Source organism: Sus scrofa, chromosome 10, assembly GCF_000003025.6.
Source record: "Sus scrofa isolate TJ Tabasco breed Duroc chromosome 10, Sscrofa11.1, whole genome shotgun sequence".
In the NCBI taxonomy this organism is placed as follows: domain Eukaryota; kingdom Metazoa; phylum Chordata; class Mammalia; order Artiodactyla; family Suidae; genus Sus; species Sus scrofa.
Window position 1 is genome coordinate 36,123,433 of NC_010452.4, and position 72,089 is coordinate 36,195,521.

At 35.5% G+C, this 72,089-nt stretch overlaps 1 pseudogene; it reads left to right on the forward strand.

Moving 5' to 3' along the window:
- On the forward strand, positions 34,531 to 55,257 carry LOC100737365 (annotated as a pseudogene).

A 72,089-nucleotide genomic window follows, 5' to 3' on the forward strand; every position in this document is an offset into this window, starting at 1 on the left:
CATAATAAATGTATCCTCTTTCAGTAATTTTCTTTCATTCTATTTGGAGACTTCCTTGGAGATGCCTGAAGAAAACAAGTAGGATAACACTTCTGTGTGGCAATCTATTTTGTAAATTACTCTATTTCAGAAAGAACTCATCAGACTTCTCTTTGGAATAACATAATTAGAATTATCATCTTAATAAAAGTAACAACAACAAAAACCATTATCAGCCACTATGAAATAGTAATGTAAATAAGAAAGAATATTACATAGGTGATTAGTCTACACAGTAATCAGATTGTGACACTGTTAATCTTTATAATATTTAGTCTATATTGGTATTTGTTTCTGTTAGTCTCTAAAGACTTTTTATTGGCATTAATAACAGTGGAATCGTCCCTTAGATTTTGTAATGTTTAAAGAGAGTGATTTTCTCATTTGTGTAATTTCAAGTTTAAAACAGTATGACGTGAACAAAAAACATTGGAGGATTAAGAACTTATAGTTCTTGCTCTGTCACTAATTTTAAATTTAGACAATTATTAATCTTCGTTGGACATTGATTCTATTATAAATAATATGTAGTTAATTTACAGAATATCTTTTATTTTGAACACAAATTATGTGAGCTATAGAACTCCATTTCTGGAATTGGGCATGTGGATATTTTTGTACCACTCTTAAGTAAAACAAGTAGAACTGGTGAAAAGTACTGAAAAAATTACAGTTTCTTTGGAAATTGTCCTATGGGCTTATAGCAAATTAAAAAAAAAAATTACTCAGGAAATTCTCCTGCAAGTTGGTAAAAATAGCAAGAGGCAATAGCATTTGAATTGCAACTCTCTCTCTCTCTGTCTCTCTGTCCCTGGCACACGGTGTGACAGAAATTCCAGTCCTGGCAGGAGCAACCAAAAGCAAAGATCTCCCCTCTCTTGCTAGTCAAGGACTATAGCATCTTCCCAGGAGAGGCAGTCAGGCAGGATTTCCCATCTCTGTGGAGAAGGTTAAATTGCAAATGATGTATCTGAGAGGTTGGAGACTTTTCATCAAGCCTCCATTCACAGGTATTTATTTTTAAGTGCATCATGCCAAGAATACTAGGGCCTGATCACCCTTGCCCCATCTTGTTAACAAGGAGGAAATTTCGTGTTGGGGTCACTATTCTTACCTTCTTACCTCCAGGTTCAAAGCCATGGCTCAGAGATTTTTTTTTTCACCCAGAGGGGGATATAAGCCTTAAGTACAAAAACCTCTGAGGTTTACTTTATTTCTTTTACTTTTATTTTTATTTTATGGCCATACCATGGTATATGGAAGTTCCTGAGCCAGGGATTTGATCCTTTAACCAGATATTTTAAATCACTGCACCAGGCCAGGGATCAAATCCATGCTGCCACAGAGACCTGAGCTGCTGCAGTCAGATTCTTAAGCCATTGTACCACAGCAGGAAGCTGTCTGCAGTTTACTTTAAAAGAGCTGATTATATTTGAAACAGAATCTTAGGGAGTTTCAATCCTACAGCTACTCTCAAAAAAAAAAAATGTGGGAGAAGTTTGGAAACAAGAAAACAAGAAGAGGCCTGCAGGTTCATGAGAGCACAAAAGGTAAACCATAAACTCATTAGTTTAAAAGAAAGAACGAGGGAAATAAATAGCTAAGAATCCCCCGGCGTTCAGACTATCCTTAAACATGTGCTCAAAATCTACCCCTGTAAAGAATATAAAATTTATGTGGGTCAGACTGTGGAGAAATTTATGTCAAGTAATGTCAAAAACAATGGAGCATTTAGCTGGCAACTGATGGAACCTAACACTGAATGTGATCAGGAAATGAGATGGTCAAAGTGAAATCTGCTAAAACCACCATCTTACAGGTGACTGTGTAGCAAAGGCTGTGCTCACTGATTAGCAGTATCAGAGTTTCACACTGTCATGAATGTGGTAGATAGACTTCACTAACATAGCCAGCCTGGAGTTCCCATTGTGGCTCAGTGGATTAAGGAACTGACATTGCAGGTCAGTTGTGAGGATGTAGGTTCAATCCCTGGCTTTGTTCAGTGGGTTAAGGATGCAGTGTTGCTGTAACTGCAGCATAGGTCACATATCAAGTATTGTGTTGGCTGTGGTGTAAGCCACAGCTGCAGCTCTGATTCATTCCCTAGCCTGGTAACTTCCATATGCTGCAGACACAGATGTAAAATATAAATAAATCACTAAAATAAATAAATGAAATATTCCAGCCAGTCAAAAATAAACCAAAACAGAAAGTTCTGTCCAAATAGACTAAAATGTCTAGTATTTATATTATTATTAATTTTTAATAGTTATTTCCCAATACAATTTTTTTTCTTCTGTACAGCATGGTGGCCCAGTTGCATATATATATATACATTCTTTTTTCACACATTATCATGCTCCATCATAAGTGACTAGACATAGTTCCCATGCTACAAAGCAGGATCTCATTGCTAATCCATTCCAAAGGCAAGAGTTTGAATCTATTAACCCCAAACTCCCCAACCATCCCACTCCCTCTCTCTCCCCCTTGGCAACCACAAGTCTATTCTTCAAGTCCATGAGTTTCTTTTCTGTGGAAAGGTTCATTTGTGCCTTGTATTAGATTCCAGATATAAGTGATAACATGTGTATTTGTCTTTCTCTTTCTGACTTACTTCACTCAGAATGACAGAGTCTCCAGGTCCATCCATGTTGCTGCAATGGCATTATTTCATTCTTTTTATGGCTGAGTAGTATTCCATTGTGTATATATACCACATCTTCCTAATCCAATCATCTATTGATGGACATTTGGGTTGTTTCCATGTCTTGGCTATTGCGAATAGTGCTGCAGTGACATGCGGGTGCATGTGTCTTTTTTAAGGAAAGTTTTGTCCGGATATATGCCCAAGAATGGGATTGCTGGGTTATTATGGTAGTTCTATGTATAGATTTCTAAGATATCTCCAAACTGTTCTCCATAGTGGTTATACAAGCTTACATTCCCACCAACAGTGCAGGAGGGTTCCCTTTCTCCACACCCCCTCCAGCATTTGTTATTTGTGGACTTATTAATGATGGCCATTCTGACTGGCATGAGGTGGTATCTCATAGTAGTTTTGATTTGCATTTCTCTAATAATCAAGGATGTTGAGCATTTTTTCATGTGCTTGTTGGCCATCTGTGTATCTTCTTTGGAGAAATATATGTTCAGTTCTTTTGCCCATTTTTCAATTGGATTGTTGCCTTTTTGCTGTTGAGTTGTATAAGTTTCTTGTATATTCTAGAGATTAAGCCCTTGTCGGTTGCATCATTTGAAATTATTTTCTCCCATTCTGTAAGTTGTCTTTTTGTTTTTCTTTTTGGTTTCCTTTGCTGTGCAAAAGCTTGTCAGTTTGATTAGGTCCCACTGGTTCATTTTTGCTCTTATTTCTGATGCTTTGGGAGACTGACCTGAGAAAACATTTGTAAGGCTGATGTCAGAGAAGGTTTTGCCTATATTCTCTTCCAGGAGTTAGATGGTGTCTTGTCTTATATTTAGGTCTTTCAGCCATTTTGAGTTTATTTTTGTGCATGGTGTGAGGGTGTGTTCCAGTGTCACTGATTTGCATGTAGCTGTCCATGTAGCCTCCTTTGTCAAAGATTAATTGACCATAGGTGTTGGGTTTATTTCTGTATTCTCTATTCTGTTCCATTGGTCTGTCTGTCTGTTTTGGTACCAGCACCACACTGTCTTGATTCCTGTGGCTTTGTAATATTGCTTGAGGTCTGGGGAAGTTGTGCCTCCTGCTTGGTTTTTGTTTCTCAGGATTTCTTTGGCAATTCTGGTTCTTTTGTGGTTCCATATAATTTTTGGATTATTTGCTCTAGTTCTGTAAAAAATGTCATGGGTAATTTGATAGGGAGTGCATTGAATCTGTGGATTGCTTTGGGTAGTATGGCCACTAGAGACTTTCATACTGAGTGAACTGAGTCAGAAAGAGAAAGATGAATACCATATGATATCACTTATATCTGGTATCTAATATACAGCACAAATGAACTTTTCCACAGAAAAGAAAATTATGGATTTGGAGAATAGACTTGTGGTTGCCTGGGGGGAGAGGGAGGGAGTGGAATAGATTGGGAGTTTGGGGTTAAGGGATACAAACTGTTGCATTTGAAATGGACTAACAATGAGGTCCTGCTGTGTAGCACTGAGAACTACATGTAGATGCATGATAATGGGAGAAAAAAGTATATATACATGTATGTGTAACTGGGTCTCCATGCTGTACAGTGGGAAAAAAAATTGTGTCCCCATGCTGTACAGTGGAAAATAAATAAATAAATAAACTCTGCAAATAAAAGTAAATATATTTAAATCACTTTAAACTGGTAAGCAGAATTTTTAAGCCAGATTTATAGAAATCACTACTTCACTTTCACTTTAGTTTTTGAGTTTATTTTAAGCTCTTCAGTCAAGCTTTTATTTTCATTCAGACAGAATAGACATGCAAATGTGAAGATGGGCAGCTGCATTCATAGGACCATGGTACATTGCAGATCTGGCTGGTTTCTACTAATATAGCTTAACAAGTATAATCACATCTACACATACTTTTCATTGTAGAGACATCTCATTTAGATTCAAATATAGCTTTAAATGTGTTCCTTGCAGTGTTAAATATCATACTGAGAAGTGAATGTAAATACATGATAAATTTCAAGTAATTTTACAAGTAGAAATATCACTGATGATTCCATGCCTGCTAAATAGTTGAGAAAGCAGGAAAATAGCAGAGCCTATCAACAGACTAAACTTTTCAAGGGAGAAAATATGACTGTGGAGCTAAGTGAAAGAAACCTCAAAATTCTCTCTCACTCTGTAACTAGTTTTTCTCTCTTCTATTTTTTGGGAAAAAAAATTATTGGAGCATAATTTTTACAGTAAAGTGAATCAGATATGTGTATCCATTCTTTTCTTTTTTCCTATATATATATTTCCTATATTATATATATAGTCTTTTCTAGGGCTGCACCCATGGCATATGGAGGTTCCCAGGCAGGGGTCTAATCAGAGCTGTAGCTACTGGCCTATGCCAGAGCCACAGCAATGTAGGATCCGAGCTGCGTCTGTGACCTACACCACAGCTCAAGGCAATGCTGGATCCTTAACCCACTGAGCAAGGCCAGGGATCGAACCTGCAACCTCATGGTTCCTAGTCAGATTCGTTAACCTCTGCACCACAACGGGGAACTCTGCATCCATATGTCTTCTTTGGAGAAATGTCTATTTAGGGCTTCTGCCCATTTTTTGATTGGGTTGTATTTTCTTTTTTGTATAAATCTCTGTTGGACCTTTGTATATTTTGGAGATTAATCCCTTGTTGGTTGCTTTGTTTGCAAATATGTTCTCCCATTCTGCAGATTGTCTTTTTTTGTTTTTTGTTTATTTGCTTGTTTTTGATGGTCTCTTTTGCTGTTCAATAGCTTTAACATTTAATTGGGCATCATTCGTTTATATTTTTAAAAATTTTTCATTACTCTAGAAGGTAGATCAAAAAAAGACATTGCTGAAATTTATGTCAAATCATGTTCTTATGTTTTCCTCTATTTTGATAGTATCTGTCCTTATATTTAGGTCCATGTTACATTTTGAGTTTATTTTTGTGTATGGTGTTAAAGAATGTTCTAATTTCATTCTTTTCCATGTAGCTGTTAAGATTTCCCAGCACTACTTATTGAAGATCCTCCACTGTATGTTCTTGGTTCCTTTGTCATAGGTTAGTTGACCTATGTTTAGTGTTTGGATTTATTTCTGGGCTTTCTCTGCTGTTCCACTAATCAATATTTCTGTTTTTGTGCCAATATCAAACTGTTTTGATGACTATAGCTCTGTGGTATAGTCTGAAGCTGTGGAGCCTGATTTCTCCAGTTCTGTTTTTCTTTCTCAATATTGCTTTGTCTATCTGGGGTCTTTTGTGTATACAAACAAATTGTAAAATATTTTGTTCTAGTTCTGTGATGAATGTCATTGGTAATGTGATAGGGATTGCATTGAATCTGTAGGTTGCCTTGGGTAGTGTACTCATTTTGACAATACTGATTCTTCCAACCCAAGAGCATGGTTTATCTTTCCATCTGTTTTTGTCATCTTTGATTTCTTTCGTCATTGTCATAGCTTTCAGAGTATAGGTCTTTTGTCTCTTTAAGTAGGCTTATTCCTAGATGCTTTATTATCTTTGATGCAACAGTAAATGAGATTATTTCCTTAATTTCTCTTTCTGATCTTTCATTGTTAGTTCATAGAAATGCAAGAGATTTCTGTATTAATTTTGTATCCTTAAACTTTACTAAGAAACAGTTTTCTGGTAGTATCTTTAGGATTTTTTAGGTATACTATCATGTCATCTTCAAATAGTGAAAATTTTACTTCTTCTTTTCCAATTTTGACTCATTTTATTTCTTTTTCTTCTATGGTTACTGTGGCTAGGACTTCCAGAACTGTTGAATAACAGTGGTGGGAGTGAACATCCCTGTCTTGCTCCTGATCTTAGCAGAAATGCTTTCTTTCAGCTTTTCACTGTTGAGACTGTTAGATGTGTTTTTTTATATATATGGCCTTTATTATATTTATGTAGATTCCCTCTATGCTCACTTTTTGGAGAGTTCTTATCAAAAATCATTGTAGAGTTCAAAATTCTCTTTTGAGTACATAGATCTTTTATTTTATTTTATTTTTTTATTTCCCACTGTACAGCAAGGGGGTCAGGTTATCCTTACATGTATACATTACAATTACAGTTTTTCCCCCACCCTTTCTTCTGTTGCAACATGAGTATCTAGACATAGTTAGATCTTTTATTTTTAAGTAAAAAGCAGAGATTTTTTTTTCTCAATAATTGAAAATTAGAACGCAGCTAAAAAAACCCATATATTTGTTTTATGAGGTGAAAGTCTATATAATATTAGAACATTACACGAAATATTTTAATAATTTGAAGACAATTTCAGTGTGAATAATCGTACAGCATTCAGAAGTTTGAATATATTAGGAAATAATATTTAATTTGCCATTTATTTCCAATATAATCAATATCTGAAGAAACTAGCATTTTAAAATCTATACCGGCCCCCTATTTTGTTATAATTTTGAAGTAATTGAATATCTTCTCCCTTGTACTTCTTTTTTACTTTCTTCCTCCACCTACTTTTTTTTTTTTTCGCATGTATGGATTCAAGGACTCACATTTTTTCTTCTGTCTTTAATATATTTCAAAAATGTATATAAAGTTATGTATGCCTTTAGTGAATTTTATCTGGGTATACTAGTTATTTATTTTCTATGTGAGGGAAAGGGGAAAAAAAGGAGGGGGAATTAATTTTATTAGAGATCAATTATTATATTATTATGCAAAATATTTATTTCTAAATAATTTTCTGTGATCGGTGTAAAAAATGCATTTTGCTCTTAGCCTTTTTACCACTAAGCATTTTGAGATATTGCTTCTAGAATAACAATATTCTCCACAATACTGGTTCACATAAGGCAGAATTATGGGAGTAAATACCCTGTGAAGGAGGCTTTATACTTACAAAAAAAGGCTTAAACTGAAAAAAAAATTCCAAAAATACGTGTCATATGACAGCATCCTATTTATTTTCTTTCAGACTAGCTTACCACTATCCACAAAAAGTATGGACAAAATGCCTCTTTATATGGTAGTCCCAGGGAAGTTATTTTCTCTTAGTTTCATGAATGCTTGGGGACATGAACAGTGAATGTTTTTATTAAGTTTACAAGTTTACTTGTGGTTATTATTGATAAAGATATTAAAAATGTTATTTTGAGAAGAGACAATTCAGCGAATGGTACAGAAACGTATAAAACAGATTACATGGGCCTATTAGCCTTTAATGAAGCCCAGCCAAACTGAATAAGTTGTAATAACATTTCCCTATGGCCACATTTTGAAGGGTTGGAGGAAGGAGCAGCAATAAAAACAAAGCAAAACAACAGATTCAAAGACACAGTAAATGTATTAGGAATATTTCTCCTAGGAAAAATAATCCTGGCTCCTAGGCTAATTTCAATATCTCTTTTCTTGCTTTTTAACAGTTGTGTGATTAGGATCACCAACACTGATTTTAAGCACGGTGCTGCACATCTCATTTTTAATTTATCATTCTCAGTATTTACTATCGCTGGTCTAACTTAATCTCTTCCACATAATAATCCAACTCATTCAGAAATCCAAAGCCATGTATTCTCATTCAGATACAATTTTTCTTATTTAATTAAAAGATCATTATTTTCTATTTTGAATTTTCATGTGGGATAAAAATATAAGCATAGCAACAATGAAAACACTGACCATGTAAACCCAATTCTGTGAATAATGAAAATAGAATCTGAGATCATATAGGATATAACAAGATGCTAAAAAGAGCAAATAATAGGGTCAGACTTTAAAATACCTGCAGTTTAAATCTCTGTTTTACTACTTACCACATTGAAAACTGGGAAGAGTTACTCAACATCTCCCATTCATGAATTTTGTAATTTAAAATGGGCTTGAAGTTCCTGTCCTAGAGCAGTGGAAAAGAATTTGACTAGGAAGCATGAGGTTGAAGGTTCGTCCCTGGCCTTCTTCAGTGAGTTAAGGATCTGGCATTTTCATGAACTGTGGTGTAGGTGGCAGACATGGCTCAGATCCTGCATTGTTGTGGCTGTGGCTGTGGCCAGCAGCTGTAGCTCCAATTAGACCCCTAGACTGGGACCCTTCATATGCTGCAGCTGCGGCCCTTAAATGTGAAAAAATTAAAAAAAATGTGCTAATGATACCTACATCACTGGCTTGTTGCAAGGATTTCTCTTTGAATACATATTTATTAAGAGTTTATGATATGCCTAATATTGTTCTAGCTAATGGCCAAATAAACACAAATGTCATTTTCAAAAAGCTCATAGTCAAGAGCAGCATGAAATACAAATGTAAACCAATCCATGGACTCACATGAAATAGCAACAGATTGATATACACATAGGGTTCAGGAGATCCAGAAAGGAGAGTTCATTACTTCTAAAAACAAGCTTTTAGAATAAATGACACATCCTCCAGCAGACAGATATTCAGTGGGCTACCATTAGAAACCTGTTGAATTATTGTTGTGCTTGTAAGTGGAAATTGGTATTCTTATGTACACCTGCTGAGTTTGACATGGGGACACATTTGGAATCATATTCACTGTAACGCTGGAATCAGGCCACACTGTGGGATTGAGTGGATGAGGAGCAAAGAGGACCTGATGCCCAGATTCGTGTGAGGACTGTCAGGCAGAAAGAGGGGTGCAGAAATGTATACCATGTCCCAAAGCAAAGGGAGTGAGAAAGGAACACGGAATGAAGAGCTGACAACTCAGAACAAATAACAAGCTTCAGAGCATGGACACCCCTAAGTCCCCCCCACACACACACCCCTTGAAAGATTACTGAAGTGGAAAAAGACTGGGAGGGCAGCAAACATGTAGGTGTGGAAAATTATTCTCACCATAAGCTCCCCAGTCAGGTGTGCAACAGTCACACTGCTGAGGAAAAAAAAACCCAAGGTACTTTATTTTTTTTTTTTAATAAATGGAAACTATGGTTTGTCTTATAATGAAATATCATTTTTATATGTCATGCTTCTTCATTTAGGCCAGTCTTTTGCTTCGTCGCAGATATGTTGGGAAGAGTGCAACAAGAGTGCAAAGACTTCATTTCTTCATTTAGCATTTTTAGGTATTAGGTCAATAAATCTGGATAATTTCACCTTTTTTTTTTTTTTCTTTTTAGAGCTGCATGCATAGCTTATGGAGGTTCCCAGGCTAGCGGTCAAATCAGAGCTACAGCTGCTGGCCTACACAACAGCCAGAGCAACGCGGGATCTGAGTCATGTCTGCGACCTACACCACATCTCAGGGCGACGCCAAATTCCTAATCCACTGAGCAAGGCCAGGGATCAAATCTGCATCCTCATGGATGCTAGTCAGATTCCTTTCCGCTGAGCCAGGATGAAGAACTCCACATTTCACCTTGCAAAGAGTGGTAAACATTTTGTTTTTCAAATAACCCAGCAAAAGCATTTTTGATGTAAGTGAATAATTATCTTTCCAAAGCCTGAGAGCAAAGTATGAGAGGTCAAAGAGAAAACCTGCTATAATTTAGTTTCCCATCTTAGTTTTCAAAAGCCTCATGTGTAATTGATGATTCATACAGGCAAGGACAAAAAGATAATCAGTAACTCACTGTCCAAAGCCCAGACTTTGTAAATGATTGCCTTTCATCCCCCCCCCCGTTAATATTTTTAATGGATTGGATCAACTTCACACAATAATTTTATTAGAGTTATCTTTTACTCTAATGTTAAACAAGTAGATCCAAATCAGTTTTAAGTAGTTCAAAGTCACAGATATTACCTAGCAAATGGAAATAATTTAAGTAGGGTCTAATAAAAGTATGATTAAATAGTAACAGATGAAATAAATCTATTTTATTAAATAATATATATGTGTGTGTGTGTTTGTGTGTGTTTAAAACAAGGCTGGGTTCACAAATAGTGTGTTTGGGATGCAGTTCAATCACCTCTTAGCAGTTGTCTGATGGTTTGCTCAGTTAAAAGTATAACATTTCCCGTAAAAATTTTGAAACAGCTTTTTTCATTAAAGCTCTAAATGTTAGTACTTTTTGTTATTTTGGTGCTGGCAGCACATTTATTCTTTCACACAGAGAAGTAACAAGTTATATAGCGGCATTTCTCTTTAGATAATTTGTACTTTCTGTTTATTTTTGTGTTTCTTCTTTGATAGCTTAGGCACACTGTTTGAATGAGGTATTTTAGAATCAATCTACTGTCTGTGTTTAGCATTTTCTTTTTTAATTATTAGGAGGTTTTAATGGACCCCTTATGCCCCCTGCCCAAAACACATAACTATGAGTAGTACCTTCTTTTGATAACTCCATGCAGATCTTAGCCACGCAATTCTTTTGTTGCACTACTTTGGGCAAAATTAATTATGTTCTTTATATTCGGGCTGTATTTATTATTATTTTTAACATCTCTGCTTTTCTCTGATGCCAGCATTGAATGAGACATAAAAAGAATTAATATGTGACTCCTTTCTTGAGTTATAGAACAGATAAGGGCTTTAAATATGGCAAGTAGTGGCAACAGCCACAACGATTCTGCTTTTATGAAGAAATTCTTCCTTTAGTCTCTGCTAGTCTAATAGGAAAAAAAAAACACCCACTTTTCCCTTCTTTTTTTTTTTAGAAGTCTTGTCTCTTTAGAATCTTCTTTGAGGAATTTGGCCTCTATTGTTACTTTCGTGCTCTTAAATTACTTTCAGACAGTCAAATAAAATATTTCCAGCATCAATGTGGACAAAAATGAAGCATTTTGAAGTTGGAGTTCTAGACATGAAATGTGAAGGTGAAGAATCCTACAGAAGGGAACATGAATAAAAATAAAAGTGAATGAAGCAGGCAATCCATCAAATTTGCTTTATTTATATTTAAAATTAAATATTAGGTTCCCTTTTTCTTACACATGTTATAATATTCTATAATTAATTATATTTGTTACTCAATATAGGATTGATAAAGAGATCTGTTATCTTAAATCTCTATCTTCCAAAAGAGCTATAGTGTCTTTTCTAATAATGAAACTTAGATTTTATTTGTGTAAGTATAATCTAATCTTTTGATTTTAATTAATATTCTTATAATAAATTAGAATATGATATATGGTAAATTAGCTATGAAAACCTAACCCAAGTTGTAATTTCAATCGCTGCCCTATTTTCATGCCAAATTGATTCCAAATTTATTTGGACACACAGTTTTTTTTTTCCTTAAAAAATTAGGTTTTTTTATATTTTTAAAAGAACTGTACTCCTTCAACCACCAGCTTGGATTGCTCAGTTCTTTCTTCTTTGTAATTGACTTAACACATCATCCTTAGAGTTTTTAGCACCTTTCTTTTATTTTAGCATATGCATGGTGGCCATTTGGGGTATAACCATAATTTGGTGGTTTCTACTAGTGTAAATTATAATCAGCTAGTAATTGAAGGTGATATCCAGAAAAAAACATTCAAGGTCATAGGCCTCCAGTAAGTCTAATCATACACTTCAGGGTTAGATGAGTGAAATGACTGCTTGAGAAGCTCAAGGATCCGTTCCATCTTCAGGAGTCTCAAGGTCTCAGAGCAAGCATGGTATGTCTGTGGGGCTGATAGTGCAGGAGCTATAAAAAGATACTTTCAAGTCTCTTGGATTAGAAAACACCCTTTAGCGCTGAATGAAATTATTTTTGCTTTGGCATAATTGTCCCAAAAGAACACTGTGAATGTGGAGAGATTGTTTTGAAATTGCCTGTTTTAAGGACTCTATACTTCTAAGCAAATCCTTCCAAAAGCTCACAATTATCTAGGAAACTACATTCCTTTGCCCCGTTTAGCCCTTACCATCTTTCAGAACCAGTCATTTTGATTTTTTTCTTTCCTATGGGAACTATCCTAGCTCTAGTTGCATGAGGTTCTTGATAGATATTTCATATTGAGATTTCAGTGTGAAAAGATGGGGCTGGTAAAAGAAAACAAGAATTATTTGTTCAGTGAGATACTCATTGTGTTATATAAATGTCTAGTGTGCTTCTAATTTATGTCTAGAGAATGTGCCACATGCCATACTTGCATCAGTAAGAGTTGCACACTATGAGAAAATAAACCATCTTATGGCTTTATGCCTAATGGATGCTTTCTTCACTATCCTTTTTCAGAAAAAAAAAAAAAAAAAAAAAAAAAAATTGCTGCTGCCAGCCTACCTTTTAACAGGTAGAGGGCTCCCTCCTGTGGGCAAGTAGCTAAAACAGTATCCATGGCAACAGACAACTCCAAACCCTGACATCAAACACTGGCTAAGAAATCTGAAAATTATATTAGGAAAAGAAAATAGAAAGTGGAAGATAATCTAGGAAAGAGAAAAAGTGAACCTGGAAAAGAATGATGATAGATATTTTTTTTAAAAAAATATCAGTAGAATTATTGCTGGAAGGAGGACACAGATAGAACCAGTTATATGTATATCAGTTACATAATGGGAAAGGAATGGAACGAGAAGAGAAGGGATGAATGTGGTGACATGTTAACATAATATGTCATAAAATCTATAACCGTGACACAATCAGTCATCCAAACACATGATGGTAAGAATTTAGCAATGTGAAAAAAATATGTGATGGTTGGTACAATGAATACATTAAATATTTAAATAATTACCAGTATTTGTAAATGTTATTCAGGTTATGTACCACTGTCTCATGCTCTGTCCTCATATTTCCTCCCATAAACTCAGAAAGAAATATTCTCACTTTTATCATTGGTGTTACAGTCATTGTACTCATTTTACCAAAAAGACTTGAGAGACTAAGAAAAATAGCAGTCTCTAATTAAAATTTCATAACAAATGATTATTATGATCCTTCTATGTACTAGTAACTGTGCTTAGAATTTACTAGATTATCTATTTAAATTATTTGGATAAGCTAATTGTATGTAGCAAGTAGAAAGAATCAGAATAGAAGAGCATGTTTGGTGGGTTTGCTATCCAGCAAGGAGATCTGTGACTAGAAGAGAGGATTAAATCTGTAGCAGGGAAATGAAGTTAGAGAAAAAACAAGAGTTTGAAACACGTAAGGCTTTACAAACCATTGTAAGGTCTTCACTTCACTCTGAGCAACTGTAAAATCTTTTAAGTGTTGTATGAAGTCTGGGGAAATGATGCACATTTTAAAAAGAATCTTTTCTCTGCTGCATGAAAAATAGGTGTCGAGTATAGAAACATATGTAGCACTTGGAAGGATATTGAAAAAATCCTAATGAATGCTGATGGTACCTTGCATGTATGTGGTTGTGGCATAGGTGGAGAAAGGATCATTTCTAGATATATTTTGAAGGTGCATACAACAGGATTTGCTATTGCATTCGTTGTGAAATATGAGAAGAAGAGAGAAGATTACTTCAAAATTGTGGGCTTGAGGCCCATAAATATGGAGATTCCATTTACCAAGATGGAGAAAACAATATGAACATCAGGTTTTAGGGAATCAACAGTGCACTTTAAACACATTAACTACTTCTTTATTATACACATTTCTTAGTATGAGATGCCCCAAATCAGAGTCTGAACCTACGTGTTTACATGTTAATATGTTGTTAGGCAGTACATTGATTGAGAAGCCAGTGTGAGGAAATGAGAGAGGAAGATAGGAAGGAGCAAGAGTAAGTATTAGGCACATAACTGAATTGACTGCCTACTGGGTCAAGCAAAAGCAATAGCTCGATTGCACAGGATTTCCAACAGTTCATGTAAAATAGAGCGCTAGAGACAGGAAGTCCAGGAGGAAGAAAGGAAAGGGAATTCATCCACCAATTCTCTGATTCCCATCACAGATTCACCTTGACACTAGCTATTCTACATGTTCAGATGTTGTGTTTGGGGGCTTTAGAAGCATGTTGGCTTATGCCTCAGTGACAGTAGGGGAGTCCAGAGTGGAAAACAAGGCATATGCCAAAGGGCATGAGGTAAATCACCATCTGGTTTTTACAAGTGCTGTCTCTTGCCTCAGTCATTGGCTAGATTAAGACCAAATTAATTTGGTAACCAAGGTTAAACAATTGGCGAAGTCCCTGGGTATAGGGAAGGATAATAGTATATTAAATAAAACATTAGAGGTATCTATGTAATATTCACCTGTAAGATAACAGATAGGCAGTTAGATATATGAACTTTGGGAGATAGGGATAGATATATGAGTTTAAGATAGATTTGACTACATAAGCACCAGTTATTTATCTGCAGTTAATACAAGGCCAGAAATAAAGAAAAGAGAGTGAGAAAAATATCTGCAACAGATAATACAAAGTTTTAATTACCTTCATATGTAAAGAGGTCATATGCATTAATTGAAAATTGAAAACACCCCAATAGAAAATAGAGAAAATTTAAAAAATAAATAAAAATGGAGGGAGTTCCTTTCATGGCTTGGTAGTTAATGGACCCAACTAGGATCCATCAGTATGTGGGTTTGATACATGACCTTGCTCAGTGGGTCAGGTATTGGTGTTGCTGTGAGCTGTGGTATAGGTCACAGATGCAGCTTGGATCCCACTTTGCTGTGGCTGTGGTTTAGGCTGGCAGCTGTAGCTCTGATTTGACCCCTAGTCTGGGAACTTCCATATGCCAGGGGTACTGACCTAAAAATCCAGAAAAAAAAAAAATGGAAAGGTAACATTTTAAAAAGATGCTATTTATACCCTCTTGTGACTGTGTGATATCATCACTTTCAAAGTTTAAACCAAACATCACAAATTACATAAATGTTAGATTTTAGATGAAGGCAACTATGTGCTTTCATATTTTAAAAGTAGTGAGTAAAATATTACATGAAAAAATATGATAAATTGCTAGGTATGTAGGCATGTAGGAAGTTTCTTTCTTTCTTTCTTTCTTTCTTTCTTTCTTTCTTTCTTTTCTTTCTTTCTCTCTCTCTTTCTCTCTCTCTTTCTTTCTTTCTCTCTTTCTTTCTCTCTTTCTTCTCTCTTTCTCTCTCTCTCTCTCTCTCTCTCTCTCTTTTTCTCTCTTTCTCTCTTTCTTTCTCTCTCTCTCTCTCTCTCTTTCTTTCTTTCTTTCTTTCTTTCTTTCTTTCTTTCTTTTTCTTTCTTTCTTTCTTTCTTTCTTTCATCTTGCATTTTAGGGCTATACCTGTGGCATATGGAAGTTCCCATGCTGAGGGTCAAATAGGAGCTGCAGCTCAGGATCCCAGCCATATATGCGACCCACACTACAGCTCACTGTCAGTGCCAGATCCTTAACCCACTGAGCAGAGCCAGGGAGCAAAACCACATCCTCATGGGTATTAACTGGGTTTGTTTCTGCTGAGCCACAATGGGAACTCCAGAAGTTAATTTCTTAAAAACATTAATAAAACAACTTTATATTTCTTTCTGTAATATATTTTAAAATAATTACAGGAATTCCCGTCATGGCTCAGTGGTTAACAAATCTGACTAGGAACCACCAGGTCGCAGGCTCGATTCCTGGCCTCTCTCAGTGGTTTAAGGATCTGGCGTTGCCATGAGCTGTGGTGTAGGTCGCAGATGTGGCTTGGATCCCACGTTGCTGTGGCTCAGGCGTAGGCCGGCTGCTACAGCTCCAATGTTAGACCCCTAGCCTGGGAACCCCCATATGCCGTGGCTGTGGCCCTAGGAAAGGCAAAAAGACAAAATAAAATAAAATAAAATAATTACATGAGTAACCTTAATAGTTGCTTGTGTGTGTGTATGTATGTATGTGTGTGTTTTGTTTTGAATACTGAATTCTCATTAGGGCTTTCTATCTGCAGAGATTGGAGTTTGAAAGACTGCTGGATAATGGCATTTACAATGCCAATTCATTTTATCACTTTGTTTCAAATTAAAATGTATGCAATTTGGTCAAAACCACATTTAAAAATTGTGAGCATAGTGCAGCTCACTTTAGCTCAATGTTTATCGAACATATGATGTTTTTTACTTTAAAATATTTTTGAAAGCATTGCTGCCAATGGTTCTATTTTAACTTTGGCCTTTGCTACTAGCCAGAACATTAGCTAGTAAATTACTTCACTTTCTGTACTTCAGTTTCCTCATCTATAAACTGAAAATAATAATACTACCTATCTCAAGACTTGGCAAAAAGTAATATGATGAGATCTTATAAATTTGGAATATTTAAGGATAATGTATATACTATAAGCTTAGCACATAAAAGATGCTCATAAAAGGAGAACTTATTGTGGTTTTCTGACTTGGTAATGGACCATCTACCAACTGAATTACAACTATATTCTTGGAATACAAAGTTAGGAATACCTTGAATTTCTGTCCTTGGAATAGTTTGCGCAATTCAATTTCATAAAACTGTATCTCCATCCAGATATTGAGCTGATCAGAGCGCTATCCTACAGTATCTCAGTGAGAAGACCCTCTCATATATCATATCTAACATGTGTTTTATAGCGAAGTAAACTAGCCCTTTTCCTTCTCTGCTCAAGACGCATTCTTCTCATATTAGAAAGAATATGGTCCCTTATCACATATTCTCTGACATTTGGCCATTGGCTTCAAGTAGACCAACTTTTGCCCACTCATTTTATGTGTGTAGTGGAGAAATAGGAAATAATGGGGCCATCGAGTCTGTAAAGCTTTGTACTCACTCTAGAGGCTTACCCAGAGGCTTGCCAGGACAAATTCACTGTATTAGGTGATTAGTATTTGGTCACTTGTTTGTTTTACTACTTTAAATGTCTTGAGGAGAAAAAATTCTTCCTAGAGTAAGAGAGAGTCGAAGTGTCAGAAAATGTGAAAGGATTATTTGAGTGCATCATGGTATTTGATTCAAATATTCTTCCTTTTCTCCTAATTTGAAGAGTCCAATTAAATAAAAAGAACAAAAATTTCAAAAATGAAAGGAAGATATTCTTCTTGTATTGTGATACACCAGTGTGAGAACATGGGAACTGAGTCTTACATGTGGGTATAAGAATAAGTATGGATTATGTATGCAGGAAGTAGTAAGTATATTCATATTGTCAGTATAAGGCATTGAAAACTATTATGGGCCTTGTACATTGCACCCTGTTTTGAATTAATGAGAAACATCCAAGCACTGACTTGGTAGAGTCATCCATTTTTTGGGGTTTTCTTTTGCTATATACTTTGTTTTTGTTTTCAAATCTCTCTGTGTTTTTTTTTCAATTGAGTATGTCTCATTTTATATACACCCCACTGTCTGTTGTTTGGATGCAATCTGATAGTCTCTGTCATGGAGTAGTTTGAAAAATTTTTAAATTTTATATCTATATCAAATTATTTCTATTATATTTTAAATTATTCATGTGTGGTAATTTTGTTCTATCAAGTTATTTTTATTATGTTTTTCATTGAAAAAGTGTCACACCGGTAGGGAATTGTAGAGATTCATGTATACACATCTAGAAAAAAGACTAAAGTGAGAGCTCCTCCTCCCCCACCAACTAAATGATACATTCAGGAGACCCCCTCCCACGACTTTTTGAACCAGTCAGGAATGGTTTCAGAGAAGTTGTTCTTATAACTTCATGAGTAGGACCAGTAACGTATAATTTCTTATTGTTACTATGTCTCTACTGAAATTGAAATTTGGAGTAATTAAGTGTGAATTACCTTTAAAAATCATGAAGTTCCTCGACTTTAAGCATTTTACCTTTTACTTTGATTTCTAAATAGTCAAGTAGTATTTTTTTCTGAGTTATTAAGCATGAAAAGTAAGACAGCATTCAAGGATAAGAAAAATGAACGATCTTCCTCTTATGGGTGTATAAATCAAGAATTACTATTACGGTCACAGAATTGAATTGAGTCACCAGACAGATTTTTAAACTTTGCTAAAAGCAGCTCATCCTTTCCTTGGGCAGGGGTATGGGAAGGGGAGGAAAATATTGGAATTCTTTGAAATTCAAAGAATTTAGGACATAGAGTATACCAGCTGACTGTGGTCCTTCTTCTTCTTCAGAACCTTATCTTGTGAATCAGAACAACTAGCCAAGTGAATGGTTACCCAGGTTTGGGTTCCTGACCAACTGTAATGAGTCAAACTGAATCACAGAGGTATTGACCAGACACTCAGAGGGTATAATACAACATCCAGTAGCTTAAGCTCATTCATCAGAGACATTTACTCCAATACTACAGAGCCACTTTAAGAAAAACCCTTTAAAATATGTTGCTGCTTATTTTTCATAATGAGAAATAAATTGTTGCCCAAATAATATGGATTTTAAAAAAACAACTGCTTGCTGAACTATCCATATTGCTTAGAATCAGAATAAGTTTTTATGAGTGATCACAGTTAGAAAATTATTTAATACATAATTATTTAATCTTATTTCTACATTGTTGCTATGAAATATATCACATTGGGTTTCAGACATATGCATACAGTAATTTCAGTAGAAGAATGAATAGCAAAGGAATTTTGCATCTTATAGATTTAATAAAGGGAAGCTAGACTTGTGAAATAAGCATATGGATATGTGCTGTAGTAGAGTTCTCTAGAGAGACAGAAGGATATGAGATAAATATAAAAATAAATACTGATGAAATATTAAAGAATTTGCTCATGTGATTGGGAGGGCTGGCAAGTCTAAAATCTGCAAGATAGAGACCTGGAAAGACTTGCTGTTGCAGCTGGAGTCCAAAGGCATCTGCTGGCCAAATTCCCTCTTCCTCGGAGAGGTCTATCTTTCTAAGGCGTTCAAATGAATATAAACAGTTTATGCTACCTTTAACTGGCATTTTACAAACTTCATTCTCCATTTGTTAGTTGCCAACATACAGAAGTGCTCTTGAGGTTAGGTATTGACTTTGTATCTTGCCACTTTGCTAAATTCCTTGTTAAGTCTACTTTTAGAATACTACTGCTACCAATTAATATTCCTAGAATTAAAATACTGTTTGTAGATCCCTTAGGATTTTATTGTAGACAGTTTGGTTGCCTATGAATAGAAACAATTTTACTTTCTCATTTTCTACACACACACACACACACAAACACACACATATATAGATAGATGGATGGATAGATAGGTACGTAGACAGGTAGATAAATATATAGATAGAGGTATATAAATTATATAAATGGGAGTTCCCATCATGGCACAGTGGAAACCAATACGACTAGGAACCATGAGGTTACGGGTTCAATCCTGGCCTCACTCAGTGGGTTAAGGATCCAGCGTTGCCATGAGCTGTGGTGTAGGTTGCAGACATGGCTTGGATCTGGCATTGCTGTAGCTATGGCACAGAACGGCAGCTGTAACTACGATTAGACCCCAAGCCTGGGAACTTCCATATGCCGCAGGTATGGACCTGAAAAGCAAAAAAATAAATTATATGAATGATAGAATCCTCCCCTGAGTATAGCTGAACTCTCCATACTATTTTAGGACCTGGAATACTCAGATGGATCTTTGTTGTTCATCCTGGTGGACCCTTATTTTCTGAGTGAGCACTTATGAAGGCCTGTGGAAAACTGGAGATGGGTAACTGCAAACTCTTTTGAGCTTCAGACTCCTCTAGAATCTAAACACTCAAGCTAGTCTACCATCCACTTTAAACATGTGTGAAATACTCAGCTGGTTTCTCTGATTCCTAATGATGGCAGCTTCCTCCTTTCTCACTGTTCTGCCATGGAAAAAGCAGCAGTAGTTCTCTTCTGTACAAGAAGATAACCATTTCTGGATATTTCAATTCATTTAAGTTTGTTTAGATTCTTAGAGCTTTTATTGAATATGTAAATCTATAATTTTAGGGTTATTTGCCTTGTTTTTGTCACTAGAAATATTCCTTTGCCACTTACTATATTCAAAGCGGAAGCAAAAGCATCCTATTTGTGGTGTCTATTTGTCCATCAAAGGCCATTACAGACGTGAGCTTTGCACAATAACTTCCTTCAGTCTCCTTCATTTTTACCAGTGATTTTCTTTTTTGATGCAATTATATGTAATGAAAAAATACATTTATATTATCATTAAACATTTCAGTGACAAATGGCTTGAAATGCTTTATATTAAATTTTGTTATTCTTCATTAAACTATAAGGTGCTTCAAAATGTATATATTATTGACAAAGGAAGAGCATATATCAGCAGAACATAATAGAGTTTAGAAGTGTCAGCATATATCATACATTAAATACACCACAGATTTGTTCATTTAGTTTTTTAAGAAAATGTGAAGTGTTGAGTTAATATGCTAGCCAAACAAATCCCCCAACACTGGAATTCCAAATCTGGAGCTATGCCTTGAAAAAAAAAAAAAATGGAAGAGAAAACACTGTAAACATTCACTAACTAGACAAGGTCATAAATTTCTATTTGCTTAAAATCCCATGTGTTTTGCAGGTACTAAAATTATACTAAGCACGTTAAGAATAAATGTTCTGAAACTAAAAATAAAGTGCAAGGGCAGTAGGAAGCATGTTGCAGACATTAGGGAAGCCAATGTCACATGAGCAAGAGTGGAGTTTACATGTACAAGAAGAAAGCTAAGAAAACAGAGCAAATACTTGGCAAACCCAAGTTTCAAAACAGGATCTGTGGCTTCAAACTGCATGTTTCCATTGCCCTGTACTGTTTGGCACTGCTTGTGGAGTATCTTGCTCTTAGATGTACCTGCCTTGGACAGTGACCAAGTCCACCCGAAAGATATGAGCTGTGAAGATCACCATTTACAGTTTTTTTGGCAAGTGGCTCCATCTTCTGCAAGCTTCAACTAACTCCCTCAGAATTGAATCTTCCCTGACTGAGGCCTTTAACTCCTATTTCTAAGTGTACTTGGCAGGGGAAAAAGGAAGAGAATTTAATCACACTGAAATTCCTGCCAGATGTTAACTCAAAAAGTTCATATAGGAAGAGTGTGTTTGTGTGTGTGTGTGTGTGTGTGTGTGTGTGTGTGTGTGTGTGTGTGTGTGTGCTGGGAATGATATTCTTTCCACAGTTAGGGTTATCAAAAAAACTGTTCTCTCTATGAACTCCCAGGAGGAACAGTCTAGGTTAAAAGAGAATGAGACAGAAAGAGGGAAGGAAACTTTGAAAGCAATTACAGTTCTCAGCTATTCCATAAAGAGTATTATAGAACAAACTATTCTGGGATGGGAAGAGGTGGCTCTGTAACATTATTAATCACAAAGAAAGAAAGCTTTGATCTAGAAACATTTAACAATATTTATTCTATGTAAAGCCCAGTTACCTACTCATGTAATATATGCTTTTACACTCCTCTCCAATATAGCATATCATTTATAAATAAAAAAGTGCTGTGTTGCCAGATTTACTACTAATGAGGGACATGGGTGAGAGAAAGCCTGCATTTCTTAGGTCGTAAGTTTCCCCTCATAAAATTATAGGTTTTCCAGTAGAGGTAAAGATAGCAAGCCTCTTGTTTCATCACTTTTTCATTTTTTTGTTTTGTTTTGTGTTTGCTATTAAGTCACTTGGAAAAGAAGATGGAAGAGATTGCAGAAGGAGGCTAGAAATCATCCATCCTAACTTTAGATTATGCTTCTCAGACAATAGAGAGCAACAAAGGGTGCCTTACCTATGTTAGTACTGATGTGTCCTAGAGATTTAAACTACTCTTTTGCTGTTGCACTTTTAATGCAATGCCTTGTCAATTTAGTCAGTACTAAAAGACTTCTGTAGAAAATAATAGTTTTAATTAAAGTTACAAAAGAATTATTAGGACAGCATTTATGCATTCGTTGCGTTGATTTAAACCCTGCTATTTTCTGAAATTTTAATGCAAACAAGAGGCATTTTAATGAATAAATTTACATTTAGAATTCATATAAAAGATGTAACTGGAAATACCTGTCCACAACAACGCATTGTATATAGAGGCAAATGTTCTAGCAAAACAGCTCTTTTACAGGAAAAGGAAAACAATAGTCAAGGCAGAAAAATATATTCAGCACCTATGGTATGTAAATGCTGTGAGCGTTTAAGGCAATAGCAATTTAAAAGGTCGATGACTGGGCTTTGTTCATAAGCATGTAGCAAAATCAGGCTGAACAGATGGAACCCCATCTGTGGGGTGTCTGTATCTGTGTAGTGATGCTCTATAATGTGCTGATATATAAAAACTATAAATAGAAAGCTCTGTAAATTAGGTCCCCTTTTACACATTTTAATTAGTTGAAAAATCTTAAAAATCTCAGCTAATTGGGAAAAGAAAAAAGTATCTGTTCATTTTAAGATCTGGGGACTTTTCTGAGAGCATATCAACATGTTTACCATGCTTCCTATGACAAATTAGTCTGTGAAGTTAAGAAGAAAAAAGGAAGGGTGGGGGAAAAAACTGTAATTGCAATGTATACATGTAAGGATAACCTGACCCCCTTGCTGTACAGTGGGAAAATAAAAAAAAAAAAAAGAAAAGGGGAAAAGTCAGATACCTCAAAGTAGTTAGGGTCAAAAAGTTCAAAGTGTTATTTACCTGCAGAAAAAAAAAATCAATTGTAAAACTAGTTTATTTAGATGAGGAAATGATATTGACTATTGGTTTTTAAAAATGAAAATGTCTCTGCCCACTTATGTTGTTTCCATTAAGTGGATTGAAAGACCTATTTTCTGTCAATACATGAAGAATTTATCTTTACAGTGTAACCATTAAAAATTCGATGATCAAAGATAAATTTTCTGTAAAAGCTCAATTTCATATAGAAGTAATATTTAGTGATTTTATTTTTTCTATGGGAAGCAAAATGAAAATGACTAAGACATTATAGAAAAACTTACAATGTAAACATTTTCTTTTATATTTTATCACTATAAATATTACCTATGTACATCTGCACACAAACTGTGTGGCCTTGAAAAATTTACTTAAATTCTCTTTGTCTCGGATTCCTCAAATGCAAAAAAGGGGATGAATTATGATTATACTAATCTCATAGGGTTTTTATGAGAATCCACACATATGAATTACTTGGAACTGTACCTGACATACATACCATACATGTTCAGTGAATGTCAGATATTAAAATACAGACAGTACTCTTTGTGGCCCAGACATTGGCCAAAAACCTTCCCAGATGGCTCCTCGGGATGGAGCTGGAAAGATATTTGTTATCCCCACCTCTAAAAACTGTTTACACTATTTAATATTTTTTACCTTAAATATGATGTTCTTTCTGAAAGACAGATGTAGGATGGGAACCTGAAGGTAAGAATTCATAGGGCAGTTTTGACAGTGGTCTTAGAATCTGTATAGTTAGATTCCATCTTTGGTTTTGACTTCCCTTATTACTTTGGTTAAGGGAATGAGAACCATTTCATGGTTCTTCCTGGGTTTTAGTCTTTAAAAAAAAGAAAATACTCCCCTGTCAAAATCAATCTTGCTCTCCCCAAATCTTGATATCCTCCAGTCTCTCCTGAATTGACTATTTGAACCTAATGTAGTTCTTCTGTTTACTCTTGATGCCTTCCCTTTGCTTTTATACACTACATTCTTCCTGTGGTCAATACTTTGCATGCAAAAGACATATTTATTCCTATTTAAGGATGAGAAACAGGAGGCTCTGACAGGTCAAGTGTAATTGTGAATTTGAACATGGGCCTATTTGACTTGAAATTTGTATGTTCAATACTACTGACTGTCAGTACATGACTACAAAAGTCTACTATTCTAACACTGTTGAAAACAAAAAAGTAGAGGAATGTGTTAGCTTTGGTTTGATTTAGGCAACTTCATTTGCTGGAGTTGAAGATTAAGAAATGTAGTCTTCCTTTGAGGTGACTCTTTTAAATTAAATGTGAGAGAGTTGGTTTGCCAGGTTACCTAAATCTGGAATGGACGTGATTTCCCATTCCGTACTCGTCTTTTTCACTAGAAGGGAAAGGTCCCAGTTCAGCCTATTAATAAACATAGAGTTAAAAGCTACCTGGCTGGAATCAATGTCTGGAGAAAAAAAATTTTTCTTTAAAAATAATCTGAAGTCAGTCATAATAGTCATGACTCAGATCATCGGGGGTTTTTGTGTACAAACCTAAATTTTATTCCAATAAATAATGTTTGGAAAAGCACTAGGAATTGCTCATTGAAGTTGCCTAGCAATTTCCCAAGGTTGCTTGTATAATAAGTTACCAGGTTGATCATCTGGTTCTAATTCTAGTGGCCTTTTAGAAATTTTCCCAAATGTGGTTTTCATCTAATGTTTAGTCTGATCTTCCCCAACAAGCATATGAACTAACTGATATAGGTCAGAGAAACCAAGTTTCTAAATTTGAATGACTTTATTTTTGCCTTTTTTTTTTTTTTTTTTAGGGCCACATCCACAGCATATGGAGGTTCCCAGGCTAGGGGTCCGATCAGAGCTACAGCAGCCAGCCTACACCACAGCCACAGCAATGCCAGATCCGAGCCATGTCTACGAACTACACCACAGCTCATGGCAACGCTGTGTCTTTAACCCACTGAGCGAGGCCAGGGATCGAACCCGCAACCTCATGGTTCCTAATCAGATTTGTTTCAGCTGCACCATGACGGGAACTCCATGAATGCCTTTATTAAATTCCTCTTTAACTGGGACAATCTTCAGCTACTTTTGGAAAATCTTTGACTATGGCTCACAGTTCACCTTTAGTCAAAAGAATATAAGTTGTGAGTATTATCTGTGCATCCTTAGAAGACTTATTTTGAAGAACATAGTCTCTGGTAAGTTCAGAGGGTAAAGGAGAGCGGAGAGTTTCAGAAAAAAAAAAAAAAAAGGAAGTTTATCAAGAGAATTAGTATGGGATGATTGAGGGTACAGGGGAGATATAGTCAGTGCATAAGGGAAGGAAGAAAATGGTGCTGGCAGAAGAATCTGGCCATGAGGATTCCAGGGAAACAGGATGGCACCAGAGACAATGAGAAAAGCTAAGAAAGAAGAGCCTGAGGCTACAGGAGTCATTTTATCTTTCTTTAATCATTTGTATGCCTGAGTTAACCTTAAAATATTATATTAAGGAGGAGACAGTTTTAGGCTCCTGATAATGTTAGGAAAACTCAAAATACCAATCAAAATAAGCATTCCACTCAGTTCTAGAAATTTTTATGCTAAATTGTAGTTCATTTTGATTTTAAGGAAGCTAAGTTTGGGTATTTTAAAAGTGCCCCATGATAGCCATTGATATTCTAAATTGCCTTTGGTCAGGTCAGTCCATTTAGTTAGAAATGCACATGAGGAAAATTTGCTGTTTTAAACATAAAATCCACTAAAGTCCCTGAAAGTAGTGCACTCTCAAAATATTTAGATAACTGGGGTCCCATTTCTTAGAAGTTTATCACTACAGAGTAAAAGGCTAATTTTCAAACAGCTTAAACAGCTTACAGTTCAAACAGCTTGCAAGCTAATACTGGCCAATTCTAAGGAAAGAGCTTGATCCCAGAATAATCAAGCCAAATGCTTTCTAGCCATTTTCAATTGAAGCAGTTTAATTTTGAAATCAGACCAAAATGACTAGGGAGTACTTGCATATAAAACATGGCCGTAATCAGAAGGAACAAAACCTTGAAATTAGATCCTGAATAAAGCTTAGAGAGGTTCAGGGCACAAGCTCAGCTCCAAGAGAAACTCTTCAAACTCCAGAGTCAGTGAGATCAGTGGGTTCAATTTGTGGATATTGCATCTGTTCGTTCTCTTGTCCTGGAGCCTTTGGGGTCTTGTACCCATATGGGCCACAAAAATGTTGTCCTAAATCAAATAGACTGAAGATATTTCTCCAGCAAAGCTGAGTTTATTTGGGATCAACAAGAAATTGCAATTTGTGGTCTGCAACCATGGTGAGCTATGAAAGTCCCCACATGGCAAGGGAACGAGAATTCTTTTACAGAAGGAAAAAAGAAGTTGGGAGGGCTATGGTAAGGAAAGAATCCATGGATTTTCATGGGCTGAGTCCTTGCCAAGAGAGAAGAATCTTTCTATTGTGCTCTGCTCTTGTCATAGGGTGTGAGAGCTCTCCTTTCCAGTCTCTCAACTCTATTTAATTGAGGTTTCTGCTTATGACTTTTCTACACACTGTATTTGTATTACACATAAATATAATTATAATTCTACATGTATTCTTTGGTGATAAGCTTCTATCACTCAAAAGTTACATTTTTAAGACTCAACTGTTTTTGCATGCAGTTGTGGTTCATTAATTTTCATTGCTTTTATTTCTTCTATAGAGATAAAGCATTTTATAGTTAGCACTGCCAATATGACTTGTACATATTTTTACTTTGTGAATAATGCTGATAATATTACATGTCTCCTGGGACATACATGGATGAATTTCTCTAGGAAATACACCTGAGTATATAATTGCAAGATCATGGTATATACCTATTTTATGGCAATGCAGTTTTGATTCTAACAACCTGAAGCTAGTGCCAACCATAATTGTTAAGGACATGGAACTCAAAATAGTGTTTCTACCTCAAATATTAGCCGCATATTCAGAGTTCTTAAGGCCTCCCATATTTCTGACCAATTGGCTACAAGTCCAGAAGATTTTCTACAGTCAATGAAAATTCATTAAAACAACTCAGGACAGTTCTATAATTTCACTTGAAGTTTTATAATAGTCGATACACATCAGGAGCAAATGAAGGGATATATAGGACAAGATTTGGGAGGTTCCCAAGTGCAGAACTTCTATACCTTTCCCCATAGAATCACAGTGTATCATACTCCCAGCACACTGGTGTGTTCACAAAGCAGGAAATTTAACTAAACCTGTGTTCAGAGTTTTTATTTGGGTCTTTATAACATAGTCCTCATTGATTAAACCATTGACTATGTGACTGAACTCATTCTCCACCTCTCCTCCTCTTACTGAGGGCTGGCGTGGCTTCAACCACATGGTTGGTTTTTTTGGTCACCATCACCAACCTAATTGCCAGCTTATCATAAACTCAGTTATGGTCCAAGAGGTTCATGAATAATAAGGACACTCCTATCACTTGGGAAATTTCCAGGATTTTAGAAACTATACAGAGACCCTCAGAACAAAGACCAAGATTTTCATCATTTAATACTTTGTAAATGATATCACATTATTATTGAAAGTAATTAACCAATCTACTCTCTCACAAAATTTTTATACGTCTCTATCCCTTCATATATCAAAATCATTGGCTTCTTTTTTACTTACATTTTCATAAAATTCTACTGCTGTATTCAAAGAAATGTTTAAAAAAACACAGAGGTATTGATCGTAGCTATGGTGTATTTTTTGTTTTTTCCTTATTTGTTGCAAATAATTTTACTTCTATTCACACAGCAAGAGACCTTATTTATTTATTTATTTTGCTTTTTAGGGCCCAGCTGCAGCATATGGAGGATCCCAGGCTAAGGGTCTAATTGTAGCTACAGATGCTGGCCTACACCACAGCCATAGCAATGCCAAATCCAAGCCGTGTCTGCGACCTACACCACAGCACACTGCAATGCCAGATCCTTAACCCACTGAGTGAAGCAGGGCTCAAACCTTCAACCTCATGGTTCCTGGTTGGATTTGTTTCTGCTGCATCATGACAGGAATTCCTGTATTTATTTTTTAACAATTGCATGCATTACACTGTAGGTCATATTGACCTTCTAGTCAACTAAAACCCCTGGTTTTCATGAGAAGTTCCCCACCCTCTATTTGTTCAGGTGACATTTTACATCTAAATTCAGGACTTTACAATAATTACCCCCATTTTGTAGATGGAGAGGCAAGTTCAGTGAAGCCGAGCTTTTTCTCTCTTGATCTATCTTTTCTCTAGCTTGTCAGTTTCCTCTTCAGGTTTAATTTGTTTGTTTGCAATTCTCAGAGTTTGACTTTTTGTTTTTTTTTTTGTCTTTGTATTGCTACTCTTGTGGCATATAGAGGTTCCCAGGCTAGGGGTCAAACTGGAGTTGTAGCTGCTGGCCTAGACCACAGCCACAGCAATAAAGGATCTGAGCCGTGTCTGTGACCTACACCACAGCTCAGAGCAATGTTGGATCCTTAACCCACTGAGCAAGGCCAGAGATCAAACTTGGGTCCTCATGGATGCTAGTCAGATTTGTTTCCTCAGAGCCATGATGGGAATGCCTGTTTTATCTCTTTCTCTGCTGGTTGATTCCATTGTCGTTTTTTTTCTTAATTTGTATTTTACTTAAATATGGTTGACTTAGTTTCAGGCATTTAGCATAGTGATTCAGTATTTTTGCAGATTGTATTCCATTAAATGTTAATACAAGATAGCATGTATAGTTCCCTGTGATATACAGTAAATCTTTCTTGTTTATCTATTAAATATATCGTAATTTGTATCTGTTACTCCTATATACTTAATTTGTCCCTTTTCCTTTCCCTCTTGACATTTGTAACCAAAAATTTCTATGTTTGTGAGTCTGTTTCTATTTTGTGCATAGATTAATGTGATTATTTTTTAGATTTCACATATAAGTGGTATCATGTAGTATTTGTCTTTCAGTTTTTGACCTTTTTCAGTAAGCATAATATTCTTTAGGTCATCCATGTTGCTGCAAATGAAGTATTTTATTCTTTTTTTTATGGTGGAGTAGAAGCATTTCAGTATATACTTTTTTTTTTTTTTGTCTTTTTAGGGCTGCACCTGTGGCATATGGAGGTTCTCAGGCTCAGGGTCTAATCAGAGCTATAGCTGCCAGCCTACACAAGAACCACAGCAATGCCAGATCCGAGCTGTGTCTGTAACCTACACTACAGCTCATGGTAATGCCAGATTCTTAAGATTGAGTGAGGCCAGGGATCAAACCTGAAAACTCATGGTTCCTAGTCAGATTCGTTTCCACTGCACCATGATGGGAAGTCCTTTTTTTTTTTTTTTTTTTTTTTTTAATGTTTTCTTAAGCCAATTATTGATGTCCACTTGAAGTGCTTCCATGTCATAGCTATTGTAAATAGTGCTGCTATGAACACTAGGGTGCATTTTTTCAAAATAATGTTTTTTTTTGTTTTGTTGTGTTTTGTTTTTTTTCCAGACGTAATCCCAGGAGTGGGATTGCAAGATCATGTATTATTTTATTTTTAGTTTTTTAAGGCCCTTCCATACTGTTTTCTCTAGTGGCTGCAATAACTTACATTCCCACCAACATTTTACAAAGGGTCATCTTTTCTCTTCATCTCCAATATTTGTCATTTGTAGACTTTTTGATGATAGCCATTCAAACAGGTCTGAGGTGACACTTCATTGTCATTTTGGTTGGTAATTCTCTAGTAATTGACATTGTTGAGCGTCCTTTCATGTACTTTTTAGCCATCTGTATGTCTTCTTTGGAGAAGTATGTATATAAGTCTTCTGTCCACTTTTTGCCTGTATTATTTCTTTTTATGTTACTGAGTTATATGAACTGTTTGTATGTTTTGGATATTAGTCTTGTGTTCATGACATTATTTGCAAATGTTTTCTCCCATTCTGTAGGTTGTCTTTTCATTTTGTTGATGGTTTCCTTTACTATGCAAAAGCTAAGTTTAATTAAGTCTTTTTTTTTCATTTTTGCTTTTTTTTTTTTTTGCCTTGATTGACTGATGCAAGAAAATATTGCTAAAATTTATATTGAGTGTTTTGCCTATGTTCTCTTCTAGGAGTTTTATGCTTTCTTGTTTTACATTTTGAGCTTATTTTTCTTTATGGGGTACAGGAATGTTCTAATTTCATTATTTGACATATAGTTGTCCATTTTTCCCAGCGCCACTTGCTGAAGAAACTATATTTTTTCCATTGTATATTCTTGCCTCTTTTGTTGTAGATTAATGGACCTTAGGTGCATGAGTTGATTTCTGGGCTCTCTAGTCTGTTCCATTGACCTATGTGCCTATTTATTTGCTAATACTATGCTGTTTTGCTCATTGTACATTTGTAGTATAGTCTCAAGTCTGGGAGGATTATACTTCCATCTTTGTTCTTTTTTTCAGAATTGCTTTGGCAATGCAGAGTCTTTTGTTGTTTCATATAAATTTTTGTATTATTTATAGCTCAGTGAAAAATGTATATATCTATCCCTGGATATATTTATAGGGATTGCATTAAATCTGTAGTTCCCACTTGGGTAGTATGACCATTTTAATAATATAAATTATTGTAATTTAAGATTATGGGCTATCTTTCCATTTCTTTGGATTATCCTCAGTTTCCTTCACCAATGTTTCATATTTTTCATCATATACATCTTTCACATTCTTGGTTAAGTTTATTCCTAGGTATTTATTTTTATCTATTTTTAAACATGAATTTTTACTTTCAAATATTTCATTATTAGTGTATAAAATTAAAATTTTATGTATATTAATAGTGTACCTAAAACTTGCTTTTATTAGTTCTACTAGTTTTTGGGTGGAGACTTTATGGTTCTCTATTTAGAGAAGCATGTCATCTGCAAATAGTGATGAATTTATGCTTTCCCTTCCAATTTGGATATTTTTTGTTTACTTTTCTTGTCTGATTGCTATGGCTTAGACTTCCAATATTATGTTAAACAGAAGGGATGAAAGTGAGTATCCTTGTCTTCTTCCTGAATTTATAAGAAAGACTTTCAGTTTTTCACTTTGAATATTATGTTGGCCATGGGTTTGTCATAAAAGGCCTTTATTATGTTGAGGTATATTTTCTCTATATCCACTTTGATGAGAGTTTTTATATGAATGGATAAAATTTTGGCAAATACTTTTTCAACATCATGTTTTCTGTCTTTCTTTTTATCATTGATTTGAATATGTCTAACCATCCTGGTAACAGTAAAATAAATCCAAATTGATCATGATGTATGATCCATTTCTATGTTTTGTTGGATTCAGTTTACTAATATTTTAATCAAGTGGTTTGCCTCTATATTTTTCAAAGATATTGGCCTGTATTTTTCCTTTTATGTGCTGTCTTTCTTTGATTGTCTTATCAGGGTAATGGTGGCCTCATAAAATAAATTTGGGAGTGTTTTCTTCTTTTCAGTTTTTTGGAGTAATTTGAGATAGATAGGTATAAGTTATTCTTTATATGTTTGGTAGAACTCTGAAATGAAACTATCCAGTTCTAGACTTTTGTTTACAGGGAGTTTTTCTGTTTCTGGTACTATTTCACTACTAGTGTTCGATCTGTTTAATTTTGTATTCATCTTCTTGATTCAGTCTTGGAAGTCTGTAGAAATACATCCATTTCTTTTAGGTTGTCCTATAACATTTGTTGGAATATAACTAGTATTCACTTATGATATTTTATATCTTTTTCATATCAGTTATTATTTCTTCTCTTTCATTTCTTGTTTTATTTGGGTCTTCTCTCTTCTTGGTGAATCTGTCTAGAGTTTTATCAGTTTTGTTTACCTTTTCAAAAAAATTAACTATTGATTTCATTGATCTTTTCTATTTTTAAAAAATCTGATTAATTTCCTCTCTGATCTTTACTACCTCTTCCTTCTACTGACTGGCATTTGTGCCTCTTTTTATAATTCTTTTAGGTGTTTGTTCAGGCTGTTTATTTGATACTTTCTTGCATTCCCTCTTAGAACTGTCTTTGCTACATCCCATAGATTTTTGCAAGTTTCTGTTTTCATTTTCTTTTGTCTTGAGGTATTTTCAGATTTCTTCTTTGATTTCATAATTTGTCCATTGCTTTTGTAGTAGCATGCTGTTTAGTCTTCATGGTTTCCCCCACCCCCAATTTTCTCTCTGTGGTTGATTTCTAGTTTCATACTATTGTAGTCAGAAAAGATGCTTGAAATAATTTCAGTCCTCTTAAATTTGTTGAGGCTTGGTTTGTGAACTAGTATTGGTTTATCCTGAAGAGCATTCAATATGTGCTTGAAAATAATGCATAATCTTATTTCTTTGGATGAAGGGTGCTATAGATATGAATTCAGTCCAACTGATCTTTTGTGTCATTTAAGACCTCTGTTGCTTTATTGATTTTCTGTCTTTATGAGCTATCCATTGATGTCAGTGGAGTGTTACTATCTACTATTAGTGCATTATTGTCAAAATCTCCCTTTATGTCAATTACTATTTGCTTTATATAACTTAGATTCTCCTGTATTGGGTATGTGTGTTAATTAGTGTGATATCTTCTTCTTGTGTTGTTCCCTTTTTCATTATATAATGCCCTTATTTGGCTTTAATTACAGGCTTTGTTTCAAAGTCTTTTTTGTCTGATATGTATATTACTACTCCTGCTTTTTGCTTTTTGCAGGAAGTATATTTTTATTTCCACCTTTCAGTCTCTGTGTGAATTTGTTCTGAAGTGACAGCATATTGAAGGGTCTTGTTTTTTTTTTTTTTTTTAATCCAATCAGCTACCTGTGTCTTTTGATTGGAGCATTTATTTAATTGGCATTTAAAGTGATTATTGATAGATGTGTACTTGTTACCATTTTGTTCCTTGTTTTCAGGTTGGGTCTGTAGTTTTTCTTTGAACATTTCTTCTTCTTACTTTTTCCCATTGTGGTTTGGTGATTTTCTCCTGTAGTTCCTTTATTTTTGTTTATTTTATCTCTTACAGGCTTTTTATTTGTGAGTTACTAGGGGTCATATATGTTGAGGTTCCCGTTTTTTTTTTTTTTTTTTTTGATGTGACTATTGCAGGTTTTTGATTTATGCTTACCATGAGATTCACATATGTCAACCCATAATCATATATGGTTGCTTTCAACTGATAACCATTTCAGTTCAAATACATTCTAAAATAGCTTTATTTTCACTCCCCTTCCCTACATTTTGTGTTTATGATTTCATATCTTACATCTTCATGCTTATTCTTTTACTGTTTATTATAGTTACAGTGACATTTACATTTTTTTAACTCTACATACAGGTTTCTTTAAGTGATCTTTGATTCTTACTATGTATTTCCCTTTCCTATTGGAATTTTCCCTTTCCTATAGATTCTTGCTTATTTTCCATTTGGTTATTACCCATCAATATCTCTTTTATGATAGGTTTAATATTGATAAATTCTTTTATTTTCTACTTGTCTTAGGGAATGTTTATCTCTTATTCTATTCTAAATAATAATCTTGCTGTGTAGCGTATTGTAGGTTGCAGATTTTTCACGTTTAGGACTTCAAATGTATCATGTCACTCCCTTTTGGCCTTCTCACTTTCTGCAGAAATAGCTGATTGTCTCAAGGGGTTTCCTTATAAATGGCTGTTTACTTTTTATTCTCTTGCTCCATTTAGAATTCCCTCTTTATTTTGCCATTTTGATTATATGTTTTGTGTGGGTCTGTTAACGTTCATCTTGTTTGGGACTCTCTGTGCTTCCTGTAATTGGATATATATTTCCTTCTTTAGGTTTGGGATATTGTCAGCCATAATTTCTTCAAATATATTTGACCCTCTTATCTCTGTTCTTCTTCTGGAAGCCCTATTATGCTTATGTTGACACATTTTATAGTATCCCAGAGATATCGTGTTTTATGTTCTTTTTTAAAATTTGTTTTTTAGTCTGCTGTTCTGGTTGGACAATTTCCATTATTCTTTCTTCCAGATTTCTTATGCACTCTTCTGTGTCATTTAGTTGGTTGTTAATTGCTTTTAGATTGCTTTTTATCTCAGAAATTGAATTATCTATTTTTTTTAATCTGGTCATTGTTATAGTTTCTAGTTCCTTATTAAAATAATCTATGTTTATATTGATACCCTTTATTAATTCACTTTGTGTGTTTATTACCTACTTTTTGAATTCATTGTCTGTAGACTAATTACTTCTGTGTCATTGTTTGTTTTGTGGGAGGGATGGTTTCTTTTACACTTTTAATGGGAATAGTTCCTCTGCTTTTTAAATTTACTTACTATCTCTCTCTATGAATTTAGATGAAACAGTTATCTATTGAGATCTTGAAAGGATTTTTTTTTAATGTGGGAGCATCCCTATGTACATTATGTGTGTCCATTATTTTTGATACATGAATTAGATGTGACATGGATGCCATCCACATCTTTCCTCAGGGTGTGCTGACCACTATCACACTAATAGGGAGTATGGTTGGTATTGGAACTACAAAAGGCTGCACAAGGTATGAAGCACAACTTGCTATCTAGGTCATGACTATCACTGCTCTGTCAGGAGGGTCTGCTTCCCAGCTGCTAGAGTGTAATTCTCATTTTTTGGGCTAAAGAAGACTCTCATCCTCTTTAAGTGTGTGTTTCTCCTCCTCCTCACACTGGGTCCTTTGCCCTAAAGGATGGGAGAAATGAAACAAGTAAGGCTTATGTCCCCAAAGAGGTCTGATGTGCTGCCTATGAAGGTTTATGTGGCTCTGCTCAGCCACAGCCCAAGACTGCATCCTTTCTCCTGTTGTATCTATCCTAGATCTAGTACCAAATTGTGACATGGAGTGGGCAGGATCAGAGTTTTCACTCAGATGGGAGTGTTTTTGTGGCATGTTGGCCATGGGAGCTCGAGTAGCTGTGCTGCTGTCATAGATCTGGGCTGGCTCTATGGGGTTGTTTGAGTTATGACCACCAAAGGCCACCACTGCACCACTAACACCACTTGGCCATTTCTGCTTTGCTAGATTGAATCATTTTACAGTATCCATCTACACTGATTTCACACCAAGCTGTAACATGGAGTGAGTGGAGGGGGACATGGCCCATTGGGGATATGAACTGTAGAATCAACATGTGAATTTTTACACATACAGCATTTTGAGACCTTTAGGAATTTAAGAAAAAAGTTGACAGCATTACATCTTCATGAATATGAAAATAGGATAGGATAACTCCTTTCTTAACTTAGAAAAATCTTCGCTATTCCATTGGTAATTAGAAGTATTTAGAAGGCTTATAAAATATTTTCAAGATTTTGCAGGTGTTTTCAGTAGAAAAATCAGTCTGAAATATATAAACTTCCATTCCTTGTAACAAAAGTTCCAATCTGATGTTATATAATTGTTCATATTTTAAATGGATTTTATAATTTTCTTTCTACTCCATTTTAAAAAATTTATATTGTTGAATAAAAATAAATATGGACCTAGATAGGGAGAGATTTTTAAAAAGTAAAGCTATTGAAGGAGTTCCCTAGTGGCCTAGCAGTTAAAGGTTCTGCTGTGACTTGAGTTTGATCCCTAGCCTGGGAACCTACGCATGCCACAGGTGCAGCCAAAAAAAAAAAAAAAAAAGCAAAACTATTGCAATGGGGGCAGTGCTCTATCAGAATATGCAAGTGTCTCAAAATCACATGGGAAAGACTTTTTTTTTTAATAGGCAGGAAGAAGTGAGCACTACTTTAGCAGAAACTTTTAAGAGGAAGTTGGATAAACAAGGCAAAATGACCAGTGGGCTTGAGAGGAAAAGGGTTCCACTGTATTTAGTCACTTAGAAGAAGCTGAAATGGGGGCACATTCTGCTTTTTAATGCTTGATCAGGGCTTGGGTGAAAGCAGGGTTCAGTGAACTGTAGTTGAGTGGAAAAACCTGACTAAGGATTAGAAAAGACAAAGCAGAGAATAAGAAATAGGCCATTGTAAACACCTGGTTGGTGTTTTAAACTCTTTCTAACTCTTCTTGAAAATCTTTCGTAACCATTCTGTACTTTTGACATACTAGCTTATTATTATTCATTCACAAAAACCTCACTAAAGCATATAAGGAAATATCCTAGGTGCAGTGGAAGGCAAAGGTAGGTAAAGTCTTGTCTAGTGCAAAAGACTTCTGTGTCTTATGAGGAGAATATATTTGAAATATCCAGAGTGGGGAAAGAGGCATAACAAGAAGTTTTATAAATGGCTCTAGAGAGCAGTCTGAGAACAAAGGGAGTGAAAATGTGGTGTTCCTTACCATTGAGATATAATTGTCTAAACTGCTTCACTTGTTTGAAACTACCATTCTATCAGGGGACATTTAGACTATAAAGTTATGAAGCAAGTAAAAACAGTTGAGTCCAAAGCCCTTTGGTAACAATTCCCAGTAAGTGGAGTATCAACAAAAAACGGGCTTTACATGTGTGATAAAAGGGTAATTTAGAGAAGATTTCTTCCCATTGCTATTTGTAAATCCTGTCTTAAATTATTTCAATTCATATGTTATAAATGATCATATTTTCATGTTTTGATTGCCTTATCTTCAGTTATCTTTCTATAACCAAATAATGGGTTAGTCTTCAAACAAACAACATTTAAAAGAGCTATAGTGAAATTGATTTTAGCATGTTTCATGAATTTGGTTTCTCATAAGTTGTGATGTTAGAAAATAACTCTCTGGTAATATTCACTGAATATTTTTCCTAATTAATTACCTACTTACTAGGTATAGAAATTCAGTGACAGGAAATAAGAAATATGCACATGTTTATGGATTGAGAAATGTATGTTTGGTGGTTTTAACAATCAGGAGAGATCACTGGAGAAGAAATGGTTTGGGAAACCTAATAGGGTGTTTCAAGTATGGATTTAGGACTCAAAAGAGTTAAAAAGGAAGTTAAATAATGGAGAAGATCAAATTTGCCAGGGAGCATAAGTCATGAAAAGCATATGAATGAAAAAGACACCAAAGCTCTAGGAAACACTCAAATGTCAGGACACTGAAGGTCTTGAAAGAAACTGGGCCAAAGTCTAAGTCAGGAGGAAAACCAGGAATAATTTTTTGATTATAATAGACGCAAAGTAGATGAGAGTATCAGTGATTTTTTTTTAAGTCATAAGATACAGCAAACACAAATAAAATAGGGGTCATTACCCTAACATTCCATAATGGCAAGATACTAAAAGTAAAAAGAATTCTGTTACCCATTTTGTGGCCAAATTATTAAATTAAAGATGATCTGAAATTTTAAAATATCTTCTCACTCACTCTTGTCAGCACTTTGATCTTATATTATGAGACTAATACAGTAATGTTTAAAGAAAATAGATCTAAAATCAGATTTTTTTTAATTGAATGTGTATTGACCTATTTTGGGTGTGTTTGACTGTCTGAATCAATCTAAAACATAAAAGTATTCTGATAGTTGATTAGATTGTTTTGTCCTGTTTCATCTGCCTTCCATAAAATCATATCTATTCAAAGATTGTCCTGGATTACATATGTCTGTGCACAGAATTGTATAAAATGTAACAAGAATAATACTTTTTCTATGATTTTATAAATCACTGATATTTTCCTTGCTGAAATAATAAAAGGCCAAACCATTCCCTCCAATTAAAATGAGATGAGAAACATGAATTTCATATTCTGTTTTATGAGTAGTAAGTTGGAGAAAAAGTTTTAAGTCCAGGTTTTCACTTCTCCACACATGATGGGCTGATCTCAATCATCAGTGTTCTTTTGATTATAATTAAAACATTTCTGGTTAACATCAGGGATGTGAGAATTAGAGTACCAGACAAAACAAGTTGTAGTTTAATAATGAGGTTTTATTAAATGCCCTCTGAGGTTTTATTTTTCAGGGTTGCTTTTCAAAAGGAGACTCACATGTTTCCTGGGTTTCCTTCTACATTCACTGCCACTGAATGAAAAGACACCCCATGTGTGTAGCACCGTCATTAAGACTTCCCGTCTAATTTCACATGTCTATAATTGAGGTTTTGGAACCATCACGTGTGAGAGGGTATTATGACAAAATCCAGCCCCAAATAGATATTGGCCAGAAATTTCGTCAACAATTTTAAAGGAAATTTATAGTGAACACAGAATACTTGTTGATTCACTGGGAGGCTTCTTCAGACACACTCTCTAGCAGGAAACTCTAGCATACAGTGGAACATGATTAAAGCTTCTTCATCTCTGGTACGATATATTATTTAAAAATGTCAAACCTATTTTGCTGTTTCTGGAACCTAAATGCTTCAGGATGAACTTTTTATACATATATGGAATCACTCCTTAATAATTTTGTAAAATTCTGTGCTATAATGCTGCCAGGAAGAAAAGAGATTGTCGTTATGCACAATGTTATTCTTCCCTTTCTACCTTCTCTTGATCATATTTTCACAGTTATATTGCTACAGAGTTTCACTTCTGTCTTGCAATTTGAAAGAAAATGAAATGCTTAATAAATAATGAAAATAATATTAGCATTTTTTTTCATCTCTAGAGATTATGTGTTCTTTTTCAATCAGTATTACAGTCTAAAATCATAATATATCGTGGGGTTATTAAGAGGAAGAGAAATCTGTTATTGTGACTTCTGTTTGACCTCAGGGTCCCCTCTGCTGATCCTACTCATTTCTTGTGAGACATTGGATCATCCCGATGTATAGGATCACCTTTCTTGCTCTAAGAACCCACCAGAAGTATCCCAAAGCCCCAACATCTTCATGAAGAGGCCATCAGCTCTGTTCATAACTACTATCTCCACTGTCTAGTTATTATAATCATTTTATAAATACTGGATTTCCCAACTCAGGTATTTAACAGTATCCCTATAATTAGTGTCTGAGTCAATCTAGAACATAAAAGTATTTTGATAGTTGAGTAGCCTGTTTAGTACCGTTGCATCTGTTTTCTGTATTTTTTGTATGTATTCAATGATTGTCCTGGTTTGAATATATCTGTTGGTGCACCGAATTGTATAAAATCATTTTTCTAAGATTTTTATAAATCACATATTTATTTATGATAAATAGAAGTCTAAGACTAGTTTAAAGTGAGCAAAAGGCACATTATCATCAGGTATTTCTGTCCGAAAAATATATTACACTTGGTTCTAAGGAATAGTCATTTCCCATAGTCCTGCAACTCAAATGGCCCTATATGTTACATGCAAAAATACACATCCATGCACATCTCCTGTATGAAGTTACACCTGGGTGTCCTTGTCACTTGGCTATGACATAGCACTTACACTGAGCAAACTGTTTCCCTAGACATCTGTTCTTAGCAGCGAAGTTCAGTTGTCAGAGTCACAGGTATGGAGACGTGGTTCCCTATAGCCTCAAAATTAAAAGTATCTGCATCCAAATGGCCTTTAGCTTCGTGTGTTATTCCACTTGAATGGACACAGACCCTACTTCAAATCGTGAGAAGTATTTTGGCAACAGTTCCACCAAGGCCAGAGAATAAAAAGTAGCAAATACAAAAATAGAACCTAAGAATATAAAACCTAACATTTTGAAATAAACAGAAGCCATTCAAGAGGTCATCTATTTCTAGTTTTGAGCATTTGTTGAAAACATAATGAGGAACAGAGAAAGTGTTCAAACTCTCTCTCACACACACACTAAAAAAAATGGAGAATAAGAGATACTGGGGCTAAATAGCAAATGACCAATAGTTAAACAAATCCAAACTAATTCCAGTATAGAAATTGGCATGATGGGAGATCCCGTCTTGGCGCAGCAGAAACCAATCCGTCTAGGAACCATGAAGTTGCGGGTTCAATCCTTGGCCTTGCTCAGTGGGTTAAGAATCTGGCGTTGCCGTGAGCTGTGGTGTAGGTTGCAGTCGTTGCTCGGATCCTGCATTGCTGTGGCTCTGGTGTAGGCCGGCAGCTACAGCTCTGATTCGACCCCTGGCCTGGGAACCTCCATATGCTGTGGGTGTGGCCCTAAAAAGACAAAAAAAAAAAAAAAAAAAAAAAAAAAAAAAGAAGCATGATGTTTATAAAAATAGTATTTTTTTTACCTTTTAGCCAATAGTGATCATGTTTAACATGCTTCTAAGAATACACACTTATAGAAAAAAATATCATTTTGATTAAAAATGTTTAGACCTTTATAGGTAATGTCTAAAATTTAGTAGCACTAATCTGAAATTTGATTCTAAAATGTCCAAATACATAGACCTTATTTAGTTAATAAAGAATTAAAAGCACATGATCACTATGTATCATGGATAATTCAAAATGAGATTAGAAATTTGACAGTTAAGAGAAACATGTATCATAAATAAAACTTTAAAAGTGAATATTGCTAAGTTAAGATAATTTACAGTTCCCACAGAAGTCATGTTGAACAACTAATATTATAATTTTATAACTAACATTATAACATTAGATACACTAGAGTAAAGAAAGCTTAATGAAAATATTCCTTATTTGAATACATTTTTAAACAGTAAAAGATTGGACTTTCTATGAATTTAACAAAATTCTCCCAGTATTAGGCATTGATTTAATATTGCTGAGGCAAGCTTATAATTATAGTGCTAATAACATAGTTGATAAATAAAGTAGTATACAAGGCAAACAAACCAAAAATCCTGGAGCATTTTTGTATGCCTTACTCAGCAATATGGTTTGAGTGTGTTACTCAGAGACGTGGTCAGAGTTACGCAAACAGCAATGATATTATTCATCTGGATTAAAGAATATAAGCTATTGTTTGTATAGTCCTGCAATCCCACTGTTATTATGAAAGATACTGAAATTTGAAACATTTTATTCCCCCAAATATTGTTCACCTTGAGAAACATTCCTTGGGCAGTTGAAACTGATTTTTATTTTAGCTGTGTATTGTAGTATTTTATACATGTCTGATAGGTCAAATTGGTTTGTAGAACTATTCAAATCTCCTATATTGTTGATGGTTTTTTTTTTTTTTTTTTTGGTCTACTTGTTGTATCAAATACTGAGATTGGGATATTAAAATCTCCAGCAAGGATTGTCAATGTTTCTGGTTTTGCCTTTGTTTTTAAATTATTTTCCTCATGATTTTGAAGCTCTATTATTTATTGTATATATACCTATTTATTTTGCTTCTGATGAACTGACCCTATTATTATACATAAAGTTCCTCACTTGATACCAGATGATTTTTCTCTCAAATTTTATTTTCTCCAGTGTTAATAAGACTGAAGCAGCTTTCTTATGCTTCCTATTTCATTAGATGTTATTCTCTATGGTTTTACTTTCAACTTTTTATATATGTCTTTATATATAAAATGTGTCCCTGTCAGCATTTTGTCGTGTTTTGCTCTTTCTGTGCAATCTGATATTCTGATTTCACATTACTAATTACGGTGGAAAAAAACACCATATTGCTCACTGTAGATTTGTTCCTTGTAGATGCATATGCCTAGGATTTACCATGATGCACTTTACTCCCGCTTACTTATAGGATTCTTACCAAGAGTGTGTGTATTCTTGAACAGGTAATTTATGTACCTGTGAGCATCACCCATGCTTTCACATGGGAAATTTTATAAAATGTTGAGGAAGGTGGATTTTTTTTTAAAAGTAAGCAAATCACAAACCCTGTAAAGAAAGAAAACTTCCAAGTCATGAGAAAAGGAATATTAATTTACCTCTTTGGAAATACTTTTATAACAGAGTTGTTGCTTGTCCTTTTGTTAATTGATACAAGGATATGCAATTGATATTTATTTTTTATTTTTAAAATTTTTTGTTATAGTTGATTTGTAATGTTCTATCAATTTCTGCTTTACAATTGATATTTAAATGAAAACTTTAGAAATCTTGCTTTTCTACTTATTTCAATTACTTTTGGTAAAGTCACATTTCTTTGCCTTTTGTTTTTTATCAAAGCACTGAGTTGTGTCCTCTTTTCCCTGTTCCTCTTTAGTCCCTGTTACTCTTTAGTATTTGAAAGTGATCGTGTTTATTTTTTGCCATTTGTCCCACCTTCTGTCATCATTAATTTAAAAACAACTTCTTTTGATCTGAGAAAATTGAAATTCTTACCAGTAATTCATAATAACATCATAGATCCTTCTGTTTTTTACCTCTTAAAACTCACATATGCCAATCTCTAATTTTATTTTTCGTGATTAATTGTACCTCATCAGTTTTCAAGAGCTGGATCCAACTGCATATGTTATATGGAATTAGGATAATTTAATTATTAGGGTAATAGTATACGATTAATTGTTACAAATAACTGCCTCGCATAATCTGTTCTCAGTTCTCAAAGGCAATCTACCTGCAGGAGGTCATTGTTTCCAAAATAAAATCAATAGGTACAGTTACAATAAAATGTGTCACATATAGTCTGCAACTGGCTTATAAAGCAACAGACAGACTGATTCACTTTCACAGTGTCTGAATCAATTTGATAATTTGCAAGTTATCTGCTAAATGATTATACATAGAAATTGAAATCCATCTTTATTATCAAATATATATATATATAAAAGAAAATTCTAAGCAAGTGGCAATATTATTATTTATATTTTCCTCTGATTTATCTTTTTAGAACAGTAAGATAATTTAGGAAATAGGTCTTGAATCATTGCCATGTGTTAGATTCATCTAGTTTTTTCTTTTTTCAAAATACACATGCCCAGGCCTTTCTTGCCCTAATGTAACAACAAAAATACACACTTTGTTATACATAGATATATACTTATAATATATAAATATATTTATATATATTGTAAATATTTATGCTCCCAATATCATAAATTCTTAGTCTCTTTATAGTAGAATCAGTTACACATTTTTCCAAAGTATTATTTATCTTAGTTTACTTTTGATTAAGAAGTAAATCACCAATGTGATTAAAACCTACCATACTTATAGCCATGGTTTCCACATTAATTTAATTTCTAGCAATTAATTTACTTTTGTTCATGACCCCTCACGTTCCTTACTATTCTGGGCTCAGAACCCCTGACCATGTTATTATCCTCGCTTATCATCTCTTAAGTCAATTCACTAAATTCTGTCAAGTTTTTTGTCAAAATATTTCCTAAATATTTCTCATTTTTGTCTTTCATATAGTCATGCGAACTTCTTCTCTGATAATCTCCGACATAGAGTATCTCCTAACCTCTTATCTCCAATTTCTTTCCATGATGATTTTTACCATACTCCCACAGAGGCACATCTTTCTAAAGCTGTATTTTCACGATGCTGTTGACTCTCTGGATGTAAAAGCTTCAGTGGCTCCCAGCTGTCCATTTATGATAGAGCATGTTTCTTATTCTTTACAACATAGGCTTGACCTAATATTCAAAGTTATTCTTGTTTGCAGTCTTACCCTCATAGTGCAGCTATTTTAATCTTTCTACTTAGTACTTTTAAATTTTCTTTGTTGAGTATTCCCTCTAGATCTCTGTTCATTTTTCTCTCTTTCATGCTCCCATATTTCCTTGATTTCCCTTTTCACTCACAATTGATGGTTACTGTGAAAAATTCGCAGTGGCACAAATTAAGAGCTGTGATGTCTTCCTTGAAAAGCATAGTTGATGAAGAACTTATATGTCTTTATTTTACTGTTTTTGAATTAAATAAAACTCTTAGCTTCCACCATAACAGGCTGACTGGGAATTTAATTACAATGCTAAAGAGGGGGTGGAGGAGTGCCTAAGGTTCCCTCTCCATAGTGTCTCACAAAATGCTGAGTCTATATTGCATCCCCTCAAAATGAGAAAGGTGATTCTGTGGTCATCCCTTCATAGTATCCTCTGATATCTTCTTGACTGAATACACAAAGACCTTCAAGTCTCAAATATTCCTCTTGAGTGCCATTCCCAGAGAGTGAAGACGGCAAAGGAGACTAGAATGCCACTTGCAGGGCTGAGAACCCATCATAGTCCAATATTCCACCCTCAAAATTCTAGCCATCTTGGCCTCCACAAATTCTGACCTTTAGTTTTTCAATTCAGTGAGATCCTTGGCTTAACGTTGGATTTCCTCACCATCTACTCTAGTCTGAAGATTGTCTTCAACTACTAAGCCTATGTAATTATATGATTCAGCCCACCCCAATTGTATTTTTTTAATTGTGATTATTACTAAAATTCTGAGATCACAGCCCTTTTGATGTCTCTTTTGTAATGTCTAAGAAGCATTGTTTCACGTATATATTTAATATATTAGTTAGGAATGCTTTTACTAGAATATTGTAAACTGTCTACCAATGCCTTATCTAAATAAAGCAGAACCAGGCAGATCTATTCTCTATGGGTTTTTCTCTCATTTCAAAGAAGAAAATCTCACCAGAAATTATCTGTCTTATAAAACTTCCTGTTTTAAAGTCAAGAAATATTTTGTTATAAGACATCCTGAAATGTCTTTGTCAAATCTGGGACATGTGCCCATTCTCTGAGTTTGGGAGGAGGGTCCTAGAAATATACCTTTCTTGAGCTTGAGCAAATAAAATAAACACAGGTCATATTAGCTGAGATAAAAGGATAAAATGACAACCACGGCATTTAATGATTAAACTACTTTGTCTAGAATTCTTCTTTATAGGGTAATTGTGTGAAAGTAAAAAGTATCTTCACATTGAATCTTCTTTCACAAGCTAAAAAAAATTTCATTTTTCAAAAATATATAAATAAATGACAGTTAATTGTACTCTTAAAATGCAATCATAAAAATCTTATTAAGCCCAAAGGGATAAAGCTGATTCTATGTGTAAGATGAAAATATATGCAATTAGTTGCTATATATTACCTACAAAAAAATAAGAGAGCTGTTCTTTGATTTCTAAGGTAGTATATATAATACTTCTAGTTTGTTGGTAACTACTTCAGAATTCTCAAGTCTTTACTTAAATTTTTGAGTCTTCTATGTAATTACTTTAGATACAATTCTTCATAAAAACTATCTACTATACAATAAAAAAATGAATGACTAGTTTTGATCCTCTGGTTTTTGACATATCTTTAACTTAATAACACTTAGAAAATAAAAATGTTTACTACGGTCATAATTTACATGGGTCTACAGCTGTGTGTTAAGGTGAATACAAATGCTGTAAAAAAAGCAAAAAGATATTAGAAATAAGATTTACTGACTTCAAGCAGACTAGTCATGGCTTTCTCCTATTTGACTTCAAACCTAGACATACTAAAAAATACATATATGGTAAACTAGGTGCAACATGTTGTTTTGTAAATCTAATATATGAATATACATATTCTTTAATGTGATCACAGAAATAAAAAAATAGAAAAAGTGTTTTTGGGGATTGTTTTTCAAACTGGTTTTATGTGATGTCTGCTGATTCAAACAGACGATAATGTTTTATTTCATATCCTAAGAATAGTAAATAATAGAGTAATATATGCCAACAAATGATTTTTGTGAATGAAATTATTTAAATTAGGGAATACAAGGAATATAAGATTCAACATGAAAGCAAAAACAGACAGAATTTATGACTAGCTTTTCTGTATATAAGAATAAATTGATCTGCTCAAACTGTACAGAATATTTTTCATATAAATGATATCAATGTGAATAAGTAATGGTTTTCTAGATAACTTATGCTCTGTATTGCAAATAGCCTGTATTTATTGTGATTATGTATCAAGAGAAATGAAACAGTACATGCACTGTTGGTAAATGTATGCAATTTATTAGTTTGGGCATGAATTCAATTTATTTGTCATATTGACTCAACAGAATATCCTTGGTTTATGCAAAGACTTTATTAGTCTGGAGGAGAAGGAGAGTAGCTATGTTCTTCTGAATTTAAGTGTATAATTAAAAACCTTCTTCTATTCTGATCATTTTTAAGCAACAATGAAATATAAAACTTTTTTTCTATAGCACATTTCTCTTACCATGAAAAATAGAAATAAACTAATATAAAATAATCAGGATTTATTTTGTGAAGGATGGTAGCAGACTCATATATGTAACATGTAACATATACTAATTGATAAAGATTACTTTCAAAATATAGTGATTCTTTTTCCTCTTTACTTTCTTCTAGAATATGTAGCTTTAATCACTAATATTTTTAAGTCATTTTAAAATGTAATTCCTTGTAAAAAGGGGCCATATCAAGAGGACCTCAAAAGAATTTAAATCCCATTCCTAGTCAATTAAAAGAATACTTTGAAGGGTTTTAAATCTTTTATACTGAGTAGATTACAAATGAAGCAGATCGTAAATCATTTAAATTACCAGTATGAACATTATCTTTTAATTAATGTTCTAGAAATTAGTTTATAAAGAATATTTTGTGAAAAAATAATCTCAAATTCTATCAGTAGAGTGTTGGAGGATTGGAATATGAGGAATAATATATTCAATATAATTAAAAATAAGCTTTTAATTCAATTATGGATATTAATTGTAGATAACAAAACTCCATCTGTATTTCACATATTATTAAAGATTTTTCTTCTGGTTTGGCTGAGTAGCGCCTATCAAAACAACCTTTCTGAAGATAACAGCTGAAAATTGGGTGCAGGGGAACTCCATGAAGGCACTAGAGAATAATAAAAGAAAAAACAAAGCAAAACAGAAGCTAGAAGAGAGTTAACTGTTGAAAAAAGAGAATGGCACAGGGTATTTTCTCATTTCTTTATGACTGTTATCCTGAGATCAGGCCCAAGTCTGCATCATTCAAGACACTTAAAACTCTAATGAGCAGACCAGAGTCATGATGGTTTGAAGAGCCAGGGGAGAGAGTTTAGAGCAACTATAGCTATAGGGGGAAAAAAAAGAGAAATCTCAGAAAGGGGAAATTCCAGATTTGAGAAGGCCAGGGAGTGAGAGCAAGTCCTGTGTGCAGTAACTACTCAGATGTCTGGTGGGGCCCTGCACCATGCATGGGTGAAATGAACATCAAACGGCCCAGAAAGAAGAACTCAACTGAAACTGAAATTGCCACTTATTATTGAAAAGATGAGTTTCATAGTTTGCATTTAGTCTGCTTAAAAAAAATGAATATTCTGGAGTTCCCATCCTGATGCAATGGTTAATGAATCCCACTAGAAACCATGAGTTTGCGGGTTCGATCCCTGGCCTTGCTCAGGGATCCTTACTTAAGGATCTGGCTTTGCCATGAGCTGTGGTGTAGGTTGAAGACACAGCTCGGATCCCGTGTTGCTGTGGCTCTGGCGTAGGCCTGTCGCTACAGCTCCAATTTGACCCCTAGCCTGGGAACCTCCATATGCCACAGAAGAGGCCCTAGAAAAGGCAAAAAGACAAAAAAAAAAAAAAAAAAAAAAAAAAAGAATATTCTTGTGAGTTCCCTCATGTCTCAGAATGTGAAGGATCTGGCCATGTTACTGCTGTGGCTCTCGTTACCGCTGTGGCACAGGTTTAGTCCTTAGTCTGGGAAATTCTGTGTGCCATGGTCACAGCCAAAAAAAAAAAAAAAAGTTGAAAAATATTATTGAGAAGGCCATGACAAAATCCAGGTTTTCTGCAAGATATTATTCACAATATCCAAGGTGCTATAAGAGCTACTCATACAGGAAAAATAAAAAATAAAATAAAATAACAGGGAAGCATGTCCCATTCTCAAGGGAAAAGACTGACCCTTCAATAACCTAGATGTTAGAATAAATTGGCAAGGGTTTTTACGCAACTATTATAACTGTGCTCAGTTATCACTAATGGGAAATATGCTTATAACATGAGAAAATATCAACATAGCAATAAAAAACTATTAAAAATAGAAATCCTAGAACTGAAAAATAGAGTACATGAAATAACAGCCAAGTCAGAAAATGTATACATCCCAGATAAATTACAGCACAGAAAGTTTGTTGTTCCTTCTAACAATATAAAGGCAGATTGGAGTTCCTGTTGTGGCACAGTGGAAATGAATCCAGCTCGTAACCATGAGGTTGTGGGTTTGATCCTGGCCTTGCTCAGTGAGTTAAGGATCCGACGTTGCCATGGGCTATGGTGTGGGTTGCAGATGTGGCTTATATCTGGTGTGCTATGGCTGTGGTGTAGGCCGATGGCTATAGCTCTAATTCAAACCCTAGCCTGGGAAGCTCCATATGCCGAGAGTGTGGCCCTAAAAAGCAAAATAAAACAAAATGAAAGAAATGGCAGTTCATACTACCCCAGCTAAAGTTTATTAACCTAAGCTTATTCTTTTTTTTTTTTTTTTTTTTTTTTTGGTCTTTTTAGGGCCATACCTGAGGCATATGGAGGTTCCCAGGCTAGGGGTTGAATCCGAGTCGCAGCTGCTGGCTTACACCACAGTCACAGCAACACAGGATTCGAGCCACATCTGCGGCCTACACCACAGCTCATGGCAATGCTGGATCCTTAACCCACGAGCAAGGTCAGGGATCAAACCCATGTCCTACTCAGGTTCGTTAACCACTGAGCCATGACAGGAGCTCCAATGAGCTTATTCTAAATCTGCTTTATGGAAATAATGTCGCTGGCATAAAAAATGAGAATAGAGATGTCCCCAGACTCCTTCACCATTTAAGACAATGAGGAGAAACCAAGTCTCATGTTTCTGCTTTCCAAATCTCTGTTCAAGTTTGTGCCATGTGGTACAATTTATTAAGCCATCTTTGCTGCAGCAGAAAAATAAATCTGGGTAGATTTCCTCACCAAACAGTTCTCTATCTTGGCATATGTAGAAAACCGATAGCTGCTTCTGCTCCAGGCCATGGCTTGGCTCAGCGTGTTTTCTCATTTTATGACCTAGCCTAAATAAAAATTTTAAAATATTTTAAAATTTCAAGTAAAATAAAACATAAGACTGCATGACTGAGGGAGGACATAGCAGATACTTGAACTGAAGGAGAAGAGCAAGGTAAAAACTGGTACTAATGACAGCAAAATGTGTCAGAGAAATTCCATGACTCAAAGAGAAAATCGTACCACAAATACATATCCAAAGATCATAGTATCAATGCCAATGTGAATATAGAAAATTTATGGTTAATCTCTAGGTCAGAATGTTCAATGTAATTGTGCATTGACATGGGCTGCCAGTTATCATAACTGCTTATTATGAGTTTCACATTTATTATGAGGATGAGATTGAGATTTTGTAAAACTGAAGAAATTGCTGTATTGTTATTTCTTTGTACTAGATTTAATGAAAACTTGTCTCACAAGATAAATGGAACATTCTAAAGTTCACCTAGGCAAACTTGCCTTTATCTTCAAAATTTCTCCAACAACCACAAAATAAAAGCTAGGGCTGTGATGGATAATGTGCTACTTGCAAAGGTCACACAGACCTCCCAGATCAGGATTTTATAAGCCTTGGCTGTGTATCATAAAAGAGGTGTCTCTATTTTAACACATGCCCTGGATCACAAGCTAATGCAGGGCTTCTTCACATGAAAGTAGAGAAGCAGTCTATGTAGTTCTAGGACTTTTTTTCCTTCACATTTAAAGCCTGTTACCCTAGGGTTTTAAATAAGCCCTTCTCACAAATTTGAAACACACACACCACAAAAACTCCTTTCTCTCTACCAACTGATCAACTTGGGAAATTACTGCCTCTGTCACTTGCTTTTAACTTTCTGTATACTTCTTTAATTATTTTTACAGTTCTTTCCACAAAAGTAGTATAGAAGCTACTCAAGAGAATTAGACTTTTTGTGATTTTTATACCCCATTAGCTATAAGCAATCATTATTTTATGTTCAAAGCAGATTAATAATGTAATATATATTAATTGTATAGTAATATAATTATAATACAAATAAATACATTTAAATAATGTATAAATATATTATATAATTATATATAACATGTTATGTATTAATATACATGAAATATTAGCCCCAAATAAAATCTTATTACTTGTGGCAATATGAATGAACCAGGAGGGTATTATGCCAAGTGAAATAAGTTAGACAGAAATACAACTACCATATGGTTTCACTTATTTGTGAAATCTACAAAACACACTGGATAAGCAAAACAAAACAGAAACACTCATATTTACAGAGTGGGCAGATGGATAAAATGAGTGAAGGGACCAAAACATAAAAACAAAGGTCATAAATTGGATTAGGATTATGTTTTCAATGAAGAACTCAAAAAAGATCTTAGTTCTTACTAGTAAGATGAGAATTGGATGATATACTCTTATGATTTTAAGTTAGAGGTGTACAGATAGAGAAAAGGTGATAGGCTGGCTTGGGAGAAGATGCCATAGTCTGCTAGTTAAATGTTATCAACTTTGATGTCCTTGTATAATCAGTATGTTTTGTTTTACCAAGAATCATGTGGAGGGTTTAGAATTATGAGTCCCAAATTCTTTGGCATTTCTCCCACCAGGAAGTGTGCTCTCTGCTCATCTCCTTGATACTGTTTGGGCTTGTGACTACTTGGAACAATAGTGCACTCCTTGGCAGAAGTTCTACCTCTGACGTAAAAGGCCAGGGAGCTTCTGTCTTGTTCTGTTAAGGTACTTGTTCTAGGGGAACACAGCTGATATTTAAAAGATATTACTCTGAAATAGGAACTTTGAAAAAGCCAAGTATTGGCCCTCTTGGCAATATTACCAGGTGATCACCCTCAATTCACTAATAAGTTGAGAGTGTCATTTTGGTCATTGCTTCTAGACTAACCTTCAGATAAATGTAGTTCTAGTCAACATTTGAATGCAACCACAGGAGAGATAGATCCCAAGTGATCTGGGACCTCTGTGAAGTCCTCACCCCCAAAATTGTGACCCTGATAATTGCTATTTTTATACCTCTGCATTGAGGGTTTTTTTTTTTTTTTTTTTTTTTTTGTCTTTTTGCCATTTCTAGGGCTGCTCCCGTGGCATATGGAGGTTCCCAGGCTAGGGGTCTAATCGGAGCTGTAGCCGCCAGCCTACGCCAGAGCCACAGCAATGTGGGATCCTAGTCGTGTCTGCAACCTAGACCACAGCTCACGGCAACGCTGGATCCTTAACCCACTGAGCAAGGCCAGGGATCAAACCCTCAACCTCATGGTTCCTAGTTGGATTCATTAACCACTGAGCTGCAATGGGAACTCCAAAGGGTCATTTTTTATGCAGCACAAAACACTGAGAACTTTCCACCAGGCTTTGGATATGACATGTGTTTCCGTTTTGATTATGTATCACTTTAATTTATGTATGAGGAAAGTGGGACAAAAAGAGATTAAGTTACTTATGCAAAGTCTTACAGTTGGTCTAGTACAGGAGCAAATGGGTGATGCATGTAAAGTACTTAGCATAGTGTTTGATACATAGTAGTTACAAAGTTAAAATTAGGCCATTACTATGTCTGTCATTTTGGTGATGATGATGATACAAGATGATGGTGATTTAAATTTGAAGCATTGACAATAGGAAAGAAGTGCTAATTGTATATCAGACTGCAATTTAGAGTGCTTTGTGGAAAGATGTTGAAAAACTTGGTACCTCCCTTAAATTACTGAAATAACCAGAGAATGCTCCTTTGCTATTTGTAGTACTTTATAAAAAAATCTGGAAATACCTTGCCCCTCCCTTGAAGTACTGAAATAAGCAGATGAGAGACAGTCAGATCATGAGTTCTGTTCTGGGCTTGGCCTTTAACTTGGGCAAGTACCAGAATGTAGTTTGTTTGGGGTTTCTTCATTTAGCCAATGCCATATCTCTTTAGCTTAATATCTTTTAATTTCTAAGATTGTTTTGAATACAGATATTTCCGGTATAAAGAGAACATTAAGCCATCTCTTGCCCATGGCTGGTGAAATTTCAGGAAATGTAGGAGCTTGGGGAACCTAGGGAAGGGAAAATATGGAGAAGAAAAATTGAAAATGGAAAAGAAGTGAAGTGGTGGAAAGATAATCCACAAGAAACAATTTAGTTTCAGCTGCTTCCCAATGCTCTGATGCCTCTGGGAGCCCAGGTATAAGAAAAAATTGCTCCAGTGTAGGAGACCATGTTAGTGTACCCTATAGATGAAAGTTTTAATGAAACTGTGATTACATAGGTCACACATCGACAAACTCAGCCTTGCCTGGAAGTAAGTACAAGATTGTGCCATCTAATCCTCTCACTTTACTGACGATGGAATTGAGATCCAAAGTGCACTGGTTTACTAATGGTGACTCTGATAGCAAGGCTCACAGAAAGATCTAGAACCTAGAAATAGAGGGGCTTTATAATTTCAAGTTATGAAATTGTGAGCCAGTGGATCATAAAGAGGTGACTTGGGAGGAAGGCCCAGAAAACTATAAACATATCCCACTAGGCATCATAAATAAAAAGGGAACGTAAGTTAGGCAAAAGGCAGTGAGCCAGCTCTGCAAACATATCTTCTTGATGAATGTCCCATTACACGCATATCCAAATGCATTTACACCTCTGTGACATGTTTTTATCGAAGAGGGGTCAGAACTTTTTTTTCTCAAAGGGGCTAGATAGTAAATATTTTCAGCTTTGTGGGCTGTGTGGTCTCTATTGCAGCTATTCAACTCAGCTGTTGTTGCATGAAAGCAGCAATAAACAATTTGTAAGTGAATGGGAGTGGCTGTGTTCCAATAAAACTTTACTTACCAAAATAGGCCGCAGGGCAGATTTGGTCCATAGGCAGTAGTTTGCCAGTATAGATAGATTTTCTAAGACGTATGTAAAATAAATACCTGATATAACTCATAAACTCATCATAAGCTTGTAATCCTCTAGCAGAAGTACAGGCATGGCCCATTTTATGGTTCTCTGCTTTATTGTACTTAGCAGATATTGTGTTTTTTAATAAATTGAAGGTTTGTGACTATCCTGCCTTGAGCAATTCTATCAAAGCCATTTTTCCAAGAGAACTTGCTCACTTTCTCACATTTGGGTAATTCTCACAATATGTCAAACTTTCTCATTATTATTATATTTGTTACGGTGGTGAATGATCAGTGACTTTTGATGTTATTACTTTAATTATTTAGGGAGCCACAAACTTCTCTTATATAAGATGACAAAATTATCAATAAATATTATGTATGTTCTGACTGTTCTTCCAACCTCTTTTCTCTTCCTCTCCTTGGGCTTGTCTATTTCCTCATACAAAACAACATTGAAACTAGGCCAATTAACAACTCTACAATGACTCTGTATTAAAGTGAAAGGAAGAGTCACATGTCTCTTACTTTAAATCAAAAACTAGAAAAGATAAAGCTTAGTGAGAAAGGCATGTCAAAAGTCAAAAAATTATGAAAGCTAGACCACTTGTTCCAAACAGCCAAATTGTGAATTCAAAGGAAAAGTTCTTGCAAGATATTAAAAGTGCTTCTTCAATGAAGACATGAATGATAAGAAAGTGAAACAGCCTTACTGGCGATATGGAGAAAATTTTAGTGGTCTGGATAGAAGATCAAACCAGCCATAACCTCCTCTTAAATCAAAGCCTAATCCAAAGCCAGGCCCTAACTCCCTTCAATTCCATGAAAGCTGAGAGGAAAGAGGAAGGTGCAAGAGAGAAGTTGGAAGCTAGCAGAGATTGGTTCATTAGGTTTAGGAAAAGAAGTTGTCTCCATAATGTGACAGTACAAGGTGAAATAGCAAGTGCAGATGAAGAGGCTGCATCAGGTTATCCAGAAGATCCAGCTCAGATAATCCATGAAGGCAGCTACACTAAACAACAGATTTACAACACAGGCAAAACAGGAAGAAGATGCGATCTAGGACTTCCATAGCTAGAGAGGAGAAGTCCATGCTCGGCTTCAAATCTTCAAAGGTACAGGCTGGTTCTCTTAATAGGGACTAATGCAGCTGGTGGTTTTAGGTTGAAGCCAGTCCTGATTTACCATCCCCCAAATCCTAGGACCCCTAAAAATTATGCTAAATCATGGAGTTCCTGTTGTGGCACAGCAGAAATGAATCGACTAGGAACCATAAGGTTGTGTGTTTGATCCCTGGCCTCACACAGGAGGTTAAGGATCCAGCGTTGCCCTGAGCTGCAGTGTAGGTTGCAGATATGGCTCAGATCTGGCATTTCTGTGGTTCTGGTGTAGGCTGGCAGCTGTAGCTCAGATTGGACCCCTGGCCTAGGAACCTCCATATGCTGTGGGTGTGGCCCTGAAAAGACAAAAGACCAAAAAAATAATAATAATAATTGCTAAACCTTTTTGGCCTGTGCTCCACAAGTGGAACAATAAAACTTGTATGACAGCACATCTGTTTATAACATGATTTACTGAATATTTTAAGCAAACCGTTGAGGCCTACTGCTCAGAAAAACAGATTCCTTTCAAGCTATTACTGCTCGTTGTCATTGCATCTGGTCACTAAAGAGTTCTGATGTACAAGGAGATTAATGTTTTCATGTTTGCTAACACAACATCCATTCTGCAGCCCATGGATTATGCAGTGATTTTGACTTTCAAGTCTAATTATTTAAGAAACACATTTTGTAGTGCTCTAACTGCCATAGATAATGTGGGATTCCTCTGATGGATCTGGACACAGTCAATTTAAACCTTCTCAAAAGGATTGACCACTCCAGCTGCCATTAACAACACTTGTGCTTCATAAGAAGAGGTAAAAAATACCAGCATTCACAGGCAATTGGAAGAAGTTGATCCCAACCCTCACAGAGGACTTCGAGAGGTTCATAACTTAAGTGGAGGAATAACCGTAGATGTGGTAGAAATAGCGAGAGAACTAGAATTAGAAGTGGAGCCTGAAGATGTGACTGAGTTGTCCCAATCTCCCAATAAAACTTTAATGGATGAGGAGTTGCTGTTTATGAATGATCAAAGAAAGTGGTTTATTGAGAGAGAATCTACTCCTGGTGAAGATGTTCTGAAGATTGTTGAAATGATAAGATTTAGAATATTATGTAAACTTGATTGTTAAAGCAGCAGCAGAGTTAAGAGGATTGGCCTCAATTTCAAAAGAAATTCTACTAGAGGTAAAATGCAATTGAACAACAGTTCACATTACAGTGAAACACTTCATGAAAAGAAAAGTCAAATCAATGAGGCAAACTTCATTGTTGCCCATTTAAAAAAAATGACCATAGCTATCCCAACCATCAGCAACCACCGTCATGATCAGTCAGCAGCCATCAACATCAAGGCAAAACCCTCTACCAACAAAAAGGTTGACACTATGAAGGCTCGGATGATGATTAGCATTGGTCAGCAACAAAGTATTTTTTAATTAGGGTATGTACATTTTTTATCAGACATAATGCACGCTTAATAGACAAAAGAATAGTGGAAAAAATACCTTACATATGCACTGGGAAACCAAAAATTTTGTGTGAATTTGTGATACTCTATTTCTGTGTGTCTTTTTTTTTTTTTTTTTTTTTTTTTAATCTGAGCATTGAGACTGTCTTTCTACCCCTAGCCTTAGGGCCCACCCTCATTGCTTTGACCCTTGGACAAATGCAGCATGGACAGGGGCCAGACTAGACATCTCAGCTGCAGATTGCTAAGAGATGTAACCATTCCCTCCAACTTAAAAACAAACAAACAAGCAAACAATAACAACAAAAATCAGTACAGATGCCAAGCTCGCTAGGTAGGGTTTTTAAAACCTTAAGTGATGGGTCTATAAGAAGTCACAGCAATCCCAGTTGTGATTGTCCTTGCCAAACTTTGACATTTGAAGCAAATTTTAGATGGGGCAAATTCCACACTAAAACCAGGCTGGATTTGGGGGAATTTTCTCCTGATAGGGATCAGCAGTGTGCTTCCTTGGTTTAACACAGATGAAACCTGCATGTGTATGCATCTCTCCATATATATGGTCCCTAATGGGTATTGAAACATGGAATCATGATTTGTGAATGACAAAAGGAATGAACGGATGAAAGAAGATTAAAAGTTGACCTTCTCTTCCTATCCTCTGTTCTATACCATGACTCTGGGAAAGTTCCTTCTAAGGTTTATGTTTTTTTTCTGTTTGTCCAGGTAGTTTCAAAGGTATCTCAAAGCAATGAAAGGGACCCTCTTTTTCTTTCTAAAATCTATTTCTCAGGCTCTGCTTCCTGTCTTGGCAAATGACAACAGCATCCATGCAGTCATTCAAAAGAGACATTTAGATTGCTTTACTTTTCCAATTCATTCAATAATTAAGTCCCTTGATTCTTGCTTTTTGGCATGTTTGGTATTCATACTCTTCACCATATGCACCTACAGTGGCATATGAAAGTTCCCAAGATAGAGGTCGAATCAGAATTACAGCTGCTGGCCTACACCACAGCCACAGCAATGCTGGACCCCAGCTGCATCTGCGACCTACACCACGGCTCACAGCAATGCTAGATCCCCAACCCAAAGACAAGGCCAGGGATTGAACCTGCATCCTCATGGATATTGGTCGGGTTCATTACCACTGCACCACAACAGGAACTCCTGTGATACCCGCTTTATTGTTGTAATCTGGAACTGAAACCACTATATCACTGATATAAGTCTATAATCTTGTAGAAGTATGACCCACTTAGTTTATTACTTACTCATTTATACCCATGCAGATAGATACATGCACATATATTTTATTTAATAGCTCTCACGTTACACATGAAAAATATTTTTTAAATGGGGTAATCCGTTGTTTCAATGTGTTTAAAATCTAATATATGTGCTTGAATAAACAAACAGAGAAATAATACAAAGCCCTGTATCATAATGGAAGAGAGTGCCTACCTGCCTTCAAGTGAAAGACTGGGTAAGACTTAGTAGAAGAGATGAAATGAAGTAGAAGTTGATGCTTAGGTAGGAATTTTTCAAATGACTTAAGGATGATGGTAATTTTCAGGAATGGATATCACAGTCTACAAAGGTACATGGCCAATGAGGGAAACTTTGAGATTATAAATCATGTAATTCTTAAGGCTAATTGGTCAAACCAAGTTGAGGCATCTTCCTTGACTCTACAGTTTCAGTATCATCTCCTTTCAGTTTTTGCCAAAATTTAGTCTCATCCTGATTCCCCCTGATATTCACCTATTCAGCATTTCATAATTAAGTGGAATCTAGTGTGGTAAGAAATCTCCTTTTTTTAATAATAATAGAAACTTGTAAATACTCTTGGCTTAAGCCTTTGGATAAGATAAAAGTAATTGATTTGCTGTCAGAGTCAGGAAACTCTTCTGCATCTACCTTACCTGCTTAGGATATACATAAACATAAGTACACACAGCACTCTTCCCACCTTATCCCAGCAATATTCATTGTACTGTAGTTTCTCTTACTCCTTGTGTTTCAGCTTATGTAGTTTCTAAGGAAGGAAAAATTGGTTTCCTAGCATCTGTTATAGCTGATTGGTAGCAGCCATGTGGTTTATTGTCTTAAAAGTCTTCTAAAATTTCTCTAGGCTCAGAGATAAAGAATGATTTATTTAAAATGTTCACAAAAGGTATAGGAAGGGAGAAGTGATAGCAAAAGTGTCAAATGTTTGCAAGCTTCAGTTTACCTGCAACCTGGCTCTTCATTGACTTTATTTTCCCTTTTCTATTTTTACCCTCTCTTTGATGTCAACCAGTCAACCAGATCCAAGTTTCTGTGTTTTCATGTGGTGGATTACTTTGGGTGCTAATAACAAGAAAATAGTTGCTAATACCATTACACAGTTCAACAAATTCAAACATAGAGTTCTAGCATATTTATGTTCATGTTAGTCATTGGTTTATATCCTAATGTATGTAAAATCATACTAAGTAAATACACTTTTTTTTTCTGTCTTTTTGCCTTTTCTAGGGCCGCTCCCATGGCATATGGAGGTTCTCAGGCTAGGGGTCTAATCGGAGCTGTAGCTGCTGGCCTACACCAGAGCCACAGCAATGCCAGATCTGAACCACGTCTGTGACCTAAACCACAGCTCACGGCAACACCAGACCCTTAACCCACTGAGCAAGGCCAGGGATCGTATCTGCAACCTCATGGTTCCTAGTCAGATTCATTAACCACTGTGCCACGATGGGAACTCCTCCCTAAGTAAATACCCTTATATGGGTTAGTCTTCATCAAATCTCTAGCAAATTACTTTTTGAATATTGTTTTAAAAGAAAGTTCCAAATCAGGGAGGAAAAAAAAAAAAAAAAAAAAAAAACCAGCCTGACATTTGGAATCAACATCCTGGCACCTGACATAGAAACTCAGGTAGATAGCCAATCTCTCACAAGCCGTCAGTGAAGATAACCTGTACCACCTAGAATGTCTAAAGAAGAAGGTTGAAGAGAAGCACTGGTGGTTCATCTCCTGTAGTTGGGGACTCTATCTTAGGTTAAATTTTTATTTTCCCTGTTTATTGGACATTCGAATGTCCCCAGTAGTTAATTTTGAATTTATTTGGCTGCCCCAAGAATTACAGTGCAGAATGAAGCAAGGTCAGTGAATTCATCTACGGAAATCATGTTTAATCTTATTTCAGCTGCTAAAAGTGGAAAATGAGGATCTCTGAGAATTTACCCCATTGTCTTAGATCATTCAATAGAGAATATTTTAGCTTTCAATAAAGAGCTCATTTTAAGAGTGGGCATCCAAGAGAAATTATCTTACAGATAAAAATAGGTAGAGCAAAAACATTTGCAACAATTTGTTTCTTGTGAAACAAACTGAAAATTTTTTCAGGTTTTACTGCATTTGATGTTAAAGTATCTCCAGGGCAATAAGGATGTGTTGTCATAGATCATCAATATACTAACAAATAAATAAATTAAAGCATGCGTTGTTTTTCTTTTTTTCTTTTTTTTTTTGCTGTTTCTTGCGCCGCTCCTATGGCACATGAAGGTTCCCAGGCTAGGGGTTAAATTTGAGCTGTAGCCTCCGACCTATGCCAGAGCCACAGCAACGTGGGATCCAAGCCACGTCTGCAACCTACACCACAGCTCACGGCAACACCGGATCATTAACCCACTGAACAAGGGCAGGGACCAAACCCGCAACCTCATGGTTCCTCGTCGGATTCATTAACCACTGTGCCACAACGGGAACTCTGCATTGTTTTTCTTTAAGTCTGTCTTAACTTCTCAAGATCATGCCTTATATATCTCTACCAATTTTAAGCTGATGTGGTTATGCTATATAATATTTTTCTTTTCAATGCATTCTTATAAAATTTTAGAACCTTAGAGAAAGAATGTTAGACATTGTATAGTGTCTCAAAATACATGTAAAATCTTAAATATATTTTCTTTATCATTATAAATATGATTTGAGCTTATTTGGGGATGTACAGTTGTTAAGTCCTTAAAACTACAAATAAGGTGACATTGTTTTCTGCCACTGGGTAATTTTTTTTGAGGAACATTCCCAGGAATGAGAGTTTTTGTTTTGATATGAATGATGTTAGTATAGCACTTTCTTATTGATCTCCTAAGTAACTTAAGCAAGCAAGCAAAAAAAAAAAAAAAAAAAAAAAAAATCTGTTTAGGGCAGAAACTGTGATATCTTTTTGTTTTGTTTTTTTTGTTGTTTTTCCATTAATACATAATACAGTATGTGGTTGTCTGACAGAAAATACGTATTAATAAGGACTTTTTGGAAAAAAAAAAATCCCGTATAAACACTTCTCTCTCTCTTCTTGTTTTTTGTCTTTTTAGGGCCACACCCATTGCATATGGAGGTTCCCAGGCTAGGGGTCGAATCCAAGCTGAAGCCACCGGCCTATGTACCACACAGCCACAGCAAAGTCAAATCCAAGCCGCATCTGGGACCTATATACACCACAGTTCACGGCAGTGCCGGATCCTTAACACAGAGGGAGGCCAGGGATCGAACCTGCATCCTCATGGATGCTAGTCAGATTTGTTCCAGCTGAGTCATGACGGGAACTCCTATAAACACTTATCTCTAATTTTAGAGATAAAGAACAGCAGGCATGGAGAAATTAAAGTTACCCTATGTGACACAATATGATGATTCAAAATTAGTTTGAAGAAAAAAGTGATTTTTTTTTTTACTGGTTGAATCTTGCCTCTATAGTATATTTGACTTAGAAAAATAAATTATTTAAATTACACATTTCTAACTACTATATGATATCCTCACAGGACATTTAAACTTCTTTTCTTTCTAATAGCCACAAACTGTATCCTAGATATTATGACTTCTATCATAAGATAATGTTATTTTCTAAGCATCATAATCTGCTTTTCAGTAATCAATCTGTAACTGGGAAAACTGCTCCACTGCGTAGACTTGGCCTGAATAAAGGTCTTTTGAGATATTCCATTGATACAGATAAATATAACAGAGCCAGAATCTAAAAAATGAGAATGAATTTTTCCAGAGAGTTTAATTGTGCAATTCAGTGTATGACAAACTATGCATATCCTTCTGAGTTCTTTCTCTTATCTTCCTGTTAATGATACAGCCTAAGATGCTCTTTTGTAAAAACACCTATTTTCCTCGTAAGTGAACTGATCTTGAGCAAATCTATGAGATGTATTTTCAGTAATTTTTCTTTCTTACTGCTGGTTTTGCCGCTAAATTAACCCACTCAATAGATTTCACATGTTCCATTCATATTATTATTCATAGCTTTTTGAATTTATTCCTTGGCCTCTGCAGCTTTTATTTTCCTTTCCCCGTATAGTGCAGGTATTGGTCTATAATTGCATTAGAAACCTTGATGCCCCAGTAATCTTATTAACTGATAATGGTTTAGGAATTTCTGTGATTTTTAAAAGCATTTCTTTCTGTATATTGGCTAGCACTCATATTTAAAAACATAAAAAGACCTGTCTCATCTTCATTTTGCAAGAACAAGACTTTAAAAAAATGTGGCTGGTATGAATATTTGGTTGTAACGACAGAAAATTTTGAGTACCAAGTAATTTGTTACATGGCAGATCATTTATTTTAATGGAGTTAAAACATAATATGTCATCAGAGAATTGCCAAATGATTAATATTATAGATTTGACATTGCAACCCTGAGAAAGAGTCGATTTGACTTCCTGGGAGGGAATTTGCATATGTAACTTCTCTAGAGCTAGTGTGAGAAGAGAGTTAAAGGGGAATATATTATATACCATGTGTGTGTGATTCATCATAAATGTTCTCCTTGACCAAAAGAGTTATCCATGGCTCAGACAGAAGGATAAAGCACGGCTTTAGAATAAAGATGACTTGGATTGAAAACTTCGTTTATCAACTAGCTGAGTGAATGACTGTGGACACTCTATAATGTACCCTAGGGCTTAGGGTGAGTACTAATGGAAAGACAAATTCAAAAGATTCCCCTCCCAAGGCTGGTGTTCAGATCTCCTTTCCGGTAACACTCAATCCACTGGGTAGCAGAGAAGTTTGATGATCTTCACCTGTTAGAATGGGTTTGCTGTTATTGCACAAGCAGAAAGCAGTCCTTGTGAAGTCACATGGGGTGTAGGCAATCAGGAACAGGTGGCCTGAGTGTGCAAAGTGTGGAGGCTCAGGAGGAACCATCCACATTGACCTGCAGAGTAAGTCAGGGTGCCAGAGTGTGCAGGGTGGCTTTAGGACATTGGTCTCCACGTCGAAAGAGCTGTGGGAAGGTGATCATCAGGCCAGGCAGAGTTCTGGGCATGAAATAGGAGGCGGTGTTCCATGGACCCACTGCACAGCAGAAGCCCCTTGCCTTGCCATGTCCCTGCTGTGTCTGAGAAAGTTAAGCATCAGGCTCACTGTGAAAGAGAGATGCTTAAAGAAATGTTGTCCATTTGGGAAGGAGAGCCTGGGCACGGATAACCAGAACCCTAGTATGTTAGTATTTGTGTTGACCCTTTGTATAGAGGCATGCCTTTAGAATGGATCTATTCTACTCTATACAATTGAAATTGTATTTAAAGTTAAATATTACTTTGTAACCAGTGGCTTAAATATTTTAAAAGAATTTCAAAAGTACTAATTCTCACCTTTCTATCACCTCTCCATAGTTAGCTTATCCTTATTCCACAGAATCAACCTATTTTTTACCATCCATCTAGATTAATTTATAAGCTGTTTGAGATGCCAAAGGCATTTCAACTTTCACGTGATTTTCTTAAAAATTCTCCACAAATAACAAGAAATGAACTATGTTCCTTAGGGTTTCTAAGAGTGTGTATGAAAATTTACAAGTGCAGGCTGGGAAAATATTACAGAACATGAGAAAATGTCAGAATTATCCTACTTGGTAAATTAAAATAAATAAACACTGAAAAATAGCTGCTAAAGGAGCAAAAAGCTTACTTTTTTATTAGGCAAATGAAAACATGATTATTTAAAAGTGTGTATGTGGAGTTAGTGTGGTGGCGATATTCTTTCTCTGCTGTCTATCTCATTCTGGTTATGCAGTATAACTGTGGGTATTAGATATGGAGAGATATAAGGAATACTTAAGCATGTTCAGAGAACGTTGACCAGAATAATAAGTAAGTCATGAAACCATGTTAATGTAACAAATTTTTATCATTTGGAGATATATGCCAAAACATTGACTGATAAAATAACATATGTACAGAATTTGCTTCATAAAAGGAAGTCAAAGTTGCTTGGAGATAGTGGTGATGACACCAATGGACCAACTTAGCCCATGCATTGCTAATTCTATTTTCTTCATTTTTAAAAGTTTTATTGAATCATAGTTGATTTACAAGGTTGTGGTAATTTCTGCTGTATAACAAAGTGATTCCATTATACATGTACATACATGATTCTCTTTCAGATTCTTTTCCAATGTAAATTATTACAGAATATTGGGTAGTATTCTCTGTTCTACACACCAGGTCCCCATTGGCCAGTCATTCCATATACCACATTATGCATATACCAATGCCAAACCCCCAGTCCATCCCTTTCATCACCATTTGTCCCCTTTGGTAACCGTAAGTTTTTCAAAGTCTCTGAGTCTGTTTCTGTTCTGCAAGTAAGTTCATTTGTATCCCCCCCCCTTTTTTTTTAGCTTCCACATAGAAGTAGTATGTGATGTTTGTATTTCACTGTCTAAGTTCACTTAGTATGATCATTTCTAGGTGCTTTGCTAGTTCTTAAAGCTAGCTGTTTGGAGGTCAATCTGTTATTCTATTTTCTGTTGTATATGTTTGTTTCTTTAAGAAGAGAATAAAGAATTAGGGAGATCAGCATTGAAAAGAGATGATTCTCAATTAAGGTTGACAAACCTATGAGGGAAGATGTTTAAATTACTACACAGTTATCATAAACACACACACACACACACAAAAGAATTAGAGTTTAGAGGTCTTAGGATAAATGAAAAGAAGTTGACAGGAAATAGATTTCTATTCAATATCATCTATATTTTTTCATTGATTTATTTTTCATTCATTTATTGAGTATGTCTTATTCAGTGGAAAAATTGCATTCTTTGAAAAACAGTGTCAGGTTTATTTGTGAATCAGAGGTGATAAAAAATGTATTTATAATAAAATTAGAAGTTGACAACATTTTTTATTTATTTATTTATTTATTTTTTGCCATTTCTTGGGCCGCTTCCTGCAGTATATGGAGGTTCCCAGGCTAGGGGTCCAATCAGAGCTTTAGCCGCTGGCCTCCGCCAGAGCCATAGCAACGTGGGATCCAAGCCACATCTGCAACCTACACCACAACCTACACCACAGCTCATGGCAACGCCATATCCTTAACCCACTGAGTAAGGCCAGGGATCGAACCCTCAACCTCATAGTTCCTAGTCGGATACGTTAACCACTGTGCCACGATGGGAACTCCAGTTAACAACATTTTTGAAAAAAAATGTAAATATTCATGATACCAACAAATTTAGGTTTTATCTCTCCTTTGCAGTGAAAATAAACTGAGGAGATTTAAGCAGGGGAGAGATGGATTCAGATTATCATTTTCTCTCATTCTCTTTATACATTGCAGAAAAAGTGTACGAGAGCTCTGAGGCTGGAGAGCAATTACCATTTTAAGGTACTCTTTCATTTGCCCAAGTAAAAAGCAATGTGCCCCTAAACTGCAGCAAGAACAGATAAGATGGGCTAAAGTTATGAAAACCAAACATGCCGAAAAGCAAGAATCAAGGGACTTAATTATTGAATGAATTGGAAAAGTAAAGCAATCTAAATGTCTCTTTTGAATGACTGCATGGATGCTGTTGTCATTTGCCAAGACAGGAAGCAGAGCCTGAGAAATAGATTTTAGAAAGAAAAAGAGGGTTCCTTTCATTGCTTTGAGATACCTTTGAAACTACCTGGACAAACAGAAAAAAAACATAAACCTTAGAAGGAACTTTCCCAGAGTCATGGTATAGAACAGAGGATAGGAAGAGAAGGTCAACTTTTAATCTTCTTTCATCCGTTCATTCCTTTTGTCATTCACAAATCATGATTCCATGTTTCAATACCCATTAGGGACCATATATATGGAGAGATGCATACACATGCAGGTTTCATCTGTGTTAAACCAAGGAAGCACACTGCTGATCCCTATCAGGAGAAAATTCCCCCAAATCCAGCCTGGTTTTAGTGTGGAATTTGCCCCATCTAAAATTTGCTTCAAATGTCAAAGTTTGGCAAGGACAATCACAACTGGGATTGCTGTGACTTCTTATAGACCCATCACTTAAGGTTTTAAAAACCCTACCTAGCGAGCTTGGCATCTGTACTGATTTTTGTTGTTATTGTTTGCTTGTTTGTTTGTTTTTAAGTTGGAGGGAATGGTTACATCTCTTAGCAATCTGCAGCTGAGATGTCTAGTCTGGCCCCTGTCCATGCTGCATTTGTCCAAGGGTCAAAGCAATGAGGGTGGGCCCTAAGGCTAGAGGTAGAAAGAAAGTTTCAGCGCTCAGACTAAATGTGACACTCACCTACTTAGACCACTATAAATTTTGATGCTAACACCTTTTTTGTCTTTTTTGGGTTTTGTTTGTATGTTTGTTGTTTTTAGACACACCCATGGCATGCAAAATTCCTGGCTCAGAGTTTGAATCCATGCTAGAGCAGTGACCCAAGCCACAGTAGTAATAATGCTGGATCCTTAACCTACTGAGCTACCAGGGAACTCCCTAACCCCCCCTCTTTTTTTTGCCACACTCCCCTCAGCAGTTATAAACCTAGAGGTCTTAGCAGAGTAAGAGAAAATATTGCATTAGTCCTAGGCGCTACAAGAAAATGTGGTGTGTCATATTTTCCTCGACTATCCCTTTGAAACAAAAGTTAATAATACATTTTAGGGCACTTCATATGTTTTCCCCCTCGGGGAAAGATTTAACAAGATGGAGAGTTTCAGCACCTGGAATCTAGAAGCAAAGCTGTCTGCAAAAGATAGACTTCAGTGGGCAGACCAATGTCTTAAATCTTTATTAAAAGGAAGATGGGTCAGAAAGGAGGCACCTACATAAATCAGGAAACCATCCTAAGCTACAAAAGTTTTGCTCAAATATGAAATATTTATTTCCTCTTAAATTCACCCATGCTGTTAAATGATCCCTGAGATACTAGACTTTCTATTAAGAATTTCACGTATTCTAGTTATAAACTTGAAGTAGTTGCCAAATAGCAGCATATTTAATATAAGATAGATTGAGAAAATATGTTTAATAGCGTAATCAAAAGAATCTCTACATCATATTACTATACTTTGAAGTCATAAAAATACATATTAAAATTCAAATGGAAGGGACTTAGGCTTTAATTCAAAAGTTATATTGCAAAAGTTTCTGCTGAAAAATAAAACATTTCCCTCCCTAATACCATAGCGTTACCCCTTTAAACTGGACCAATTGTTTGTAACATCTACCTTTTTGATTTTTGGGAAAATTAAAAAAGGAAAGCAAGAGGAATATAAGAGGGTAGGACGCAGTTATCAAAGAATTCAATTCTAGGTTTTTTTTTTTTTTTTTTCCCTAGTGGTTTGAGATCACAGGCCAATGGGATAGGCAAGATCATTTCACTGTGGTTCACTTTATCTGCATTTGCACCATTTGGATGTCTTGTGTTACCTAGCAAAGAACTGAAAAACAGACCTGAAAAGTGGAATTTTAAAAAATAATGTTCTCTTCTAATCAGACTTTAGCTTTAAAAGCAGAAACACAAGCAGAATTTGATATTTTTCTTCCATTGCTTTTGCATGAAGAGACCCCTCGTTTGGAATATTACTATTGTTGCAGAAATGAAAACTTAGGCTGGCAAAGCATATGAATGGGCTAGGTAGTTGTGTAATGTTAGCAAATGGGAGACCAGGTGGGCTTTGGAATGCTTTTAAATTTCTCTGGCTCTATCAAATTTTTTTTTAAGATTTAAATATACCTTAGGCTGACAGTCATAATGTTCCGAGTAACCTAATAAATAATGTAGCAAACCTAAAGTAATTAATATTTTGTTTGTCTTATCAATGAAGCATGTGGCATATCAGTGTATTTCATATTCAATTAGCTATTGATAGTCCAGTAATTTCATGTAATCTTAGTGATGCCTCCCAATTTTAAACACTAGTAAGGCAAAAAATGCCACCTTTTCCATTCTTCTCAAGTACGAACAGGGTACATGGCCTAGTTATGGCCGATGAAATACAAAGAGAAGTCACCTGAGGAGCGAAGAGAAAGATCTTCACCTGAAATCCTCAACCTCATCTTTCTTCCTGTTTTGTTTCATTCTTCAGTTGACATAGGATGTTTAAAGAGACATTGCTGTCAAACTGAATGTGATTTAGCAAAGGGATCAGAAAATCTTGAGTCCCTGCTGGCCTTCCCAAGCCTTTGACCAATACTTTGGACCACTTGCCTTCTAAGGTCATGAGTCATAAAAGTCCTTACGGTTTGAGTCAGTTTTAGTCAGGTTTTCTATTACTACCTACTTGAAAGCATCCTGCGTGATTCAGGTGGTAAATGAGTTGCTAACGAGATCTATCATGCATCATCTAGTCACAGCTAATCTTGTATTTGGTAACTTAGGAAGAGGTTAGAGTCTAAATTGAATCATCTTCGTCCTCTTGGTGAATTAGATCTCATCTGTTTGCAAACTTTAAAATTTCACCATTCCATCCTTTTTTTTCAGAAGGATGCCCTTTTGAAAATGACTCTGCTGGAAAATTCAGCATGCAAGTAGAAAGGAATCTCCTTGTCACTGAGTACATGGGAAAATAAACACAATCTGAATACCTTGTATCTTTGTGCTCTGTCTCTACTCTTCTAATTTTTAAAGAACAAAGTGTATTCCCTCAACTCCTGTAGGTCTTCTGGTTCTTTACCTTGGGGGAAAAAGAAAGACAGAGGAACAACTGTTAATCTGCATTACAAAAAAAATGCCCTAGGGTCGAAGTTAAATTCTGCTTATGCTTTACAGATATGACTCAGTACCCATGTATGCATCTGTTCACAGTTTAATAAGAGAGAAACTACTTAAGAATAAAAAATATTACTCAAAAATCTCCTACACCATTGACAATTGTTGAGCTTACTAACTCTTCCTTTTCACTGCTAGGTACTTATGAAGTCATAAGAAAGTTAAAGGTCTTTTATTTTTCTCATGTTACCAGTCCTCTCATGCTATTTTATGGATTAAATCTATCTAAACTAGAGTGTAGTATGTGTTAAAATGATATATAAAACACACATCAGGAGTTCTAGTCATGGCTCAGAGGTTGATGAATCCGACTAGGAACCATGCAGTTGCGGGTTCAATCCCTGGCCTTGTTCAGTAGGTTAAGGATCTGGCATTGCCATGAGCTGTGGTGTAGGTTGCAGATGCAGCCTGGATCCCATGTTGCTGTGGCTCTGGTATAGGCTGGCAGCCAAAGCTCTGATTAGACCCCTAGCTTGGAAACTCCATATGCCGTGGGTACAGCCCTAGAAAAGACAAAAAGACAAAAAAAATAGAACACACATCGTTATGTATATATATATGTCCATGTATAAATACATATCCATGCATATATATATCATGTATAAATATAAACCAATAGATAAATAATCTATATTTTTTAACATAATTTAGAAATTTGTGATAGATCCTTTATTCTTTAATTGCATTAGCTTATATAATCCTCATAACTATTATGTGCTGTATCAGAATTGCCATTTTACAGATGAAGGAACTGTAACGTTGGAAGGATTTTTCCCAAGGTTATACAGTGGGATCACATTTTGACCGTATTCAGCCTGACTTGCTATCTCATCCTCTTAATCATTGCATTTGTAGAGATGGAAAACTTCCCTCTTCTTCATTCAGAAGAAGGTTCTTTGGCTGGTCTAATACTTCCATGACATAAAATAGGTTAAAAGGAGAGGAACAAATCTCATACATATGAGAGCCTCCCATATAGTGGTTGAGGCTGAAATGCCATTGGAGGTAAGTAGATGAAGGGAGGGATCTGGGGCTTCAAAGGGGAGGGAGATACACTACAGGACAATGAGAAGAGCAGATGTTTGGTAAATAAATATTTGTCATGCCTTGCAGATAAGTCTTTCTGACAGAAGAAAGTATCTCTGGTATTAGCTCTTATCCTGGTACCAGCCCTCTATCTAAATTCTTTTAGGCAGTTAAGTGGAAGGTAAATATTCTTTGTGAATCTCTGGGGCCTTGGTTGTCTTCCTCTCGTAATAATCCACATGCAAAAAGTGGTATATTTGGGGATGGCATATTCTGCTTCCCCCCACATTGGACACTGTCTTATGGATATAATTGTTTTCTGACACAGTCATTTCTGATAGCACTGTCTTATCCATTATCACTATGTCGCTGATATCAACCTTTAACCAGCAGGTGGGAGATTAGTCATCTTGGTTTTGCCATATTTGGAAGAAATTACTTAATTTAGACCTAAAAACATATTTTAAAGATTCATACAAGTGTTTTTGGTAATCGAAGCAGCTAAATAATTGATTCCAAGTCTACAGTTTCTATAGTTTTTCCTCCTTTCTCCATAATTCACTGCCTATGTGTGTGTGTGTGTGTGTGTGTGTGTGTGTATAAATAAAATAATGATGGAGGTTTTATCCAAAATGGAGGCTGTCAGCTTTGATCAGTTTAAATTGGAACATGTGAATTAAATAATTTATTATATGAATGCTATAATTACATTATAAACATTTTTGCATTAGGTCCATAAATCAATATGCTATTTATCTGATGTAATTTAATTAAGATGCCTATAGGGTACAGGCTAGTTATTGGATGGCCTTCTGAGTTACGTTTTAACTTTTATATAATGTAAGTGTCATGTATAAGCTAATAGCCCTAGAAAAAATAACTATATTCTCATTATATATAAATATACAAATTGTATATAAAGTTTTATATAGAAAAACAGGTAAATAGATAGATATACAAATCAGGACTTGAATTTAAGAGCTAACTCTATAAAACTGATTAAATTTTCAAAAATTTACCCATGTACTTTATTAGCCATTTGTTGTCGTTGCCTAAGAGCACCCTTCCCTTTTTTTTTTTTTTCCCTTTCTTCCTTTCCATAGCACACTAATTGTTCCCTCATTGTTTTCTTGGTATAATTATAAATCCAGATGCCACCCTCTACCACCAATACTTGCCACGGTGGGGACAGCGACAAAAACTAGGCAAATCACAACTACATATTTGAATTTTTAGGGACCATTACCCAAGGATGGAGAAGTACCAGAACTATACCATTTTAATTTCTATAAGGAAAAAAGACCACCAATTAGTTCCTTATACTGAAATCCCAAAGGCGGCACTCCTATCTCCTTTCTGTAGTCTATTGTTTAGTATTTTTTTTTTCTTTTTGTCCTTTTAGGGCCACAACTCTGGCTTATGGAAGTTCCCAGGCTGGGGGTTGAATCAGAGCTGCAGCTGCTGGCCTACACCATAGCCACAGCCACACCAGATTCAAGCTGCGTCTGCAACCTACATCTCAGGTCGTGGCAACGCTAGACCCTTAATTCACTGAGAGAGAACAGATACTGAACCCACATCCTCATAGATACTAGTTGGGTTCATTACCATCGAGCCATGGTGGGAACTCCTATTTGTTTAGTTTTATATTTGATTAGGAAAGTTATATTTTCCAAAATCTATTTATCCAGAGCACATATAGAAAGTAACTGATATAAAGATTTAGAATGTATTTAACACAACAGACTCTCAGTGAAATGTGACATATTTATCATGGATTATGACATTGAAATGTAGGAAATGACATTGAGATTCCCATTAACCTCCCAGAACCAGAAAAATAACTGCCCCAAGCTAATCAGCGGTATAACAACTAATTAAGTATTTCCCTGTGGTCACCTGGAACCATGTGTTCAACAAGAGAAAGGTTTTGGGTGAATAATTACTGTCACAGAGCAGCTTGGAAAGTTCAAATTATTCTACCAGCAAGGGGCAGGAGAGTTTTTTTGTGACAATATTCAATATTTTAAAAGCAAAAGAATGACAAGCTCAAATCTTCAAATTCTTGCCTCAAGGCATGGACTGGACTGAAAATCAGGGCCATTCTGTAACTGCACCAAATAAAAATCTCTTCTCACATACAGCCATAGAGCTGAAATCACCAAAATAGTCTTAGAGATGAAATCTAGGTTGCTGAATTAAAAGTCATTGAGTTTTCCTTTGTAAAGTTCAAGCACAGCTCTAGAACTCATATATCCCCAACAACTGGGACAATTATATATGCAGTATATGGGAAAAGAAGACCAGTTGGAGAACCCAAATCCCTCAAATCCTTGTGAAACATCCTTTAATGGAAGGAGTCCATGTTTCTCATGCAAAAGAAATCAAACAGTCCCTGTTTTTTTGAGAGACTACTGGCCATAATCATGAATATATAAAGAGATTGAAATGCAGAATTAGCAAAATGAAGATAAAAGTTAGTCCCAAAAGGATTTTATAGGAATTTGCTAATTTGTTTAGTCAGAGCCTGGAAATTGTTTGTAAGATTGGGTTTTGAGAATGTTTAGCCAAGGAGGGGGCTGGGGAACATAATTTGGATCAAGCTGGTTTTATCAAAATAGTTATTTTCAACAGAGTTTCTACATTCATTGAGATAGCTTAAGTAGACAGCTGCTGCCTCTGTTTAGAAAGAGCAAACCTGAATCCAATTTGCTAACTCACATTGAAAGACTGAAAATCCCTGTACGTATCTAGAAGTGCGGTCACCAACTTTGAGATCCTGGAAGGCTGGATTGGATCTTCTATGTGCATCTGTTCACTCCTCTTATCCCATTCAGCATAGTGGACTAAAAGGTAACAAGATCCTGTGGCAATGCACTTCTCCATATATGTCCCATATGTATCCGACAATGAACCAAGAGGCTACTAGAAATGAAATAGAATTGTGGTAGTATCTTAATGATAGAGGAGAGAATTCCTATTGTGGCTCAGCAGTAATGAACCTGACTAGTATCCATGAAGATGCAGGTTCGATCTCTGGCCTCATTCATTGTGTTAAAGGGTCTGGCGTTGTGAGCTGTGGTGTAGGTTACAGACACAGCTGGGATCTGGCACTGCTGTAGTTGTGGTGTATTGTGGCAGTCACAGCTCCCTTTTGACCCCTATCCTGGGAATTTTCATATGCCACTGGTGTGGCCCTAAAAAGAAAAAAAGAAAGAAAAAAAAAAAAAACCCACAACAACAACAAAAAAAAAACAAAGTCACAAAGACGGAGGAAATTGTCCATGTTTTACAATCACAGATACGTATTTTGAGTATTTCATAAGCTCTCTACAAAGCGACCTGGATTAATATCCAGGACAACATTTATACTGGATAAGAAGAAATAGCTGAAAATTTTGGAAAGCATTGGGTACAAAATGTACCACTGTAGCCTATTGGAAAGAGAGGGGCTTATAGGGTTCAGGAAATAAAGGAGGCCTGATTCTGACCTCAAACTCACCCGTTTTTGACTTTTTCTTCATGTTTGCTTAGAGTAATAATCTGAATAGATATTCTCAGAAAATGGAAGAATTTTACCACCTATTCTCTAAGGGTCATTACTGAAGGAGTGTTCAAGAGGAAGCTATTGGAGACTCTTCTCCCTACAAAAGTAATGGCATCTTTGGGAAATTCAAAGACGCAAAATTTTTTTTTAAAATG